The 62,592-nt window shown below is 33.6% G+C and overlaps 2 protein-coding genes across 2 annotated transcripts; both read left to right on the forward strand.

The window, feature by feature from the left end:
- Positions 1-39,920: 39,920 nt before the first annotated feature.
- On the forward strand, positions 39,921-41,003 carry LOC112795281 (uncharacterized). The gene has a single exon (XM_025837219.1). The coding sequence runs from the start codon at positions 39,921-39,923 to the stop codon at positions 41,001-41,003; it is 1,083 nt and encodes a 360-aa protein (XP_025693004.1).
- A 93-nt stretch (positions 41,004-41,096) lies between these two features.
- LOC112795282 (uncharacterized) lies at positions 41,097-42,529 on the forward strand. The gene is made up of 4 exons (XM_025837220.1): positions 41,097-41,739; positions 41,830-42,034; positions 42,118-42,284; positions 42,378-42,529. The coding sequence occupies exons 1-4, from the start codon at positions 41,097-41,099 to the stop codon at positions 42,527-42,529; spliced, it is 1,167 nt and encodes a 388-aa protein (XP_025693005.1).
- Positions 42,530-62,592: the final 20,063 nt, after the last annotated feature.

Here is a 62,592-nt window from a genome sequence, read left to right on the forward strand (position 1 = left end):
TTTAGTACTGTTGGATGCATTTTGCCATCCATTCAGATTTTGAGAGATCATGTTGACCTGTTGAGTCAACACTTTGTTCTGAGCCAATATGGCATTCAGAGCATCAATTTCAAGAACTCCTTTCCTCTGAGGCATCCCATTATTCACGGAATTCCTCTCAGAAGTGTACATGAATTGGTTGTTTGCAACCATGTCAATGAGTTCTTGAGCCTCTTCAGGCATTTTCTTTAGGTGAACAGATCCACCTGCAGAATGGTCCAATGACATTTTCGAAAATTCAGATAGATCATAATAGAATATATCTAATATGGTCCATTCTGAAAACATGTCAGATGGACATCTTTTGGTCAGCTGCTTGTATCTTTCCCAAGCTTCATAGAGGGATTCACCATCTTTTTGTTTGAAGGTTTGAACATCCACTCTCAGCTTGCTCAGCTTTTGAGGAGGAAAGAATTTATCCAAGAAGGCAGTGACCAGCTTATCCCAGGAGTCCAGGCTATCCTTGGGTTGTGAATCCAACCATATTCTAGCTTTGTCTCTTACAGCAAAAGGGAAAAGCATGAGTCTGTAGACTTCAGGGTCAACTCCATTCATTTTTACAGTCTCACAGATCTGCAAGAACTCAGTTAAAAACTGATAAGGATCTTCAGATGGAAGTCCATAAAACTTGCAGTTTTGTTGCATTAAGGTAACTAGCTGAAGTTTTAGCTCAAAGTTATTGGCTCCAATGGCAGGAATGGAGATGCTTCTTCCATCAAATTTGGATGTTGGCTTTGTGAAGTCACCAAGCATTCTCCTTGCATTATTATTATTTTCGGCTGCCATCTCCTTCTCTTGTTCTAATATTTCTGAAAGGTTACCTTTAGATTGTTGTAACTTAGCTTCTCTTAATTTTCTCTTCAGAGTCCTTTCAGGTTCTGGATCAATTTCAACAAGAGTGCCTTTATCCTTGTTCCTGCTCATATGAAAGAGAAGAAAACAAGAAAAGAAAGAGGAATCCTCTATGTCATAGTATAGATATTCCTTTATGTTAGTAGAAAAAGAAAGGGGGAGAAGAATGAAGAATAGTGGATTCGGATATTTAGATGGAGAGAGGTGAAGAGAAGTGTTAGTAATTAAATAATTAAATAGAATAAGAAAAGAGAGGGGAAATTTCGAAAATAATTTTTGAAAAAGGGGTTAGTAATTTTCTAAAATTAAAGATAAGATAAGATTAAAATTAAAATTTAAAACAAAAAGAATTTTTGAAAAAGAGATGAGATATTTTCGAAAATTAGAGAGGGAAAAGTAGTTAGGTGGTTTTGAAAAAGATAAGAAACAAACAAAAAGTCAAAGAGTTAGTTGAAAAAGATATTAAAATCAAAATTTTAAAAAGATAAGAAGATAAGAAGTTAGATAAGATATTTTGAAATCAACTTTTGAAAAAGATAAAATTTTTGAAAAAGATAAGATAAAAGATAAAAAGATTAATTTTTTTAATTTAAAATTACTTACTTCACTAACAAGAAACTTCAAGATAAGATTCTAGAACTTAAAGATTGCACCTTTCTTAACAAGAAAGTAACAAACTTCAAATTTTTGAATCAATCACATTAATTGTTAGTGAGTTTTCGAAAATTAGATATAAAGATAAGAAAAAGATTTTGAAAAATAATTTGAAAAGATTTTTGAAGTTTTCGAAAATAATAAGAAATGAAAAAGATATGATTTTTGAAAAAGATTTTTTTTAAAAAAAAGATAAGATTTTTTTAAAAATTGAAAATTTGACTTGACTTGTAAGAAACAACTAATTTTGAAATTTTTTTTACTAAGTCAATTCAAATTTTCGAAATTTTGGAGAGAAAAAAGGAAAAGATATATTTTTTTATTTTTGAATTTTTAATGAGGAGAGAGAAAAACACAAATATGACCCAAAACATAAAAATTTTGGATCAAAACACAAGATGCATGCAAGAACACTATGAATGTTAAGATGAACACCAAGAACACTTTGAAGATCATGATGAACATCAAAAACATAATTTTAAAAAAATTTTGATGCAAAGAAAACATGCAAGACACCAAACTTAGAAATCTTTAATGCATGGAAAATATGAATGCAAAAATGCACATGAAAAACAACAAAAGACACAAAATAAGAAATCATCAAGATCAAACAAGAAGACTTACCAAGAACAACTTGAAGATCATGAAGAACACCATGAATGCATGAATTTTCGAAAAATGCAAGAAAAATTTTTTTAAAGCATGCAATTGACACCAAACTTAAAAATTGACTCAAGATTCAAACAAGAAACACAAAATATTTTTGATTTTTATGATTTTCTATTTTTTTTTGTATTTTTATTATTTTTTCGAAAATATTCTTTAGAAAAACGAAAAAGAAAAGAAAAATTTTGAGAAATTTTTTGAAAAGAAAATTACCTAATCTGAGCAACAAGATGAACCGTCATTTGTCCATACTCGAAAAATCCTCGGCAACGGCGCCAAAAACTTGGTGGACGAAATTGTGATCACATCAATGTAGTATTCTTTGTTGTTGTATGGAATCATTATTGTGGCTCTTGGCTATGTGTGGACACAACTCCGTTCAACTTAACCAGCAAGTGTACTGGGTCATCCAAGTAATACCTTACGTGAGTAAGGGTCGATCCCACAGAGATTGTTGGTATGAAGCAAGCTATGGTCACCTTGTAAATCTCAGTTAGGCAGATTAAATGGTTATGGGTTTTGAAAATTAATAAAAAAATAGAAAATAAAAAGGGATAGAAATACTTATGTAAATCAATAGTGGGAATTTCAGATAGGCGCATGGAGATGTTGTGCTCCTCTCGTATCTCTATTTTTTATTACATTCATCCAATCCTTCTTATTCCTTCCCATGGCAAGCTGTATGTAGGGCATCACCATCATCAATGGCTACTTTTAATCCTCTCGGGAAAATGGTCATATGCGGTGTCACTGCATGGCTAATCGTCTGGAGGCATCACCCTTGTTGATAGCTACATCCCATCCTCTCAGTGAAAATGGTCCAAATGCTCTGTCACAGCACGGCTAATCATCTGTCGGTTCTCAATCAGGTTGGAATAGAATCCATTGATTCTTTTGCGTCTGTCACTAACGCCCAGCCTTCAGGAGTTTGAAGCTCGTCACAGTCATTCAATACCGGAATCTTACTCGGAATACCACAGACAAGGTTAGACCTTCCAGATTCCCAGGATCCTACTCGGAATACCACAGACAAGGTTAGACTTTCTGGATCCTCATGAATGCCGCCATCTATCTAGCTTATACCACGAAGATTCTGTTGGGGAATCTAAGAGATATGCGCCCGGCCTAGAGTAGAACGGAAGTGGTTGTCAGTCACGCATGTTCATAGGTGAGAATGATGATGAGTGTCACGGATCATCACATTCATCAGAGTGTTGTGCAACGTATATCTTGGAATAAGAATAAAAGAGAATTGAATAAAAAGTAATAATGATTGTATTGAAACTTGAGGTACAGCAGAGCTCCACACCCTTAATCTATGGTGTGCAGAAACTCCACTGTTGAAAATACATAAGTAAAAGGTTCAGGCATGGCCGAATGGCCAGCCCTCTCCATGATCAAAAGACCGAATGATCAAGGACTAGAACAGTCAAAGATTAAACTGTCAAAAGATGTCTAATACAATAGTAACTTATCCTATTTATACTAGACTAGCTACTAGGGTTTACATGAGTAAGTAATTGATGCATAAATCCACTTCCGGGGCCCACTTGGTGTATGCTTGGGCTGATCTTGATCTATTCACGAGCTGAGGCTTCTCTTGGAGTTGAACTCCAAGTTATAACGTGTTTTGGGCGTTCAACTCCGGATCATGACGTGTTTCTGGCGTTTAACTCCAGACAGCAGCATGTACTTGGCGTTCAACGCCAAGTTATGTCGTCAATTTCCAAATAAAGTATGGACTATTATATATTGCTGGAAAGCGCTGGATGTCTACTTTCCAACTCCGTTGAGAGCGCACCATTTGGAGTTTGGTAGCTCCAGAAAATCCATTTCGAGTGCAGGGAGGTCAGATTCCAACAGCATCAGTAGTCCTTTTGTCAGCCTTTTTCAGAGTTTTGCTCAAGTCCCTCAATTTCAGCCAGAAATTACCTGAAATCACAGAAAAACACACAAACTCATAGTAAAGTCCAGAAATATGAATTTAACATAAAAACTAATGAAAACATCCCTAAAAGTAGCTTGAACTTACTAAAAACTACCTAAAAACAATGCTAAAAAGCGTATAAATTATCCGCTCATCACAAATCATAACCTTAGAAGAGGTAAATGGCAAGGTTTTAGTAATAAGAAAAATTACGGAAGAAAAAAAATTATGTTCAAAAGAGAGGATCTCACCAGAAGTGGGAGAAAGAAAGAAATATTGGGCAAAATAAATCAACTGAGGATAAATATTTCTGTAGTGGTGGAAAGGGCCATTAGTCGCATATCTGTTGTACCCCAAGACACCTAGTCGATCTTTATCAAGTATCTTTGAAAAATGATGACAAAAAAAGGAAACAAATTTCGTTTCAAATGATGCTGAAAATTTCACCACTCATTATGATGTATCTGATTTTTTTAAAAATCCTGAAGGAAATATTGGCCATTTGATCAATAAGGGAATAGTTTAATATGTGTGTTTGTTGAGTATTCATGTGAATAAATAATGTAAGAAACTTTTTATTAAGTTTTATGCATTTGAATTTCAAAATTACTAAATGTACCAAGATAATAATAAAGAAATTTTTAGTATACACTATACTTCTTAGAAAAATATTTTCAATCAAGAAAATAATTTACTACATAAATATTTCTACTCATTTTATTATTACTTGTCTTTGAAGAGAATGGTAAGGACATATAGTGAAGATGTTTGCCTTGCGAATAGTGCAAGTTCGCACACCATTCTCAAAAGTGATATATATTTTACCCATCTTGTGCCAAAAGAAGAATATGTTAATACTATTATTGGCTCAGGCAATGTGATAGAAGGCTCCGGAAGAGTTATAATTTTATTTCTGGGAGGAACAAAATTCATAATAAATAATGCACTATTATCTACCAAGTCTCTGAGGAACTTGTTGAGTTTCAAAGATATTCGCTGAAATAGATATCATATTGAAACTATGAATAAGGGAAATCATGAGTACTTATGTATTATAACTCATGATTTAAATAAAAAAGTTATACTAGAAAAGTTACCCTCACTTTCATCTGAGTTATATTATACCAAGATTGGTGCAATTGAATCACATGCCATTATAAACCAGAAGTTTACTAGCCCAAATGAATTCATAATTTGGTACGACTGATTGGGTCATCTGGGCACAACCATGATGCGGAAAATTATTAAAAACTCCCATAGACATTCACTAAAGAACCAGAAGATTCTTAAATCTAGTAAATTTTATTGTGTTGCATATTCTCAGGGAAAGTTAATTTTAAGGCCATCATCACCAGTAAAGATTGGATTTGAGTCCCCTGAATTCCTAGAAAGGATTCAAAGCGATATATGTGGACCTATTCATCCACCATGTGGATCTTTTAAATATTTTATGGTCCTAATAGACGCATCTTCGAGATGGTCACATGCGTACTTATTGTCTTCTCGCAACTTGGCGTTTGCGAGATTACTAGCTCAAATTATTCGATTAAAAGCACAATTTTTAAAAAATCCAATCAAAGTAATTCATCTTGATAATGCTAGTGAATTTACTTCCCATCTTTTGATGCTTATTGTTGAACATCCAGTAGCTTATGTTCACACAAAAAATGAGTTAGCAGAATCACTTACTAAACGCCTCCAATTAATTGCTAGACCCTTACTTATGAGAACAAATCTCCCAATCTCGGTTTGGGGGCATGCTATTTTACATGCCACAACACTTATTCGTTTGAGGCTAATAAGTTACCATAAGTTCTCTCCTATGCAATTAGTTTTTGGCTAGCAGCCAAATGTTTCCCATTTGAGAATATTCGGGTGTGCGATATGTGTTCCTGTTGAGTTAAGAAATTAACTAAATCAATTAGTGACGACAAACATTATTTTTGGCAAAATAAATAATTAGTGTTGATTAATTAATAGTTGTATGTTGCTAATTAGTTATTATATGTTGCAGGCCATAATTCAAATTTAAGCAGCCCAATTAGTACAAAATAAAACAACAAGGTTGGGGGCTAGTAAATTAAGCGAAGCCCAAGAGAAACAAAGCCAAAGAAATTAAAATGGGCCAAGCAAACCATATCCATATCAAAACCTGATTTGATTTCAGCAAGCAAACCTCTCTCACCTACTCTCACAAAATCAACGTTCACCTTTTGCTCTTGGTCAAAAAACACAGAAGAAAGAGAGAGAGCTTCTCCCACACGCCATTCACCGAAGAAGAAAGAAAGAGAGAGATTAAGCTTGAAAGGCAGATGTCAAATCAGTGAGTTCAAACCAAATCAAGCTTAAGAAAAGATTGAAGGTAACCCATTTCCTTTTACATGCAACACACCTTCTTCTCTTCATCTTCAACACTCTGCCACTCTGTTTTTAGATATATGGAAAAGAGGAATTCTGTTCTTCTCTGCTGTAAATCCACGGTCTCAAATATGTCTTGGGGACCAAGTTGGTTTTTAAGGGTTCAGATTCGGTTTACCAATGAAAGACTTTTGTGGGTGCTGTTTTATGGCTTTCGGTCAAGATGGAGAAGTCAGAAACAAAGTTACTACTCTGAGGTTTAATAAGAAAAAGTGAGTTTGTGGGTTGGTGAAGCTCAAGGCTCAAGGAGTTGACCTAGGAAGAAGGACTCAGCAACATGCAAGGAGATAAAAGAAGACTTTCTGCTCATTCAGAACCAAGGAGAGAAAACTAGAGTTTGGTGAGTTGTGTTCTGAAAAGAAGTTCCTCTACTTAGATAATGCTTTCTTTCAAAGAAGCATTCGGCCAATACTGAAGAACTGGATCTGAGGTTTACAAATCTAATTTTGCACATAGCGAAGAGGCTGTTGATGAAGTCAATCTCTTTCATGTTTTACAGATTGTGATGTACTTTTCTATGTTTATCTTTCTGTAATTTCTTGTGAGAAAAGACATAAGTGAGAAAGCTCAAATAAAAGCCATGAGTGGAAAAAGGCTGAGTGATACACTTGAGAGAAAAGCCTAGAGTTATTTTCTGATTTCTTTAGGTATGTCAATGTCTTGTATTTTGTACCTGTGAGGTATCCCTTTCTTAGTTGAGTTAGCACTAAGAGTGAAGAGTTAGGTATTAGCATAGCCAGTGTCAAGTTAGGTTAGAACTTGAGTGTGAAATTGGTGTATGTAATACTTTTAACTATAGTGGAAATTTCTCTATTGTTGTGGAGGACACTGGACGTAGTTGCATAGCACAAGGCAACCGAACCAGGATACATGCTGGTGTTAGCTTTTCTCTTCTTTACTCTATTTTATTTTCTGATATTCATGAGGCAAAAATAAATTGTCTCATAAATTTCTGCTGCTGGGTACAAACAGAATCAGAATTGAAAGTTTGTTTTAAAGGGTCATAACAGTAACCTAAAAGGAAGGCATAGATTTAACCCCCCTTCTCTAAGCCTACCACAACCTTCAATTGGTATTAGGAGCTAAGGTCTCAAGAATCAAGCTTAACCGCTTGGAGCAAAGATCCAATGGCGAACAACTTGGGCACAACCACTGTTGCCTACACCCTCACTGAAGGCCAGTCAAACAACTGGCCATCTTTCTTCAACGGGAAGAACTATGCCTACTGGAAAGAAAGGATAAGGATCTTCATCCAATCCATTGACTACAACATATGGAAGATAGTTGTGAGCGGTCCCAAGATCCCAACAAAAACAAATGCTGATAGAGTGGTGACTCCAAACGAAGAAGCTGAATGGAATGAAGATGATAAGAAGAAGATGGAGCTGAATACTAAAGCAATCAACCTTTTTCACTGTGCTATCAGCTTTGAAGAATACCGGAAGGTGTCTAGATGCAAGACAACCAAAGAAATTTGGGAAAAACTCCAGGTTACACACGAAAGCACTAAAAAAGTCAAAGAAACGAGGATTGATATGCTGCGAAAAGAGTACGAGATGTTCAACATGAAAGATGGAAAAAGTATTGATGAAGCGTTTGAGAGATTCTCAATCATAATCAACAACCTTGATGCTATGGGTACAAACTATGCAGAATAAATCTTGGTGAGAAAACTCCTTAGAAGCCTCACAAAAGAATGAAAAACCACTGCCATTGTTCTAACCGAGAGCAACAACCTAAGCCCCATAACCTATGATGAGCTGAGAGAAAAACTCCATGCCTATGAAACCACACACACAAACACCCCAAAGAAAAAGGGAATAACCCTCAAGTCAAAAGTAGAACCAAAAGAGAGTGAGTCTAGTGATGGTATTTCAGATGATGAACTCTTATTTTTTGCTAGGAGATTTAGAAGGATGATGAAGAACAAGGGCAAGTACAAGGGTTCAAGTTCAAAGGAACACAAGATGGACTTAAGCAAGGTAACATGTCATCATTGCAAGGAGGTTGGACACTTCAAGCTAAACTGTCCAAAACTCAAGAAGGAGGACAAGGGAAAGAAGGAAAGGAAAAGAGTGCTCATGGCAGCTTGGGAGGATCTTGAGAACGACTCAGATGAAGAAGAAGAATCTGAAAGTAAAGATAAAGACTGCTTCATGGATGGAAACAACAATCTTGATGAGGTAAATTATTATGATTTGACCATTGATGATTTACATGCTATTATTGATGATCTCACTTTAAATACCTCAAAACTGCTTGACAAGTACAATGAATGCAGATCTGAAAGAGATGTGTTGAGAGCTAAAAATGATTTTTTAAAAGAAAAAGTGAAGGAAACTGAATGTGCCTTGAACATTATTGAAAAAAACAGATTTTTAAAATCTGAACTTGAAAAATTGAAAGGAAAGCACATTGTGGATCCTTCTTATGAGTTAATTGCTGAAAATAAAAGATAAAATGATATGATTAAAAAGCTGAATGGTGACTTAGCAAAATTTGCTCAAAGTTCTAGTAACTTAGACAAATTACTTGCAAGTCAAAGACCATTATTTGAAAAATCTGGTTTAGGTTATATAGCTAAGGAAGATGCAGTTTTTAATGATTCCTCTATAAAATTTGTGGCTTCTTCATCTAATGTTAAATCCACACCAATCAAATCTGGTATTAGATATGTTCCAACTTTTGAAGAAAAGTTTGATGAAGTATACACAAGTGAAACTGAACCTTCACCAAGAGCCGAACCTAGTTCAAATAGGCCAGGTTTGGGGTACATTTCAAAAATGAGGTTTTTTTCAAGAAACCACCAGCAAAACCTCATATTCGAAAAGTCCAAAAGTTTAAAAAATTATGGTGAAAATATTTTGGCAAAAAGGAACAATTTTAATAAAAATCAATTTGCCAAAACAAATGCAACTCTTCCAAAAACCAAAAAAATTTAACCTTTTCATCATTTCCAGCAAAGCAACTCACCTTAATTTCAGCGATACACATCAGAAAATCATTGTGTAAATTACAAGAAATTTGGTCACTCATATGCACAATATTTCATTGAAAAGAGAGTTGTAGGAAACAAAATTTACAATGTTGTTTGTAATTTCAATGCACTTGGGCAACCAAGATGGATTACCTTCAAAGGATCCAAATTAATTTGGATACCTAAGGCTACTTGAAACTCTTCATGCAGATTTGCCTAGCATCCAAGAACAAAAAGGGCATGTGGTACATGGATAGTGGATGCTCAAGGCACATGACTGGAAGGTCAACTTATTTCATCAAACTAAACAAGTATGATGAAGGTTTTGTGACCTTTGGAGATGATGGAAAAGGTAAAATCATTGCTGTTGGAAAAGTAGGTAATGAACAATCTACTTTCATTGATGATGTTTTTTTGGTATGTGGTTTGAAGCACAATATTTTGAGTATAAGTCAGTTGTGTGACTTAGGATATTTAGTGACTTTCAAAAGACTTTAATGTTGTGTTGTTAATGAGAAAACAAATGAAGTGCTTTTTGTTGCCAAGCGTTTTAATAATATGTATGGACTTACTCTTGATGAACTAAAGGATCAAAATGTAGCTTGTTTTCATTCTAAAGAATTTGAAAAGTGGTTATGGCACAAGAGATTGGGCCATGCAAGTATGTTTCAAATAAACAAACTTGTAAAGAAAGAATTAGTAAGAGGTCTTCCTTTGATAAAATTTGACAAAGACATCACATGTGATGCTTGCCAAATGGAAAAACAAACAAAAAGTTCTTTTAAACCAAAGGAAGACATCTCTACTAAAAGACCGCTTGAATTGCTACACATTGATTTATTTAGTCTAACAAGAACTCAAAGCCTAGGTGGTAAACATTATGGTTTAGTGATTGTGGATGACTATAATAGGTTTGGTTGGGTTTTATTTCTTGCACACAAAAATGAAGTCTTTTCGGCCTTTGAACCTTTTTGCAAGAAAATTCAAAATGAAAAGGATTTAAAAATCTCTTCTATAAGAAGTAATCATGGAACTGAATTTGAAAACAATTTATTTAAATCCTTTTGTGAGGAATTTGGAATATCTCACAACTTCTCTTGTCCAAGGACACCACAACAAAATGGTGTTGTGGAAAGAAGAAATAGAAACATACAAGAAATGACAAGAGCTATGCTTTGTGAGAGTAATGTTCCAAAATTCCTTTGGGCTGAAGTGGTTAACACAGCTTGCCATATTTTGAATAGAACAATCATAAGGAAATTTTTGAAGAAAAACCCCTTATGAACTTTGGAAAGGTTACCCACCTAACCTAGACTACTTGCACATCTTTGGATGCAAATGTTTTGTTTTAAATAACAAGGATAATTTGGATAAATTTGATCCAAAGGCGTATGAGTGCTTGTTTGTAGGATATTCCACAACTAGTAAAGCATATAGAGTTTATCATCAAGATGCTAGAATTATTGAGGAGTCCATACATGTTACATTTTGTGATACTAACTTGGTGCAAAGCATTTTGGAAGATTGTGATGCAGGAACTCAAGCTCACAAGGAAGATAAAACTGCTCAAAATCATGAAAACGAGAATTCTGGTCAAGCTGAACCAGAAACTGCAGATGCTGAAAATTCAAGAGACAATTCCATTTTATCTCATGAATCTGAAGGAAATCCTGAAACCAGTATCACCCAGGATCCCTTTGTGACTGAATCTGCCTCCAAGTCCAATAGACCTCGTGAATGGAGATTCTTGAAGAATTATCCTGAGGAATTTGTTATTAGAGACGTCTCTCATGGAGTGAAAACACGGTCTTCCACTAGAAAGGCAAATAAAGGATCAAACATTGCCCTTCTCTCACAAATGGAACCTCAAAATGTCAAGGAAGCACTTAGTGACCCTTCTTGGGTTAAAGCAATGGAGGATGAGCTTCTAGAGTTTGAGAAGAACCAAGTGTGAACTTTAGTTCCTAGGCCAAGTGAAAAAAAAGTTACAGAAACCAAGTGGATATTTCAGAACAAGTTAGGAGAAGATGACAACATTGCAAGAAACAAAGCAAAGCTAGTGGCACAAGGATATGACCAAGAAGAAGGAATAGACTTTGATGAATCCTTTGCCCCTGTTGCCCGAATGGAAGCCATAAGACTTCTCTTAGCTTATGTTGCATTTTGTAGTTTTAAATTATATCAAATGGATATGAAATGTGTATTTTTGAATGGTGTGATAGATAGAGAAGTGTATGTGAAACAGCCACCTGGTTTTGAAAATAAAGAGCATTCTAACCATGTTTTTAAATTATCAAAAGTTCTCTATGGTTTAAGACAAGCTCCTAGAGCTTGGTATGAGAGACTTAGCTCTTTTCTTTTGAAAAATAGTTTTCAAAAAGGCACCATATACACAACTCTATTTATCAAGAATTCTAATGATTCTTTTATTCTAGGCCAAATATATGTTGATGACATTATTTTTGGATCAGCCAATGAATCCCTTTGTTCTGAATTTGGAAAACTCATGACAAGTGAATTTGACATGAGTATGATGGGTGAACTTAATTTTTTCCTTGGCCTGCAAATTAAACAAATTGAAAATGGTATTTTCATTCATCAAGAGAAGTATACCAAGAAATTAGTTAAGAAATTTGGTGTGGAAAATGCCAAATCCATGGGAACTCCCATGCATCCTAATTCAAAATTAGATAAGGGAGAAACTGAGAAAGATGTAGATGAGACTAGGTATACAGGAATGATTGATTCTCTTATGTACTTAACTTCCTCTAGACCTGATATTGTGCAAAGTGTTGGATTGTGTTCAATGTTCCAATCCAAACCTAAAGAGTCACATCTTTCAGCAGTTAAAAGGATCATTAGATATATTCATGGCACATCCAATTTTGGTCTTTGGTATTCTAAGATTGATGATTTTTCTGTAGTTGGTTATTGTGATGTAAATTTACTGGTGATAGAGCTGATAGAAAGAGCACTTCAGGCCTATATTGCTTTCTTGGAAAGTCCTTGAATGTTTGGTCAAGTAAGAAACAGCCAACAGTGGCGTTATCCACTGCTAAGGCTCAGTATATAGCTGCTTCTTCATGTTGTTCTCAGCTTTTATGGTTAAAAACATAGCTTGCTGATTACAAGTTAAATGCTGAAAATATTCCCTTATTGTGTGATAATATGAGTGCCATTAATATTTCTAAAAATCCAGTTTTGCACTCTAGGACTAAACATATTGAAGTGAAATTTCATTCAATAAGAGAACATGTTCAAAAAGGAGATATTAGCATTCAATTTGTTAAATCAGAAGAGCAATTGGCAGACATTTTTACTAAACCACTGCTTGAGGACAGATTCTGCATGCTTAGGACTAGTCTTGGAATTTTGAGTTATAATTCATTGTTTGAAAATTGCTAATGTATTTGTTGGATCATTTTGTCTCATAAACAAGTATGAGACAATTCTGGGCAGGTGATGAACATTCTCTTCAAATCAGCGTGTTCTGGACTTGTTTCAAGTGAAAGTTAATCTGGGCCTTCCTCAAAAATCAGATCTAGAGTGGTCCAATGTGTTTCCTTAAATCCAACCATCTCTGGAACCAAATATAAATGTTACATTTTTTGGTTTGGTTGATAATTTTTTGTTGGCTTGAGTGTTTAAATTTTTTTTGAAAGGGTTTTCATTTAATGCTTTCTAGTCCAAAAAAAATTTCAGTTTGATTTTTTTTTTCAAAAAAAAAAGGGGTTTTCAAAATTTAAAATTAATTTCCTGTTTTAGTTTAAAATCAAATAAAATCTTTCTTTTGTGGGGTCATGTCTTTTCAAGTCTTTTCAAAAGATGATGCAGTTGCATGGTTTGTGAAAAACTTCCTTGGGTACGGTTACCAACACTCCCTCTCTTCCCTCCATTAACTTCTCTTCAACTCCTCGGTTTCCTCCACTACCTTTACTGCTTTTCTTTTCCCTCAAAAGCCTGAACTTAACCAAATGAGGAAGAAAGTTCTTGCTAAAAGGCCTCCTCGAGAGAAAGTGTACAAGCTTCCCACAAAACCTTCAACTCGCTCCCAAGACCGAACCTTCACTCCATTTCCTTCTCCTCCTACCTCTCCTCCTCGCACTGATCCCAGGGCGCAAACCAAGACTACACCAAGGTATCCTGCCTCTGTCAAACCGACGCCACCACCAAAGACAACGCCTTGCAAACCAATCTCCTCGAAACCTGCCTCATCCAAGGGCAAACGCCCTGCTGCTGAAGAACCTACTCCCGAGGCACCACAACCTAGGTCAATATATGTTCCTGTGCGTTCTCAGCGAGATAAAACTCGAGTCCCTCTTAAATCAGTTAGTGAACTTGACATTGGGCCTTTTGATCACAAAGCTCATTTTTTGACCTCTCATTCGAACTATAACCCTTATAGATTCAAATCTGCCATGAACAATGACTTTTTTGAGGGGTTATTCAGTATCATACACTGTATCCATCTTTTCTAGCTGATTTGCCATCTTTGAAAAGAAAAGGTTTTCCATTTGTTGATAACTTAATTTTTCTGGATTGGAATCTTCTTTTTGACATCAAAAGCATGTTTATCCCTTATTGGTCAAAGAATTTTATGCCAACATGACATATCATGAAGGCACTGCTCACTCATATGTAAAGGGCCGAGACATAGTTTTAAATAATGAAACTATCAATGATACTTTGAAGTATACTGATGTTGGGCCTTGTGTTTACACTTCAGTTAAGTGGGATGATGGTGTTGGTATTTCCTATAATGATGCATTAGCACACATCTGTGAACATGTTTCTTTAATTGATGGCATCACACCTACTCACAAAGCCCTGGGATATGAGCGTGCTCAGTTACACCGAATGGTCAACCACATTATACTTCCTCAAAGTGGTTCATATCAAAGGGTTTCCTATACTGATACTCTTGTTTTATATGCCATTCTCACCAAAACTGAAATTTCATTTGCATATTTGATGGTTAGATACATGTTTGACTCTGTTAGGAGTGAAAAAGACAAAACACTTCCTTATGGCATGTTTCTAACTTGCATATTTGAGTATTTTGGTGTTGACTTGACCAATGAGGAGTATCAAAATAGACATTCATATCTAAAAGGAGGTGGTGCAGTTAAACAACAAAAGAGACCTACTCGATCTGAGAGGGTGGTCTTAGATGATGAAGATGATGAATTTTTTCCTGAGGAATCTCCTGCTCCTTCCATCGAGGGTACTTCCATCTCTACTGGGAAGAAATCTGCTCTGTTAAATGTGGTCAAGGATGTTGTTCAGGAGTTTGTCTCCCAATCCAATCATATGATTGCAATAAGTAAGGAACAAAGGAAGCTAGCTAGCAAGCATGAGAATTTTCTAAAGAAATCAATGGATAGAGTGGCTGTGTTCATGACTTTTATTGATAACCTTCAAAAGGATGAAGACCCTGCCACTGATGATGAAGAGGAAGCTGGTTTGGAGGGGAATAGTTCTGATGCCTAGAATTTGTCTCATGAAAACTGTTGCTGCTGCTCTCTTTTTGTCTCATGAATTCTGTTTCTTTTGCTACTGTTGAATTGTTTTTTTCTTGGATGACTGTAATAACTCTAAATACTGCTGCACTTTTGGTTGTTTAGTTAATACTTTGAATTGTGCTCTAACTCTTTCCTGTAGGTTTATAGGGAGGTATTTTTGTTGTTCTTGTTTATTTTCCGCCCTTGATGACAAAAGGGGGAGTAATAGCTATATTGGTATTACTGCAGCCACTAGTATTGTTTTGTTTTGTGATTTTGTTTGACTGCTGTATTAGAACTTGCTTTTATGATGTGTTGAGTTGATTTTGTGGTGTTGTTAGTTCTACATCCATTAGACAAGATAAATGTGTGTAGCTCTTTATTATGTTCTCTTTAAGTACAATGTAAAATAGGAACAAAGAGGAAAACATACATCCAGGGAGAGCTACTATTGAAAAGGAAAGGGGGAGCAACACAAAAGCAAGAAACATTAATCATAGGGAAGTTTTCCAACTTTATTAAATTTAAATTCTTTTTGGTTATTGTTTAAATATGTTTGTCATCAAGGGGGAGATTGTTGAGTTAAGAAATTAACTAAATCAATTAGTGATGACAAACATTATTTTTGGCAAAATAAATAATTAGTGTTGATTAATTAATAGTGGTATGTTGCTAATTAGTTATTATATGTTGCATGCCATAATTCAAATTTAAGCAGCCCAATTAGTACAAAATAAAACAACAAGGGTGGGGACTAGTAAATCAAGCGAAGCCCAAGAGAAACAAAGCCAAAGAAATCAAAACGGGCCAAGCAAACCATATCCATATCCAAGCCTGATTTGATTTCAGCAAGCAAACCTCTCTCACCTACTCTCACAAAATCAACGTTCACCTTTTGCTCTTGGTCAGAAAACACAGAAGAAAGAGAGAAAGCTTCTCCCACACGCCATTCACCGAAGAAGAAAGAAAGAGAGAGATTAAGCTTGAAAGGCAGATATCAAATCAGTGAGTTCAAACCAAATCAAGCTTAAGAAAAGATTAAAGGTAACCTATTTCCTTTTACATGTAACACACCTTCTTCTCTTCATCATCAACACTCTGCCACTCCGTTTTGAGCTATATAGAAAAGAGAATTTTTGTTCTTCTCTACTGTAAATGCACGGTCTCAAATATGTCTTGGGGACCAAGTTGGTTTTCAAGGGTTCAGATTCAGCTTACCATTGGAAGACTTTTGTGGTTACTGTTTTATGGCTTTTGGTCAAGATGGAGAAGTCAGAAGCAAAGTTACTACTCTGAGGTTTAATGAGAAAAAGTGAGTTTGTGGGTTGGTGAAGCTCAAGGCTCAAGGAGTTGTCCTAGGAAAAAGGACTCAGCAACATGCAAGGAGATAAAAGAAGACTTTCTGCTCATTCAGAACCAAGGAGTGAAAACCAGAGTTTGGTATGTTATGTTCTGAAAAGAATTCCCCTACTTGGATAATGCTTTCTTTCAAAGAAGTATTCGGCCAATACTGAAGAACTGGATCTGAGGTTTGCAAATCTGATTTTGCACATAGCGAAGAGGCTGTTGATGAAGTCAATCTCCTTCATGTTTTACAGATTGTGATGTACTTTTCTATGTTTATCTTTCTATAATTTCTTGTGAGAAAAGGTATAAGTGAGAAAGCTCAAGTAAAAGCCATGAGTGGAAAAAGGCTGAGTGTTACACTTGAGAGAAAAGTCTAGTTATTTTCTGATTTCTTTAGGTATGTCAATGTCTTGTATCTTGTACCTGTGAGGTATCCCTTTCTTAGTTGGGTTAGCACTAAGAGTGAAGAGTTAGGTATTAGCATAGCCAGTGTCAAGTTAGGTTAGAACTTGAGTGTGAAATTGGTGTATGTAATACTTTTAACTATAGTGGAAATTCCTCCATTGTTGTGGAGGAGACTGGACGTAGGTTGCATAGCACAAGGCAACCGAACCAAGATACATGCTAATGTTAACCTTTCTCTTCTCTGTTCTCTTCTATTTTCTGATATTCATGAGACAAAAATAAATCATCTCATAAATGTCTGCTGCTGAGTACAAATAGAATCAGAATTGAAAGTTTGTTTTAAAGGGTCATAACAGCAACCTAAAAGGAAGGCATAGATTCAACCCTCCTTTTCTAAGGGATATATGTTGGATATGATTCTCCCTCTATAGTAAGGTATCTTAAGATACAAACTGGAGATGTATTTAAATCCCAGTTTACGGATTGTCATTTTGATGAATCAAAATTTTCAACGTTAGGGGGAGAGAATAAGCTTCCTGAAAAGGAATTTAATTGGAATGCATCATCCTTGATGCATTTAGATCCTCGATCATGGAAATGTGAACTAGAAGTTCAAAAGATTATACATTTGCAAAGAAAAGAAAATGAATTGCCTTATTCATTTTCTGATACAAAGAGGATAACCAAGTCTTATATACCAGCAAAAAATGCCCCAATTCGAGTTGATGTCCCAGTTGGACAAACTGCCACTGAAGCAAATACACGCCAGAAGCGTGGCAGGCTTGTCGGTTCCAAAGACAAGAATCCTCGAAAGAGAAAAGAGGTAAATACTATTCCTGTTGAGAAAGACATAGTAAAGACACCTACAGTTGTCCAAAATTATGATATAGTTTTAACGCTAGAAGACGTTCAGGTACCTGAAAATTATGAAAATGACGAGATCTCGATAAATTATGTCTTTATAGGAGAGAAATGGGACCAAAATAATATAATTCATTGAAATATTTGCATATAATGTGACATTATATATCATGCATGAAAGTAAGGATCTTGAGCCAAGATCAGTCGAAGAATGTCGACAAAGAAATGATTGACCAAAATGAGAAGAAGCCATGAAGGCTGAATTAGACTCACTTGCAAAACGTGAAGTCTTTGGACATATAGTTCATACACCAGAAGATGTAAAACCTATTGGATACAGGTGGGTATTTGTGAGAAAACGAAATGAGAAAATGAAATTGTGCGTTACAAAACCCGACTTGTGGCACAAGATTTTTCACAAAGGCCCGGTATAGATTATGAAGAAATGTATTCCCCTGTAGTGGATGCGATAACATTGCGTTATTTGGTCAGTTTATCTACATATCATAAACTGCATATGTATTTAATGGATGTGGTAACAACCTACTTATACGACTCATTAGATTGTGATATCTATGTGAAAGTTCCTGAAGGACTAAAGATGTCTAAATTATCCAATGAATATTTGCAGGGGTTATACTCAGTTAAATTGCAAAGATCTTTATATGGTCTAAAGCAATTTGGACGAATGTGGTATAATCGTCTTACTAAGTATCTGGCCAAAAACGGATTCAAGAATGATGATATCTGCCCGTGTGTTTTCATAAAGAAAACTGCATCTGGATTCATTATAATTGCTGTGTACGTTTATGATTTAAATATCATTGGAACTCCTGAAGAGATTCCAACAATTATAAAAACTCTAAAAGAAGAGTTTGTGATGAAAGATCTTGGAAGGACTAAATTTTGTCTCGGCCTACAGTTCGAACATATAAAAAATGGGATCTTTATTCATCAAACAACATACACAAAGAAGATTTTGAGAAGATTTTATTTGAATAAATCGCATCCCTTGAGTACCCCAATGATCGTAAAATCTTTGGATGTGGAAAATGATCAATTCCGTCCTAAAAAAATGAAGATATCCTTGGTCCTGAAGTACCATATCTTAGTGCTATTGGAACGCTAATGTATCTTGCTAATAATACACGACCTGATATATCATTTGCTGTGAATTTACTTGCAAGATATAGTTCCTCTCCAACCAGAAGACATTGGAGTAGAATCAAACAAATCTTTCGATATCTTCATGGAACGGTTGATATGGGACTGTTTTATCCTTATGGATCCAAGTCACAACTAGTTGGCTATGCTGATGCAGGATACTTGTCTGATCCACATAAAGAGAGATCTCAAACATGATACCTGTTTACATATGGTGGAACAGCTATATCATGGAGGTCCACGAAACAGATGAAGCAGCAACCTCCTCTAATCATGCTGAAATACTAGTGATTCATGAAACTAGTCATGAGTGTTTTTAGCTCAGGAGTTTGATCCAATATATTATGTCATTATGTGGATTAAATAATCAGAAGATAGCTCCAACTGTCCTGTTTGAAGGTAATACAGCATGCATTGCTCAACTTAAGGGCGGATATATCAAAGGTGATAAAATAAAGCATATTTCTCCCAAATTCTTCTTCACTCGTGATCTTCAAAATCAATGGACAATTGATATCCAACAGATCCGCTCAACTGATAATCTGGCAGATTTATTTGCAAAGTTACTCCTAAAATCTTCCTTTGAAAGATTGGTACATGAGATTGGGATGCGCCGATTTCGAGACATTAAATGATGTCGATAAGAGGGGAGACTATACTCTTTTTTCCTTGGTCAGGTTTTTTTCCCATTAGATTTTTCTTGACAAGGTTTTTAATGAGGCAGTCCCTATCACAAAGGATATTATACTCTTTTTCTTTCACTAAGATTTTTTTTCACTGGATTTTTCTTTAGCAAGATTTTAACGAGGCATAATCCTAAATGGTCATTCAAGTGAGAGTATTGTGATAAGGTGATGATGTGGATGCCCATTCATTATGGACCGTTCACATTCTCTAAAGTGAATAACATTAAAGAAGTATTAAAAAAACAAACATGTTACCTCTATAAATATACAGTGGAATATAATTTCACTTTCGTACACACAACAATAACAAATATTCTTACCACTCTCATTTTTCATACACTATAATATTATAAAGTCTATTTTTTTTGCTCTCCCCGTAGGTACTAATATATAAATATTAATATATATAATATTAATATATTTCTATTAATGTGAAATATTGATGTAGTGAATATTATTATTAAAATTATTTATTTACACATCTTTATTTTATATTAGATATTTTTTTTATTTATTTTACAACAATTATTATATATTCGTCAGACAAGTTTTAAATTTTAATGGGGCATTTACTCTCCTAACTTATTACATGTACAAACTATATATAATCGATTCAAATATATTAAATATATACTAAAACTAATTATTAATATAAATTTAAAATACACATAAAAATAGATTAATTACATATAAATTTTTGTAATAGATTATATGTGAATTAAAATAACAAATTTCCATGCATAAAGAAAACACTAATATCACTTTCAATTTTTATCTATTCTTTATCTCTCCAAAATCATTTATTAAATCAATATCCTTGGTATAATTGGTAAAGAACAGATTCAATTAGAGGCCTGCTACACATACAAGTTTTTTTGGCTTACAAGTCTTACAAGTCCAATAAAACACACGCATTACACTTAATTAATGCATTACACACTTCCACATTCAAGAGTAAATAAAACACACGTTATTCAACAACTTCCTGTTTCCAAAGCGCGCTACTCACCATGCATTATGAACGACTCTTCTTCTTCTTCCTCCATGAAAACAATTTTCTTGCCAAATTTGAAGATAATGAAACTTCAAAAATACACCCAAACGATTACAGAAATACACCCCAACGATTACAGAAATACACCCAAAGGATTACAAAAATACACCCAAATGATTTAAGAAATACACCCAAAATTCGTTGAAGTACACCTTATGCATATTTCAAAACTCTTTCTCTTTCTCCTCCTCATCTTCTGCTGCTTCTTCTTCAAAAACGATTTCAGAGCTTGATGTAAAAAAAATGGAAATCGAGAATAACGAATAAAGAAAACAAAGAGAAAAGTACGTAAATGAAGAAGAAGAACAGAAAGAGGAAGAAGAACATGCAGCAAGAAGAAGAAGAAGGAGAAAGAGAAGGCAAGAAACGAAAGAAAAGAAAAAGAAGAGGAAGAGGAAGAAGAATGTGCAAGAAGAAGAAGAACGAGAAAGAGAAAGTAAGAAACGAAAGAGAAGAAGAAGAAGAAGAAGAGAAAGAAAATAAGAAGAAGAAGAGAAGGCAAAAAACGAAAGAAAATAAGAAGAAGAAAAAGAGAAAGAAAGAAGAAGAACGTAGACCTTGCATCGCGTTTTTGGGATTTATTCGTTAATTAACTTGTAAAGCATACAAGCCCTAATGACTTATATCCAGAACTTTTCTTATTCAATTAACTCTTACAAATGTTCAAAGAGTATGGAGACACCACTTGATCATGAGCATTAATAACTTATTTCTAGATTATAAAAATAAAAATCTTATCTAATTCCTTTTTATCTAATAAAGAATATTCGTATCATGATTATACTATTTCTCCCATTAAAAATTATTTTTATTTATAAAACCTGAACTCAAAATCTATTGAAGAAAAATCATATATATATATATATATATATATATATATATATATATATATATAGTAATATTTGAGCTAATATTTGTTGGTTATGAGGGTAAGACTTAATTTGTTAGGATTATATATATACTATTTTATATTTTGAGTAGTCACATGGATATAGAATATCCTATAATATTATTTGAAAGTTATAGTATACTCCCTCCTTCTCAAATAGATTATTTCTTTCAATTTTTCTACTTTGATCGAAATATCAATATCTCTAAATAAAAATGTATTAAATATACATTAGAATTCACATGATTATTACAAACCAATCACATCATGGAAAAAAATGCATGAATGTAAAGATGGCCAGCCAAGTCATCTTCCAATACCCCCAATGAAAGAGGAGAAGGCACTTGTTGTTAGATCACATTTTGTTGCTGAGTTAGCCTTAGCTTTTAGCCTTTTACACAACAAATTAAATGTTTGATGATGATATCATTAATTAATCTTTAATTTGGCGCCTTATACGATTAAACATTTCACATTGATGATATCTTTACTTGTCTTAATGTTTTCTTGTTCAATAAAAATGGATACATTCTATATTCAACTGTTAGAAAATCACTATTTTTATCCCTTCCTTAGCAGTTTCTAATATTAACTTATATTTAATTATTTATAGATGTCAAACATGATAACATTAAGTTTACCTTGTGTATCAACCACTCTCAAGATATTTTTTGTTGAAGTTAGAGAGGGTTTTATTTCAAAAAAAAAAAATTAAAATCATCTCTTCTAAATTTGAATATACATAATCAAATATTAAGGCCTCTTGCATTTCTATTTTTTGTTTAGTAATGTTAGAAAAACAAAAAAAATTAAAATTTATTTTATTTAATATTCACTAATTCTAATAACAATTAATAAATACTAGGGCAATTTACTTAAATAAATAGAATGGGAGATTTCTTTACCTGAATGTGCAAAACTGTTTGTTGTTACGTGCATGTGCAAAACTCCATTTCTATGTAATCCGTGGCAACCCACCACGGTTTCAAAACATGCATAAACCGTGGCAGGTTCCAGCGGTTTAGGGGCAAAATTTTTTGAGTGTAAACCGTGGTAGGTCACCACGGTTTACGAAAGAAAGATGGCAAGCATAAACCGTGAAGAGTCACCACGGTTTATGAGGAAAGTTGGTTGCACATAAAACCCGGTAACCCACCGCGGTTTATGTGTGTGTACATATATAAGTAATCCGCTGAAGGCAGGGACGGATCATTTGAGACATCAGGAAAAAAAGGAAGTTGTTGTAGTGTTGAGAGGATTTGGGAAAACTTTGGAGGTGTGAAGGAGGAGTGGGTGGTGGAGCCAATGGAGGATGAGGATCGCTTGTACCGACTAAATGGCATCGCTCACGTGGCAGGATATATCGAGGAAGAGGTTAGTTACTATTATTGTTATTATTATTGTTATTAAAATTAATTCTAATATAGCAATTGATATTATTAGGAATATTGTTAGTAAAAATATTTTATTATGTTTATTTGTATTGTGATTCTGATTAATAATATTTACATAAATATTGATATTATTATGGTTATTGTCAATCAAAATGTGAGGCGTTTATTAATATTGTCTACGCAAATGTTAATATTATTATCGGTATTGTTAGTAATGCATATTTTATTATGCTTATTTATCTTCTTAGTGTGGTTAATAGTATTTTTGTAAAATATTTTATTATAAATATTAATATTTTATTGAAAGATATTTTTTTCTGTATTTATATTGTTAATTTGTTGTAATGAGTGCATAGTATTCTTAGCTTCACTATTTATTAGACAATAAGAGAATCAATGAATTTAATGTGACGAGTCTAATAATTTTTACGAAAATTATGTTTGGTGTTGTTTGTAATGGTTGTATGTTAAGGAATTTTGTTACCCACGTTTTGCAGCCTAGTAGGGTTATTACCGCCGTTAGGCGGCAGCAGAATATGCCCTTACATGACCGGATTATACCGTATCTGGAGACTGCGGGCTTGTATCATCTTGCTAGGCTAAACAGTCAGTGGTTCTGGGTTGATGAGTCTCTCCTTAGTGCATTTATTGAGCGGTGGCGTCCGGAGACCCACACGTTCCATATGCCGTTTGGTGAGTGCACCATTACTTTACAGGATGTTGCGTATCAGCTGGGTTTGCCGGTTGATGGTGCGCCCGTTAGTGGGTGCTTGACTGAGTTTGAGAATCTGATGGAACACGGTAGACCAGCATGGGTGTGGTTCCGGGAGTTGTTCAGGGAGTTACCTCCACAGAGTAAAGTCAAGCAGATGACAGTGTGCTACACATGGTTCCACGAGAGGTTCCGGGTTCTCCCTGCAGATGCTACTGATGAGACCGTGCGTGTATACGCACGCGCTTATATCCTGATGCTGTTGTCGTCTCAGCTGTTTGCGGACAAGAATGCAAACAGGGTACACCTTCACTGGTTGCCTTATTTGGCATCATTGGACGACTTGGGCAGATATAGCTGGGGCTCCGCTGCACTAGCCTGGTTGTATAGGTGTCTTTGTCGTGGTACAAACAGGAACGTCGTTAACTTGGCTGGGCCACTACAACTACTACAGTCTTGGATTTTCTGGAGGTTTCCCACTCTGAGGCCCACTGGTTTTGACCAGTTCGGGTTTCCGCTTGCTTCCAGGTATGGTTTAAAATTTTCCGTTCATAAATTGTAAAAACAGCATGTGTTATGGTTTGTTTTGACAACATTTCAATTTAAATTGTAGGTGGGCCGAGTTTGTGTCGAGGAACGATGCAGGGGCACAGAGATTAGTTTTCGCACGCCTTGCACTGGATCGACTGCGTGTCCACGATGTGAGTGATTTATTTATTACTGATAGTTGTACTAGTTTTTCTTACATGTCACTGTCTCATCAAACTCATACTGTTTCTATACAGTTTGTGTGGGAGCCTTATTCTTCTGCTGATGTTGCTGCTGTTATTCATCCGGAGATACTAGCTGACGAGCACCGACGGCTATGGACGGCCGTCACTAGCCTGATATATTTTGCTGCGATCGAGTGGCACCAGGTCGATAGGGTTCTACCCCAGTTCGGCGGTGTTCAACATCTCCCAGATGGAGCTCTGAACATAGATTGGCTACATGCGAAGGATGGTAGGGGTGGGAACCGGTGGTTTCCTACATATTATCAGGAGTGGCACCAGCTTTGGGAGGACAGGCTTCAGTCAGTCATATGGGTCGATCGAGTCCTCGACCCCGGTCCATCAGCAGATTACCTGGAGTGGTGGTGCCGTGTGGCGCACAAGTTCCTATCCCCAGATGTAGCATTTCAGGATCCGAGGCCGATTGTGTTGACTGAGGAGGCGCGTCACAGAGGGTCGTCCCAGGCACCTCCTAGAGTGCACGTTTATGACAGACCAGATAACAGACGAGTCGATCGGCGTCGCCGTATAGGGACCCGGACCACCGATCGCGAGTGGAGGGAGTTTACCGACCGTTTGGAGCAGGACGTTCCTGGAGCTGAGGCTGGGGATGCAGTGGACTACCGTGTTCCTCGACGTAAAGGCAGACGGCCACCTGCGCAGCCTAACCGTCGAGGTGCGCCTGACCGAGGACCATCCGAGCAGGGGGACGGCACTGATCACGTGCCCGCTGAGGATGTAGTTGGATCAGCATCAGCTATGGATCAGCCGACGTTCGACGTGGGTTCTAGCTCTCAGCTGTTTGGGAACGTGAGCCCATATGGTTTTGCTGAGTTTACTACCGTGGCTGTCGGGATGGACATTGCTGATCCTGTTTTTGAGTCCGAGTTCTACAGAGACATAGCTGACATGCTTTGGGATGATGATGATACCCATTATAGGCCACAGATGCCTGAGGAGCATGCCCAGTTTGCTGCTCAGCAGTCACGGAGTGACGATGTTCAGGCTCAGTTGGCAGTTGACCTCAACGAGCCGGCAGTATCGCCGTCTGACCCATGGTTTGCATTAGGAGGGACACCTGCCTCTGCTTTCAGCGTGGTTCCCGCACACCCCTCAGCACCAGCGGCAGATCACAGACCTAGGCAGGTGAGGCGTCCTCCTTTGTGTGGCACCGGAGGTCACTTGCTTGGCTAGTTCGACGATGATGACAGTGACACCATTGAGGATTCTGATTAGTTATGTTATATGTTCCTGTCCAGTAGGGACTTTGTTAGTTTATGTATTGAGCATGCTAGTTAGTATTTATGGCTTTCAGACTTATGTTAAATATTATTTATCTTTTGACCAAGTAGTTTAACCGGCTTCAGATTATTTGATGTGTTCCTCTACGGTTTATATTATAATGCACAATATGAAAGATGTCCAAAGTGGTTTAATGAAACAGGTAAAATAACAGGAGTTTATTCATCTGAAATTTTTGTGTTAATGAAACATGTTGACAGTCACATACTTAACCAACGATACATTACTAAGATTATCTAGACCATGAAACAACTGAAACAGCATAGAAGGGGGGTTACACGACATGAGATCTACGCATCCCCTCCACCACTTTGTCTTCGCTGGTGACAGTTCCTTCGCGTATGCCCAGGCTGACGACATAGCCCACAACGCTTCGGCTGATTCTCTTGAGACTGATCCATGCTTCCACGGATCCTGGTTGCCTTTGGACGACCTTCCTTTGCACGCCGCATATTAGGGTCAGGAATGATGGTTGGCCCAGCATATGGAGGCCATAGTCCTTCAGGGATAGGTGGGAGAAACCCATACGATACACTTCGTGAACATATGACGCCCAGTTTAGCCGGGAGTAGGCGCAACACGCAATGGCGTGGCAACAAGGATAATGCAGCGCCTGGAAGTGGCCACAATTGCATCGGTGATCTTTAAGGGAAACTCTATAGCTACCCAGCGAGAAGGTCCCCGTTGGTGTTGTCTCAGCGACGGTGTACTCGAACTGATGCCTGTCGTATAATGTCACAGTGAAGCACCTAGTGTCTCTTAGGTTCCGATCAATAGCCTTGACCAATGCCTGACAGAATTCATGGCCAGATCCGAGTTGTGCCTCTGCTGTCTGTCCCCGTACCACAAATAGCTGAGCAAGCCTCCCGTAGGTTGACTTAACCAACGATGTGACCGGCAGGTTGCGAGTTCCCTTTAGCACGGAGTTCACACATTCACTGATGTTTGTGGTCATGTGCCCGAACCGTCGACCAGCATCCTCATGTTGGGTCCATTTGTCATACTCCATACGGTTGGCCCAATCACACATTGCTGGATTCTCAGTCCACATGATGTCGAACCAGTAGTAAAACTCTGCCTCAGTCTTGGCGTAGGCAGCATTGACCAGCAACCTCCTTGAGTCCTTACCTTTGAACGTTAGGGCGAAATTCGCAGCCACATGCTTTATACAGTAGGCTCGGAAAGCACGAGGAGGCAGCCATCCAGTCTCAGGTGCCTCAAGCGCTGCCTTGATCCCATTATGCCTGTCTGAGATAACAAGGATACCCTCCTGAGGAGTCACATGCTCTCGGAGATTGGACAAGAAGAATGACCACGACTCTACATTTTCGCCCTCTACAAGGGCAAATGCTATCGGCAGGATGTTCGAGTTTCCGTCCTGAGCTATCGCCAACAGCAGCGTCCCTCCATACTTCCCATACAAGTGGGTACCATCAATACTGACGAGGGGCTTGCAATGCCGGAATGCCTCCATACAGGGTGAAAATGTCCAGAAAAGCCGGTGAAAGTACACCGTGGACTCATCAACCCCACCACCAATCCGAACAGGAGACGTCTTCAGCACCGTGATTGTTCCCGGCATTGTCGCCTGGATCCCTAGCATCCAATGTGGCAACTCCGCGTAAGACTCTTCCCAATCTCCATATATTTGTGCCACTGCCTTCTGCTTAGCCATCCAAACCTTCCTGTAACTAGGCCTGAAACCGTAATCAGCTTCTGTCGCTTGTTGAAGTACCTTTACCGTAACCGCAGCATCTGCCCTAACCATAGGAAGAATCCTCGCACATATAACGTGATAATCCAGCTGACGGTGATCACTTGAAATAGAAGTTGCGAGGCATGTGTGTGGCCCGTTGTACCTCCTAACCTCCCAAGTCCCCTTTCGTGCACGAAGCGCTACACGAATCAACCAAGTACAACCCTTGCCGAATTCCTTGCATTTTCCATGATACTTCAAATGATCCGATTCGATGACTCTGTACTCAACACCTCGCCGGATGCTATAGTCCTTTACACTCAGCACAGCTTCATCTTTACTCTGGAATGATTGCCCAATCTGAAATTCTGTAGAAGATCTCCCCACTCTGTTACCACTGTCTTCCTGTTGACCAAGAGCTTCCAAGTTTAGTGTGGAGAAGTGTGGAGGTACTGATGAGAACCAGAACTTGAAGGCCGATGCTGCGCATGTGGATCGCCACCTGTGTCATCGTCGCTGTCACCATTGATATCAACAGGCTCCTGGTCAGACTTATCGTCACGCATTGCATTCTCTACTTGTTCAGGTCCACCAAAGTCTTCGATATAAGGTACGAGGCCACCACCGGTGCCCACAACGTTGGGAGGCTCAATGACTGCTGCATTCTCCAAAGGTACAGAACCAACAACCTCCGTTCGGTCTAAATCAGCCGCAAACGAAGGTGATTGAACCGGCGGAAGATACGGTCTGACCGTAGGCATCGAACTAGATGCACCACCCGCGGAAGCTGGGCAAGGAACTGGAGCGGATGCCCCAGAACTATCGACACCAACCTCCAACTTCGCGAACAACTCATGGATTCTGATCTCCAAAAAACTCCTTACACAGTAGAATAGAACCCTAATATCTTCATCAGCCTTAACCGCAAAGGTTTCATACTGAACACCGGTCGAGACAACCGCCATGGGAATCTTGTAGAATAGTTTCTTCACCCACTTGCTACCCAACACGCCAAGCTTCTCCAAGATGCTGTTCTTCAAATCTGACAAACTCATCGACGAACTGATAAAAATACTTAGTGGTTCTCTGTCGGTAAACTTCACACCTTGGCTTTTGCTTTTTTTTATTTTCCCAGAGCAATGCACCAGGGAAAGAAAACTCTCTTCCTCACTAGCCATTGTGAGAATGATCTCTTATGGAGCTTGAATCACCCACATATATATAGACTTCCCGTCATAGTAAACCGTGGAAACCTACCAGGTTTTCTGGCCATTATTTAACCTACATAAACCGTGGTAACCCACAGGGGTTTTATGTGCAACCAACTTCCTCATAAACCGTGGTGACTCCACGGTTTATGCTTGCCATCTTTCCTTCGTAAACCGTGGTGACCTACCACGGTTTACACTCAAAAAATTTTACCCCTAAACCGCTGGGACCTGCCACGGTTTATGCATGTTTTGAAACCGTGGTGAGTTGCCACGGATTACATAAAAATGGAGTTTTGCACATGCACGTAACAACAAACAGTTTTGCACATTTAGGTAAAGAAATCTCCCATTCTATTTATTTAAGTAAATTGTCCTAAATACTAAATATGATAAATTTTAATTGATTTTGACTAATTTTTTTACGAAAAATATTTTCGTTTTTCGATATAATTTTGTATGTTTGACAAGGAGAAATACCATTATTATTATATATAAAGTTTGATTTATTCTCTAAATTTTCTCTAGATGCTCAATTATTCCATCCATAAGTTTGGGCATAACATTGTTTAGAGATTATCTATTCAGAAAAAAAAAAAAAAAACCAAGCATGTTTGCTCATTATATTCTTTTATATTACATGGAATCCATGGAAATACAAGAACAGAGGATGCTTGAAGGTAAAGAATTGTCATTATACAATGCAAGAGAGTCGATTACATAGTAGAACAATATATAAAATATAGTTTAAAAATGATGAAATAAGAAAAGAAGACAATGACAGTTAGTTAGTACCGTTTTGTAAATGATTGGTTAAAACTTAAAAGTGGATTGTACGAAATCTTCAATGATAATGCCGAAGGGTGATGACGCAATCTAAAGTGGTTATGCATGAAAAATTAATCTTAGAGAATTAATATTTTTTAACATTAGTTAATTTTTTAAAAATGATTTATTCATCTTACATTTTGGATTACAAATCATAAATTTTAAATTTTAAATTATAAATCCTAAAATAAAATTGACTAAGAATTTATTTAGATGTTATTAAGTTACTAAAAAAGTTTATTTTTTTATTTTTTAGTATGTTTAAAAAAATTTTAGTAATAAAAATAAAAACAATAAAAAATATATATTTTAGAACTATAATATATATTTTTTAAAATATTTTTTATTTAAAAATGATATTTTAATATAAAAATAGATAAAAAATACTTCTATAATTATTATATTTAAATACAATTATTAAATTAAAAATATATTTATATAAAATATTCAAAGATAAAATTATTTTTATTTTTAAAAATATTTTAAAAAATATTTAAATTAAAAAAGATTTTCTTTTCATAAAATTTCAGTCGAATAAATTTTAATATTGACTAACTAAAAATTGATTCTATAAAAAGCACCTCACGAATACGGAAGTGTAGTTTTGGAAAGGAAATAATTGGTGTAGTACAGTTCAAGTATGATTCCCATGTCCCAGTGGTTGTGATATGAGGCCCTATGAATTTATCTTTCCTTGATTGGAACTTTTGGCCGCTATATGTAAACTCTATATCTGTTCCTATGACACTCAAAATGTTGAACTCAATTTGGCCTTTTTAAGAGATTTAATTTGGTTTCTCAATAATTGACTAAATCTTATAGATATAGATGACTCAGTTTAGTACATTGAATCAATCCCAAAGTAATAATTTCAAAACTTACGACAAAATCAACTAAATTAAATATTATTAGTAACTTACGAATCAAAAACATTGATACATACAGACACAGGATATAACATACAATTTGATGAAACATATAAATATGTAAATTTTAATTTTTCATAAGACATGAAAATATATCATATATATATATAATATAAAATATTTTTTAAATAAATTATTATAATATTTTTTAATTATATAAATTATTTAAAATAATTTTTTTATCTTAATAAATAACAATATATATTATTTTTAAATTTATTTTAAAAATATAAGTTAAGAATAAGGTTAAACATATACCGTTGATATATCATAATAATTAAGTGTATCTAAATATATTTAAAAAAATATTCTATATTCTTTTATTAAGATACAATTAAATATAAAAGATACGTATATTAAATAAGTGTTAAATAAGTATCGTCTTCAAAATATACGGAAAGGTGTAGTTAGTAACAAAACGGCTAATTTGATTAGTGAAATAAACTCGAGAGCCAAATTATACATGTTTAAAACTTAAAAATCAATTTGAATGATTATCAAGTGAAACAAACATGTGGTTCTTATCTCCAAGTATTCAAATATGGATTAATAATGTCTACATTTCGAAATTTGCCCGTGATTCTAATTTTGATGGCCTAATTAATTCAAGGTATATATCACAGGTTGGTGTACCTAATAATGCTTTGAATTATTAGTCAATAATAATTGAATCCGGAACTACTAGAGTCACTTATTTTTTATATGGAAAATATAATTTATTATATAGGCTCTATCTAGAAAGAATATGTATATATAATTATTGAATTCAGTAAATTAAATAATAATGCTTCCATAATTTTTTAAGTGGAATTTTTGTTTAAAGTCAGTTCATGGAATGCACAACACATACCTGGATATAGTAATTAAAAAATACATATAAGAAATAAACATAACAATCTTTAAAAGCTTTAAGTAAAATAGAACATACACATTTTCTGATCCAAACTGCTACTGCGATTCCAACTAGGTTTTCTACTTGTTCAATTAGATTCCATTAATATTTTAACACATGGTTGATGGTTCTCCATTGAAGAGATGAATAAAAATAGCAACTTTATTTTTCGAGCATATATAATGCTCAAAATCACTATTAACTTAACTAGAATTTCTATTCTATGAAGTACGAATTCACTCATGGTATCGGTGCCGACACGCGCTAGATACGTCAAATGAGTGTATCGACGATATGTCTTCTTGCGGTACAGAATTTTGATGAAGCGGTCACGAATCTGAATGAGTCTCACTCGATTCAGATGCTCATGAGATGAATCTTTCTGTTGAATTGTAAATCTGCAATTGATTTTGTAATTTTATGACCGGATTAATCGATTTTTCATTTTTAATTTTAAAATATTTTAAAATAAAAGCAAATCAAAATTTAAATTTAAAAATAAAGTAATTAATAAATCAAAACCTAAATCTACTTATCATTTATTTTTGGTGATTTAGTTACTCAATATTTTGGTTTCCTCTGTTCCTTCCCCTCCCCAATCAAAAAGGAATTTGACATTTTAAATAAACTTTTTATTTAAATAAATTAAAAAATATTTTATTTACTGAAATAAATTATTTTAAAATTATTACAAAAATATGTTATCTAGTCTTATCTCGTTTACATTATAAACGAGATAACTATGAACGTATCTCGTTTACAATGTAAACGAGATATATGAAATTTGAAAAAATATACATATCTCGTTTACAGTGTAGACGAGTTACATTCATAGTTATTTCGTTTACACTATAAACGAGATATGTGTATTTATAAATATAAATATATAATTTTTGAAAGAATAAAGTATATTTTTTGTCCCTAAAGTTTGATAAAAGTTTCAAAAATACTCTTAAGTTTTATTTTGTTTTAATTTTGTCCCAGAAGTTTTCGATTTAAGTCAAATATATCCTCGACGGTTAAATTTTCAAAAAAATTAAGACCAATCTAACAATAATGCATGAAAATTATGCTTGAGTTACTTTTGTTGAGAGTTGTTCTTATGAAATTGTTGTTGAATTAGTCTTAAATTTTTTGAAAAATTAGCTATTAGGAGTATATTTGATGCAAATCGAAAATTTTTGGGACAAAGTTGAAACAAAATAAAACTTAAGGGTATTTTTGAAACTTTTATCAAACTTCAGGGACAAAAAATATACTTTACTCTTTTTAAAAATAATAGAAAATATTAATAATTTAAATTAGACCAAACTCGTAAAAATAAAACATTTCAAATAATAACAAAGATGGACGGTTTTAAATAACCAAAAGATGAATGTTTTAAAATAACAGAAGATATATGGTTTTAACTAACTGAAAGATAATGTTTTAAAACCACACATTTATTTTGAAAACGTCTATTTTACTGTTATTTAAAACCGTCTATCTTCATTCTTCTCTATTATTTAAAACGTTATATTTTTAAGAGTTTGGTCCAATTTAAATTATTAATATTTTTATTATTTTTTTGGTAGAATATTTTGTATTATTTTTAAAAATGATATATTTATATTTATAAATACACATATCTAAGGGTGTACATGGGTCGGGTGAAACCGGATTTGTCCTAATCCAGATCCGACCTTAAATATACACTGAGTCTATTTTTTAGACCCTAACCCGACCTAAACCCGATGAAACCTAAACCTTTTCGAGCCATAATTATATCGGATCCAAACCGGGTGAAAATTCGGCCTTTAAATCCTTAACAATAATTTATAAAAAAACTTATTTATAAATAAACTTATTTATGATGTACTTACTTATAAAAAAGAAACTTGTTATCCAAAAATTGATGTCCATATTTGAACTTGAATTTGTCTATAAATTCTAATTTGATACTTTTTTATCTATTTTCTAATTCAACAAGTGTGATTAAAAATAAAATAATAAATTTATAATTAATATAACATAATATTGGAATTAATTTAAAACATATATACCTTTTTTAATTAGTTTTCTTAGAGTACACATGAATCGGGTTTATTTTTGAGACCCGTACCCGATCCTAAACTTGGTGAAATCACACCAAACTAATTCCTAAAATGTTCGAGTATGGGCCGGACCGGACCATGTACACCCCTACACGTATATAAAATTTAAAAAATAACAATAAATGTATCTCGTTTATAATGTAAAAGATAATTATGAATGTATCTCGTTTACAATATAAAGAAGCTATTTGAAATTAAAAAAAAATACATATATCTCGTTTATTCATAGTTATATCGTTTACAGTGTAAACAAAATAAGACTAGATAACGTATTTTCATAATAATTTTTAAAATTATTTATTTCAAAAAATAAAATATTTTTAAATTTATTTAAATAAAAATCCCATTTTAAATAGTATATTTACAATATTTTAACACCTATTGAAAGTTTTAAAATTATCTCTTAAATTTAATTTATTTTATTTTAGTTATACGGGTGAAGGTTAATACTGTTAAAGTGTTACCCTAATATTACCACATTAGGTGACACGTACGTTCAGAGACTTGAAACATATTTAAAACGTTTGAATAAATTGAAACCAATTAAACTCCAAGAGTAAATTTACAACCAAATATATAAATGCAAATGTCGAAGACACAAAAAAAAAAAAAAGAAAATTATCATAAAGGACCATTAGTACATATTAATTATTCAAAAGGACCAATTAAACTAAAATTCTTATACAAGACCTAATAAAATTTATTTAAAAACAAAGAAATACAAAATTTATAAAATGACTCATCATATTTTTTAATATTATCATTCTTTTTTATTGTAATCAAAATTTTTTACCACAGTTATGCTTAGCGTCCTTAACCCAATTTCTACAAAACCTGTCTTTTTTATTATCAAAAGAGTTGCAACAAGGAGATTATGGCCAAGAATCTGTATTAACATATATATATATATATATATATATATATATATATATATATATATATATATATATATATATATATATATATATATATATATATATATATATATATATATATATAATTGATGTTGGATGAACTATTTTATCAATCTAAAATGTTATTAGTTGAGGAGCTAATCTATATACGTAGTTGTCCATGACAAATAAATTTTTTAAATGAAAAACTTATAGAATGTTGCTAATCTTTTATCGAATTTAATTTTTAATCTTACCTTTTTAAATTTTAAATTTTAATTTTTAAAATTTATATCTTAATTTTAAAAAATTTCAAATCTTTCAAAAATTAGAGTTAAAATAATAAATTTAATTATAAAAAATTATTAATGTTAGATAATAGAATGTAAATTTTCTAGATTTATTCATTATTTATGTAGTTGTGAAAAACTTCTCCAAATAAATAAAACTCACAAAAGTAATGGTGAGATTGCAAATAAGTTGAAAGGTTCATCCAATTCATGATGATAAAATAAAATAAATCGAATTTATAGATTACAAATATAATAAAAAGGTTATAAAGTAGTGAAACTGTGAATTTAAGAACTTAATTTTAAAAAAGTGAAATATAATAAATGAGAGAAAGATACTATATTAAAAAGTAATATTGTCACTTAATAAAAAATAACATAATATTTCTCTTTAAATAACACTTATTATGGTTCTTGTTAATAATTTTAGTATATTTGATCTCTCTTTATAATTAACCTTTACTCATGATCCTTACTATTAATTCTCCCAAAAAAAACTTATTATTAATCAAAATTTTCATCAAATAAAATTGGTCATAACGCATGTATGAAACAGATTACTTATATATAGTAAATGTGATAAAGCAGATATCAATTATTATATAAATTAGTTTATCTGAGATCGATTACATTGGATGCTCATAACTTACTATATATAGAATATACATGTTATTGATTCCATCATTGAATTACAAGAATCTATGACAATCAAAATTTTGCATCCTTAAATGTTATAAACAAATAACTCTCATTTACGTACTTTAATATAGCAAAAATTTCCAGCATGTACATCAAACAATTCAACAAATTAAATATGAAAAAAATATTCGAAATAAAAGTAAATTTAATTTGTATATACTAGCGCCACATAATTATCTAACAAAAATAAGAAAATTAATATCATAAAATATATTTATATAATTACTAACAAAAATATGTTATAATAACTATTATAATATCATTTTTATTTTTAATAAAAAAATGTTAATGTAATACCATGAGTCTAAATAAAGGTAGCATATTTCAAAGTTATCCCTAATGTGATTTTTATTTAATAAAAAATTTTACTTGATAATAAGTATATTTTTCCATTCAATGTTTATATTTGATTTTAATTTTGTCTTAGTTTTAATTTTACTTCTAAAGTTTCAAATATGTCAATAACTATGACTCTAAACCCTGATGTCATGTGAATTAACAATACACAAAGCTAATATTAAAACATCGATATATATCTTAACATTGACGGTAATAATATAATTAAAACATATTTAAAATATTAAATACACAATACAAAAGTTAAAATAAATTAAATATTAAAGATGATTTTGAAACTTTTCACAAATGTTAAAGATAAAAAAATATATTTCATCCTAAAAAAATATTTAAAAAGTTAAAATTTTATTATATTTAACTTAAATATAGCTTCTCTATAAAAGTAGATTTTTATTTTTCTTTAAAAAAAGGAATTTTGCTTAGTTATTTATTTCTCCAAGATTAATTATTTTTATTATTTTTCAAAACTAAATAAATTGAAATTCAAATCATAACAATTTAAATATTAATTGATATTTTGATCCCATATTTTGTTTAAATAATTATATTGAGTTTAAATTAAATTGTGTTTGATCTTAAATTATAACTTTAAATTTAAAATGTAAGATAATATTAAATAAGTAATTATTAATACGATTTATGAACTTAAAATTAATCAAATTAGGTTAAAGTAATTTTGTTAAATATAATTTGCTAAACATACAAATTTTTACCATTTAAAACTAATATAAAAAATGTAAAAAAAAAAAACATAGTGGGATCCATCTAATTTTCCCTCGTTCTAAAAAATAAAAAAAATAATTTTGATAATAAATGTTATTTTAATTATTTTTTAAATTTATTGAAGAAAAATTTCCGTCTAATATACATATACGTACTTACCACATTGCATCCCAAGAATTTTTTAAAATAAATTAAAAATAATTTTTATTTCTAAAATAAAAAAAAAATAATAACTAAAATTATTACCTAGCAGTGTAGTGAGATTTTATGTGCGACGCTTTATCAAGATAGTACCAATTGTCGTCTTTTTCTGTCTCTTCATCCACCGTTTTCAGCCGCTAGTGCTACCGTTGCCTTCCTTTTCTCACGGTATTCGTTGAACTGTCGCCACCAACCTCCTTTATCAACAGTTGGACCTTCTCTTTTCACCATTTTTTATCGTCCTTTCTAGAGTAATTATAATTTGCATCCCAACATGCATTATCGCGGTAAAAACTATTGGAGAAGAGAGTAAAAAATGTGAATAAGAAAGTTAAAATTACAATAAATTATTTTATTTGTAAAGTTTATTTAACAAGAATTCATCAATGTCCTATTTAAAAAAATATGTTTGTATTAAAAAATATATTTTAATTTAAATTTTAAAATATTATTATTCATCTTACTTATTTTTAACAAAAAATTATATGAATATGTTAGTCTCATTATCTATATGTATAAAATTAAGCTAATAATAATAAAGGTTGGCATATAGTAAAAGTAAAAATAAATATTTTATTTTACTAAGATATAAGTTTAGAGTAATTCTGGTGCAGGTTATTAAGTCTCATCCACTACAAATGGAATTTTTATTAAAAAAAATCAATTTTTAGTCTCGTTCACTTAATTGTCATGTGTGCAAGTTTGTGTGCTAACTCAACATTTTTTATTAGTGAATTAGTATTACGCCAAAAAATATACAGATGATTATTATGTCTAACAGAAAAAAACGTTGAGAATTGATCTGTGTATTAATTTTGTTTGGAGACTAAAAATTCACTTTTAAAATTTTTGGGGACTGATTTGGGTAATTATTTTGCCAAAAAATAGATCAAAAATTCGTTTGCCAGAAAAATTTTAGGAATGTTTTTGTATATTAATTTTTTTTAGAGACTAAAATGTCTATTTTTAATATTTTGAAGACTAATTTGGATAAGGATTAATCTCTATATACAAGTGTTTTGCGATTACAAGCATTACAAGCCTGAAGAGAACAAAACCCACTAAATGCGCTGCTTATACTACGTGCCTCTTTAATAGACTTTTAAATAAATTCAAATCAATTAACGGGCAAATATATAACTTTCATTTTTCAAAAAATTTTGTTTCTTTTTTCGAATTTCTTGCCAAATTTGTTGGATCTCCTTCTTGCGTTCTCTCTTTACCTTTTCATTCGTTTTACCTGCGTTTATCACTGGTTTCTTATTCGTCATTTACTTGCGTTTTCTCTCTCTATATTCTTGCTTCGTTTTTTTTCGATTTTCATAGTTTTTGAAATCAAACTTTGAAATCGTTTTGAAGATAATGAAACTTCAGAAATACACCAAAACGATTACAGAAATACACCCAAACAGTTACAGAAAAGATTACAGAAATACACCCAAATGGTTACAGAAATACACCCAAAGGATTACAGAAATATACCCAAAGGATTTAAGAAATACACGCAAAACATGGGGGAGACAGTATATTTCTTCTTGAAATCTTTTAATGTTTTGCTGGTTAAGGATGAAGCACATGGCATAATCTAGAAAAAAAAACTAGAAGAACAGTAAAACAGTACCTTGAATAATGTTTCTTCGTTTTTTCTGGTGATTTTTTTATGGAGATTTGTATCTTTTCTTCTTGATTTCTTCTACTTTTCGCGAGGAGTTAGAACGTTTCTGCAGAATTGTAGTTTGTTTCGAATGTCGCTTGAATCTTGACAGTTTGTATTTTGATTGAGGAAGAAGAAGAAGAGTGAACGTGTTGTGGAAGAGTGATTAAGGCGCGTGCGTTGGACACTTGATTCTAATAAAGTGGTGCGCATATTTTTTTCTTGGACTTAGGCCAACTTGTATAGCTTGTAAGTCAAAAAAAACTTGTATGTATAGCAAGCTTGTTTAGATAATTACACTTTTTTATAATATTCATAAACTGTCATGTCTATATGATTTTTGTTTTCCAATAAATATAGTAATATACACATCATGGTGCGATTCAAAAATAATAATAAATCATAAAACAAGCTTAAATCACATTAGGTAAAGGTGATTTATATCTACCAACGAGTTATAGCTCAAACAACGTAATCTTTTTATATTTACCTAAAAAATTGCAGGTTTAAATTTCTCTATCTTTAGTTAAAAAAAATTGATTTACATCTTTATTTTAAATTGCAACACTTCAATGTGATTTACTTGTTATTTTATAAAATTTAAGCCTGCATTATGAATAGAGATGGCAAAACAGGTTGGCCCGTCCCAACCCGCTTATCCCGCTTAGGTTTGGGACTGCACCATAAATAGGGCGAGTTGGTTCTGCCCCACCAACTAAGGTGAGTTTAAAATGCGTCCTATTTTATGGCAGGCCAGTGGATTCAGTGTTGTCAGAACCGGACCGACCCGGCCGGTCGGACCGGAAAACCGGTGAACCGGTGCCATAACCGGTCCGGGTGAGTAATCTGACCGGACAAGGAATCGAACCGGAAAGACCCGTATTGAATCGGCCGGGTTTGATCAGAACCGGTGAACCGGCGGGTTTCGTTTAACCCGGACCGGTTCGAAAATTAAATTTTTTTTGTTTCATATGCTGGAAACGACGTCGTTTTTTTATTAAATAAAAAAAAAACTTGCTGCAGTGCTGACTGAGTGCTTGTAGTTGTAAGCCGTAACCCTAGCCTCCATCCCCTGTTTCACACTTCCCCTTCCCATTCCCAAACTTTGAGAGACCACCATGGCACCATCACCATGAGAGCTGAGAGCTGAGAGATAGAGAAGTGCGCCACTCACTCAGCCCCGTTCAGCTTCAACCAGCGCGGCACTCACCTCACCACCGCATTCAGAGTAGTGCGCCACTCACCACCGCCAAGAAGGCAGAAGCCCGTCACGGTCCATCGTCGCGACGTCGCCTACTGCTCGTCGCTCTTCTCTGCTCGTCGCTCCGGTCACCCGCGTCTCTGCTCGTCGCTCCGGTCACCCGCGTCTCTGCTCGTCGCTCCGGTCTCCCTCTTCTCTGGTCTGGTCTCTGCTCGTCGCTCCATTCCTCCAGCTCCAGGGTTCAGCCGTCCAGCCAGGTAAGTAACTAAGTATTTTTAATTTTTTAATTTTTTGAAGTTAATTGATTATTGTAGATTGATTATGTATGTTGGTTACTTGGTTCTGTTTGATTTGTGTTAGAATTTAGATTGTTGGTTGTTCAAATAATTTTAGGTTGTTGATTTCTGTTTAATTTAGATTGTTGATTTCTGTCCAGATGAGAACATGAACAAGACCACATGTTTTTCTGTTTGATCTCTCATTTCTTGATTTATTTTTTTATTTCTGTTCAGTTTGTTGATTATCCATTGTTGGTTGCTGTTGTATATTATTCTTAGTAGTTAGTGCCTTAGTGGATTGTTGTGTATTATTCTTGGAGATTAGTTATTTAGTCCTGGATCCTGGTTGATTAGGAATTTAGGATGGCTTCATCAAATACACCATCAGAAACACCAACTTCTCAGGAACAAGGATCAACTCCTGATCCTTCAATTGGAACCCAAAAAAATAGTAACAGAGGAAAAACTGATCCTGCATGGGGCCATTGTAAACAAGTTTTGGATAAAGGAAAAATTGCTTTGGTATGTATTTATTGCGAGAAGCTTATTAGAGGTGGAGGAATTAACCGGGTTAAGCATCATTTGGCTGGAAAAGGCGGAGATATTGAGGCATGTCGAAAGGTGCCTGCTGTGGTGAGACACCAATTCAATCTAAACATTGAAGATCTTCGAACCAAGAAAAGGAAAACTCAAGAAGAATATGCAGAAAGTTATGGTGCTTGTGATGACGTTGAAAGAGAATTTGATGAGATTGAACGTAATGAGATGCGACAACAACAAGCATCAAGAATTCCAGCACCTAGCTCTAGAAAGGGAGTTGGAAAACAAGTCAAGGGATTACAATCCTTTTTTCCACCGGCAGCGACACCTGGAGCTCAACCAAGTATTAAAAGTGTTCTCCAAAGCAAAGAAATTGTGGAGAAGTGTGATATTGCTATTGCAAGATGGATGATGGATGCCTCTGTGCCATTCAATGCGGTTAATTCAGCTTATTATCAGCCGATGATTGATGCTATTGCAAACATGGGTGCAGGGTATAAAGGGCCTAATTACCAAAGAGTTCGTGGATATTTGTTGAGTAAATTGGTTGGAGATGTAAAGAAGATGATTGAAGGTTATCGTGTGATTTGGAAACAAACTGGATGTACTATCATGGCTGATGGATGGACTGATCGTTGTAGACGTACTTTAATTAATTTCTTAGTTTATTGCCCTAAAGGAACTGTTTTCCTAAAGTCAGTTGATGCTTCTCATATCTCAAAAACTGCTGAGGCTTTGTTTAAGTTGCTTAGGGATGTTGTGTTATTTGTTGGTCCTGAGAATGTTGTACATGTAGTGACGGATAATGCTGCAAATTACGTTGCTGCTGGAAGGTTGTTGGAATCGGAGTTTCCTAGATTGTATTGGTCTCCTTGTGCGGCACATTGTATTAATCTGATGTTGTAGGATATTGGGAAGTTTGTGGAAGTGACTGAAACTGTGTCACAAGCTTCAATGATTACGAAATATATCTATAATCACTGCCATCCTTTGTACTTGATGAGGCAGTTCACAGGCGGCCGAGAAATACTTCGTCCAGCTCCAACTCGATTCGCCACTAATTTCATTGCTTTGCAAAGTATTTTGGCTCAAAAGGATGCATTGAGAGCTATGGTGACATCTAGAGAATGGACAAGTTCAGCTTACTCTAAAGAAGCCAAAGCAAAAAAGTTTGTGGATCAAGTCTTAGATTCTAAATTTTGGAATCAATGCACTGATATTGTTAAGCTTACGGAGCCACTTGTTCATGTATTGCGTATTGTGGATATTGAAGATAGAGCTGCAATGGGTTTCCTTTATCAAGCTATGTATAAGGCTAGGGAAGACATGGTGAAGAGGTTTCAAAAAAGAAAGAGGGTTGTTGAACCTTATTTGAAGATTTTAGATTCACGTTGGGATTTACAACTTAAAAGAAACCTTCATGCTGCTGGTTATTGGTTAAATCCAGCTTTTCGATTTAATTCTGCAGAATTTGACAAGCACAAAGACACAATTTCTGGCCTACTAGATGTGATTGAGAGGTATGCTTATGGTGATGCTGATTTGATTACTAAATTGACAAGTGAGAAGAGAATATTTAAGAATGCTGAAGGAGACTTTGGGAGACAGTCTGCAATACGTGAGCGAAGCACTGTGATGCCTGGTAAATTTTGTATTAAAATTAGTTTTTTATGATTGTGATATGTTTAAGATTTGATTTTTATGATTATGATTGTTTTCTTTTTATGTTAAGATCAATGGTGGGAATCTTATGGATGTGGAGCACCAAACCTGCAAAAGTTAGCAATTCGTGTTTTGAGTCAAACTTGCAGTTCTTCAGGTTGTGAGCGTAACTGGAGCATTTTCGAACACATTCACTCAAAGAAAAGGAATCGGTTAGAGCATCAAAAGCTTAATGATCTTGTTTATGTTCATTACAACTTAAGGCTACAAAAAAGGTACTTTTTTATTATTCTTTCTTGAAGGCGTTATTTAAAATTTTTAGTCATAATAAGAATAATCAAGTTAATTGATAATATAGGAACCGAATGAGAAAGCAAAGTTATGATCCAATTTGTCTTGATGCATTTGAGGATCATTCGGAATGGATAATGGAAGATTCACCACCATTTTTAACTCCTGAAGAAGTTGATGCTTTACGGAATGATCTTGCAAATATGTCTCTTCAATCAACTTTAGATGATTTGGGTATGTTGTTGTTAGGAATGAGTTTGTAATGCTTTAACCAAATGTTTTGCCGTATTATTGATTATGATTTGTGAAACATTATTGAAATGTTAGATGAATTGAATCTGGAAGATGATCGAGATGATGGTGAAGCTAATAATACTTCTATGGAAAATGCAAATCAGAATGAAACCAATCAGGATGTAGCTCCAGATTTGTCAGATGAAGAAAGATTTCCAGACTTTGAAGTTACTCCTTGGATATAATCCATGAATTGTTGTTTTCATTATGTTAAATTGAGTTGTTCATGTAATAGACTAATAGTACTAAATTTTATGTTTATTCTCGTATTACTACTTATTTTTAGGATTTGAGATTTAATGTTTATTAAAATATTATTGGAGATATGTTTTTTAACTTTTAATTTTTAAGTTTTTAGCTATTTTATACATTTTACTTATGTGGGACCGGGTTAACCAGTTCAACCAGTGACCCAGTGACTCAGTGGCCTGACCGATTCGATCACCGGTTCGGTTCTGACAACTATGAGTGGATTAGTCTGCTTGACTTTTTTTTTTGAAAAATTTTTTATTAAAATTAACCAAACAATAATAATTAAAAAATTAAATACAAATAAAAAAATAATTAAATTATAATATAATTCTTTTACTATTTTTTTTATTTTTTGATTTCAATAAAATTGTTTAAAATAATATTTGTCAATAGAACCATCTTTATTTTAAAAAATAAGTTACATAATTTGAACATATATACGAAATTATAAAATAAAATAAATAAATTTAATAACTAAAAAAAACAAAAATAAAAAATAAAAAAATGTTTGAAAATTATATAATTATTAATTTTACAGTAGTAATCACTCTTTCATTTAATAAAAAAATAAAAATCTTTGGTTTGACAGGATGGGCCCGTTCCACTCCTGCCAAAACCTGCAAATTTAGCAATTTTTTTTAATTTAACGAATTTTAAATCCAAACCCGACCCGCTTTTAATTAGCGAATTCGACAAATCGGTCCAACACTTCGACCCATTTTGTCACCCCTAATTATAAATTACTTACATTCAAAGTAGAACACATGCAAAAACATAATTGAATTGGGGTTTAGAAATAATCAACATTTTTTACCTAATTTTTAGTTAAGCTTGATGAATAGACTGATACCCTATTTTATTTGGAGCATGTTGTGTTAGAGTGTAGGGCTAAAATTCTTACCGTTCTGTATGCACCAATCAAAATCATAAATAATATGAATTAGAATGACTTTTCACGGAATTAGGCCACATTCTATCACTTATCTTTCAATATATAATATCTCTTTTTTTTTTCCCCTCATTTGTCGTTTTACTTGTCTTAAATAATATCCTAGCCACAAAACTATATTTGGTTATAATTCATTTTACACAATCAATGATGTTGAAAAATGAGTGAAATCAAGCAATAATGACTTTTGGTATAGAAGAAAAAAGAGGAGACATTAGTTTAAAAAGCAATTTTGAGAACACACAAAACTAACAAAAGTTAATATGAAGTCTCAACTATTTTTAATGATGTTTATTCTTGCTTTTAAAAAAAAAAACTTGACATTACTCATGGAAAATATTACCTTAGACGAATTATATAAACAAACTTTCAGAAATAAATTTTCTAGTGTAACGAAAATGTATCAAAGCAAGATATTATTTTTCCCTGAAATCGGAGCAATAACTTTAATAAAAAATTTTAAATATTTATTTAGTTTTAGGTTAAAATTATTAAAATATAAAAGAAATATTATTTTGATTCTCAAAATTTTGTAAAAAATTAAAATTGTTTCTAATTCTTTTTATTTTAAAAAATAGTTCTAATATTATAAACTTTTAAAATAGTCATTCCATTAAAAAATATTAATTTTTAGAGAACTTATCTCTAGTAAAAATAATAATTCATAATTTCATTTCCATTCTTCTTCCTGTTCTCTTTCTTCTTTCTTGGCCTCTTTACTTCCTTCCTTCCTATCACATCCACCTCTCATTCATTTTTTCCTTCCATCATTGCCAATTTCTATTGCGTAGAGTTGTCAATAGAGACAATCCCATAAGATTTGGGCCTTAATTCTACGGATTAGAATAAAAAATAATTCAAAAGAAAAATGACACTTATTCAAAAAGTCCAACCAAACAAAAATTTTATAAAATTTAAAAAACTTTTGATCAATCCAAATAAGTTATTTAAAATTATCCTATTTTATCGCTCTTTTATTTTAAATTATTAAGGGTCGGCTGAGGTCAATAAAAATAGTTAGCAGTTGTCCAAGCCAATGAATAATTGGTTGAGGAATGACTTGAGTCTTCTGACATAGTAGATCGCAGTTAATCAGTCAATAAATTGATAGTTTAAACTTGATCGACGGATGTTGAAACCAATCGATATTCTTCAATGAATAGCTTGAGTCGTTAAATAATTTGAGTGTCAACCCATAGGTCATTTCTCTAATTTAATGGCTACTATGCACTAGGACCAACAAAAACTTTTTAGAAGATGGAGCTAGTGAAGACTTGGAGTTTTAAAACGTAGGTTTGGAGCCAGTCTTAAGACTTAAGATCGAATTGACACCTCATCTCCTCATCTTCCCTCGTTTCTTCTAACAACATTTCTCCTCCTCCCTCCCTCTTTTTTTTGTCACTTTCTTCTTTCAGTCATTACAAAAAATGCACTTAATACTATCGGATTTAGCAACCAACGATTTTAGTGCTGGATTTTTTGACGGTTACGAGTAAAAAAACACAACTAAATTCGATGGTAAATAAGGGCACAAAAAGTAATTTTATTAGTGTTGAATTTTCTATAAAAAAATTTTCTCAATAATACGAATTATTGAAACACAATGTTTAGACAATGATCAACATCTTACCGTTAGATTTATCTATTGGTAAATCTGGCAGTACAACTTTTCTAAATTTGAATTCAAAAACCCTCTCATCACTTCTGCAACTTCTCCTTCTCTCCTCTCTCTTTCTCTCTCGTTATTTTCTCCCTTTCTTCCCTTTTTCTCACTGTTTCTACTGTCGACCACTATTGCTATGCGCATAGAAGTGCCTCATTTCTGCAGCAAACGAGTCCCTTTCTTGCACTGGATAACAATGCTTGCACATAGGAGTGTACTAATGTCATTCAGCTGATGTACGACCACCTATGACCAAGTTACAAGAAGATCCCTACTAAGACCAGAAAGCGATGGTTTCATAAGTGGGTAGTAAAATTTCTATTTATTCAAACTTTAGCTAGTTTCTATATTCTGTTTTGTTTATCTATTTAATTTTGATTAACTAATGCTAAATATTTCCTTATGCGAGAGAAATTTATATGGGAGAAGACTCACGATATCATAATCAAGAAAATTTTTTACCACCGCATGACTATGCAACTTCAGCAGATGCTTGAGAACATATGTGAGAGGAACGACCATCTTTCTTAGTGGTTCTGCCCAGACATTAAGAATCCCCTCTACTTATATTAGGAGACTGATGAGGGGTTCAAGCATAGCCGAGCCACAAATAGGATCAACAGGGTATCAATCTAGTCATCCAAGTATACTGGCAGGTCAGTGACTTTCATGAAAACAAAGACCAGGTTGATATGTAACTTTGTTTAGTATGTTAAATTCTTTTTATCTTTGATTTCTAAATTAATTATCACTTGATTTAACCTATTGTTTTAATAAATGCAATCTAAATCGTGGGATCATGAGGTAAAGATGACAGAGATCTTCAAGTATACTCACACTTTTAAAAGAGAACAATGAGAGATTTGCCGATCAGCGGTCTACGAATTATTATGTGAGTAAACATTGTAGTTTATTTTATAACATATATTTGTTTTCAATTAATCATCATCCTAATCAATTTTGCATATAATGCGATACTAGGAATCCTACAAGAAGAACTTGGAGGCCACGACGACCTAGCAATCTTAGCAAAGTGGAGAGAACGACAACAATTTCTTTGTTTTTATCGTCAATCCTAATGCAGTGTGGTGTGAGACCGCATCCAAGCCATACAAGAATTGTATCTACGGAATGAGATCGTTCTTCACCAGCAATCTTTGTACCTCAAGGGCTTTGTCTACCCCAACTACCATCCCTACCGATCTCAAGGACGTTGATTTGTAGGAGCAGGTTCACAACCTTAGCCAGGGCTTTCAAGACCAGGGTCAGCAGTTGCATCTGGCTAAGGAGAAGTATAACGATTTCCTCGCATGCATCATAGAGAGGAATGCTCGCAATGCAGAGACAGAGTCCTTAAGGCAAAAGCTCAGGCTGGAGCTGGATTAGATTTAGTGGATGTAGCAACAGATGGCAGTATACTATAAATAGATGTGCACTGGTGGTAGCGTCATTGCTGGAGGAGCTCTTCGTCCTCTGCACAAGAGCCAGGATAGGCACCAACACCACCACTTAGTCCGCTGCCTCAGCAGGACTAGGGGGATGATGACGACAATGACTATCAGGAGTCAGGACTCATAGTGATTAGGGTTATGTTTTGATTCATTTGACAGTAGTAGTTTATCTGTTTAACTTTTTTCTATGTACATTTCTTATTTTAGACTATAGTTGTTTATGTTTGATTAAAAGTACTTTAAAGTTTTATCAATTGGTATTTAATTATTAATTCTTGATGATATATCAAGTTATAATAGGCATTTTGTATAGCCATTTAAAAATTAAAACGAAAATTAAAAGTTATTTTGTTCAGTATTCTGTTCTAACAAGTGTTATAAACTCAATTATGTTGTTTTTCCTATATGGTAACAAGAGCCATTCAAGATCCATGGCTGATGATTCTACTAACAACAATGATACTGAAGATCACAACTCTCTTGTAATCATATAACAACATCAACTCTGCTGTAACAAAACCATTCAATACTCCTTTGACAGAGAAGCTTTCTGAAAAGAATTTTCTTACTTGGTGTCATTTAGCAACTCTCTCAATCTATGGACAAGAACTCCAAGATAATTTACAAGAAGAAAAGATACCTCACCATTTTGCAAAGCCTGAAGATGCAACTACTAACAAAGAATGGAGGATAGAAGACTATAATGTGACTTCTTGGCTGTTTGCTTCGTTGGATGATTCCTTTAAACATTGAATGATTGGATGTCATTATGCTCATGAACTTTGGAGCAGGATCCATACATATTTTGCATCCTAGACTAAAGCTAAGACATGCCAACTTCAACATCAACAAGTTACTGCTACCATCGATTTGATCAAACATTTATACATGATCAGCAAAATGCACCATACACAACCATGCATAATGCTTTACCCCCACCACCTTCCTTCCATAATCCAAGGGCATTAATTGCTGCACTAAACTCTGTTTCAGACGCAGGTGCGACTCATCATTGTACACCCGATTCTTCTAATCTTCAACAATCTTTTGAATACAATGGACAAGAATAGGTATATACAGGTAATGGAACAGGTATGGACATTAAGCGTATTGGTAATTCTTTCATGCAATTCTCTCCTACTTACAAGAAATATAAACTGTATGATATGCTTCTAGTGCCTTCAATTACACAACCTAATTAGTGTATCTAGATTTGCAAGGGACAATCATGTTTACTTCTCCTTTTGGCCTGATTTTTGCTTGGTTAAATCATGGGCTACCAAGGAGGTTCTTCTCCGAGACAAAGCTGAACGTGGCATGTATAAATTTGAACGTGTAGATTTACCTAAGTTTGTTAATTCTAATGTAAAATCTGCAGTGTTTGTTGCTCATTGTGTATTTAGAATTGTATCACAAAAGGTTTGGACACCCTGCCCTACCTATTGTACAATATGTTGTTTCTAAGTGCAAGTTGTCAATTAATAAAACTATTGATTCCCACTCTCTGTGCAAGTACTGCTCTATGGCTAAATCACATAAGCTTCCATATTCTTATCTGCACATGAATATACTACACCATTATCTCTTGTAGTGTCGGATGTTTGGGGTCCAACACCCTTAATATCTAAAAGTGGTTATCATTACTATGTCTCCTTTATTGATGTATATTCTAGGCATACAAGCATTTTTCTTTTAACTAACAAATCACAGGTTCTTAATGTCTTTAAGCACTACAAGTCTTTTATGGAAAAACAATTAGGATATTCAATAAAAGCTCTTCAAACTAATAATGGCCAAGAGTACCTTTCTAATGCTTTCAAGAGTTTCTTAGCAATGAAGAAATTCATCATTGTTTAACATATCCTTATACACCCCAACAAATGGTCTTGCTGAACGCAAGCATCGCCATATTGTTGAAACGGGTCTTACCTTGTTAGCTACTGCTGCTCTTCCTTTAAATTTGAGGGATGAAGCCTTTTTTACTATTGTATTTTTTATTAACAGAATGCCTTCTAGTGTAACAGCTAACAAGTCACAATTTGAGATTCTATGCCACCAAGTTCCAGATTACAATATGCTTAGAGTGTTTGGATGCTTATGCTTTCCACACTTAAGAGCATATAATCAACATAAATTGGAAATAAGGTCACAACCTTGTGTATTTTTAGGATATTCTTCAACTGAGAAAGGTTATAAGTGTCTTGATAAGAATGAAAAAATTATTATCTCAAGGGATGTCATCTTTGATGAAAATCAATTTCCCTATCAAGCTATGTTTCTTACTTCTTCTGTTAATACTAACTCTAACACTATTGAGCATGTTACAGAATTTCTACCATCTATTTCAGTATTACCACTATCTACAGTGTCTCTTACAAATCATATTTCTTCATCAGCATCTACTTCTATGCCTCATATAACTAGGGATTTGTCAATATCTCCAAATAGTACTTCTGTATCTTCTCCTAGAACTCATCTAGATAAAACTCTTTCCTTGGCACCAAGATCTATGAAACCTACTTCATTGATTCCTACCATTGATTTAGAAGTCATCCTACCTTCTACAAAATTCAATCCCCTGATCTATCTATCACTAACAAGCATCCAATGCAAACAAGATCTAAGATAGGACACTTAAAGTCCATTACTCTGCAGACTCAAGTCTCACATACTTCCAAGCTCGAAACTAATATTCTACCTAAATTAGTAAAAGCAGCATTACAAATCTCTCACTGGAAAGAAGCAATGATCACAGAATACAAAGCATTGGTGTTTCACAAGACATGAGAGTTAGTTGAATTACCACCAAATGAGAAGGTTATTACCTGTAAGTGGGTTTATGCTTTGAAGAAGAACCCCAAAGGAGAGATAGTTAGATATAAAGCCAGATTAGTGGCTAGAGGCTTTGTGCAATCAGCTGGGGTTTACTTTGATCAAGTCTTTTCCCCAATGATAAGCCAGTAACAATAAGATTGGAATTATCTCCTGTGTTGTCAAAAGGTTGGAGAGTTAAGCAATATTATTTTCATAATGCATTTCCCAATGATACTTTGCATGAAACAATCTACATGTCTCAACCACCTGGCTTCATCGATGAAAATCCTCACCTTGTTTGCAAACTAAAGAAGGCAATCTATGGTCTTCGACAAGCTCCACGTGCATGGTATTTGACAATCACAACTACTTTAAAAGGTTTTGGTTTTAATTGTACTAAGTCCGATCTATATTTCTTTACTCGCTTTACTCATAATTCTGTTACTTATATTTTAATTTAAGTAGATGATATGCTTGTGACAGGGAGCAATGAAGTTGAAATCTCTGATGTTCTTAAACAACTGCATTCAACTTTTTTATTAAAGGACCTTGGTGATTTGAATTTTTTTCCTTGGCATTGAATCTGTTAAACACTCAGACACATTGATATCTCTTAATCAATCTAAATATATTCAGGAGTTGTTAGTTAAGGCAGGTATGCACGAATCCAAGCCTATGTGCACTCCCATGGTCAGTACATCAAGACTTACATCTAACTCTGGGGAACCGTTTGAAGATCCTACCTTATTTTGATAAATTATTGGAGGCTTACAATATGTAACCATCACACATCCTAATATTTCCTTCTCAGTTAACGAGATTAGTCAATTTCTATCAGCTCCTAAACAAGAATATTTGGCAGCAATAAAAAGGGTGCTCAGTATAGCATGTACGGTTGAATTCTCTTTGCAATTTTTTCAATCTAATGATCTTTGTTTGACTGCATTTTCAGACTCCGATTGGGCTACGACCTAGATGATCGCAAGTTTGTCCCAGGATATTATGTTTACTATGGTTCCAACTTAGCGTCCTGGAAATTCAGTAAATAAACAACTGTGAGTAGAAGTTTAACCGAAGCAAAATTCAGAGCTATGGCTGTTGTCTTCTCAGAACTCATTTGGATTCAAACACAGTTGGAAGAATTAAAACAACCTTGCCCTTCATCCCCAACAGGTTTTGCGATAATATGTCAGCAGTATTGCTAGCATATAATACTATTCTACATAACCGCACGAAACACTTTGAGCTTGATCTTTACTTTGTTTGGGATCGAGTAATTAAAGGCCTCCGCGGTGTAACTCATATTCCAGCACATGAACAAGTAGCAGATGTGCTCACAAAACCACTAACCTCCCCTCTGTTTGATAAGTTTCATACCAAATTCAGGTTATCATCCAAGCCACCATGAGTTTTAGGGGGGATGTTAACATATAAGTAGCTATAGTAGAAGGTAGTCATTTCAGTTATCGAGAACTGAATCAAGAAATATGCCGAGTATAGTCAGATTTAGTGTCTTGAGTTATCATTGGCTTTACCGACGGATTTATGGAAGTTTTTGTAATAGAATTTGTTACGACAAATAGTTACTGACGAATTAACTCTTCTTACGGTAAATTCGTGAGTAATACTTTGCGAAAAATGGGAGGAAATAGGTGCGAATTTTAGTTAAATGTTGCGCTTTGATGACATGCAAGGAGTTACCATCGAATTTATCCAACGGTGAATCTGACGGTAAGCCCTAAAATTAATAGCACGAAGGCTCTCTTCTTTCATTTCGAAAAGTCTCTCTCTCTAAACCCATTTTCTCCATTTCTCTTTCTACTCGTTTCCGCCACCGGCGTTCCAACCCCAGTCTCTTACCGCCGCCTCTCCCTCTCACGGAAACCAGCCAGCTCTTTGTCGCCGCGTTATCGTTGACGTCCAGCAATGCACCACCGTTGTCGTTGTCCAGCACTACCGCCGCTGCATCTCACTTCGTCGCCGTTAGGTTCTATGCATCTCCCTCTTGTATAAATTATAACTTAAAATTTATTTATATATTAATTTACAAATTAGTTATATGTTAATTTACTGATTTAGGATTTGATTATTATATGAAAATTTAAGGTTTAGGATTAACTTAACGTAGGATTTGCATTTTGGTTATTATATGGTAATTTAGGTTTTATTCGTATTTATTATTAGTTATTATAAAATATAATTTATGTTGATTATGTTAGATTTGTGTTGATTATTATGGTTATTAAAATTGGTTTGATGATGAAGAAATTAAAATAAATTATATGATTTAATGTTTGTTTATTTTACAAAGTTAGATTGCTTTGAATACCTATTAAATGTACTATGCATTTGAATTTATTAGTAAAAATGATTGAAACCTCTTAGTAGGTGGATTATGATTTCATCCCTTGTATGTTGGTTTGGATGGATATTTGGTTTGGATGAAACCATTAAGGAATGAAATAATCCGAATTTTAGGAAAGATTCTGTCAAAATTTTTATAAGATTTTGAGTGAAATTAAAAAATTAAAATTATATTTTCAAAAGTCTTAGAATTATATTTAGAGTTGATAGATATTTGTGTTAATTGTGACATGAATTAGTTTCTTCTGAAAGTTTTTATTTTAAGTGTTTTGGGTTATTTGTTATAATTATTTGTTATTTATACATTTTCTCATATTTATTATAATTATTTGTTATTTTTTGAATTTCTTCTTATGTTATTATTTATTGATATTTGTTATGTTATTAATATTTTTACTGTATTGAGTGTATTAATAAGTTTAGAGTTGATGAATTTAATTGTGTTTTGATTAGTGTTAGTAATATATTCGCTGTGTAGACAGGGCGACAAGTAGCAGAGGTAGGTCGAGTGGGTCATGTGATCGTGATAGAGGGTGGACTTCCACCGAATCCCCAAAGACTGTCCAATCATCACCTTCTACCTCGACTACTCCGTTGACTCCTGTGACATCACAGGCGGGTCCAGTAGACCAACAATTCATCATGGTCCCAAACCCAAACTACGTGCCTCTTTCTGTTACACCCTCTGCAGATCTAGTGATGACATAGCTTGCGGTGGGTGATTCCTCTAGTGCCCCTAGTAGGATGCCCCTCCACCACCACCCATCATCCGGCTAAAGATTTGGCCCAATGGCATGCATGCGTGAGTACATACAATTTTTTAATCTTACACTTGTTAATCTTAAGTTTATGCATTTCTATGCATTTCTTAAGTTTACGACCACCGGGCAGCTATACATTTCAAGTAGATGATGAATGACGTTTGTAAGGGATGCGATTACCTAACGTCGTAGATCCGTCCAGCCAACCATCAAGAAAGAACTGGAGACCTATTTTACTCATGATAAGGGGTTCAAGCATCGCCATCTGAAGAATGTCACTAACAGGGCTTCGCCCAAGTCGTCAAAGTATACGGGTGGGTCGGCGACCTTCATAAAGATGAAGAGCAGACTGATAAGAATTTTGTCATTGTTTAATGATTTAATAGTTACTTAAATTAGTTGTTTAATGTGTTCATTTATTTTATTGGTTGATATATTAATTTGTGTTCTAAGTCGTTGGACTATGATGCGACACTGACGGAGACCTTCGAGTATACCCATACTTCAAAGGCCAACAAGGAGAGATTTGCTGACGAGCGGTGAGTAGCCCATTATGTGAATTTAAATTAATCCTAAGTTTTAAATTTATTTGGTTTCAAGGCAATTATTTAACTGTTATCCTAATCACAACGTGTGTGACACAGGAGGATTACACGCAGAGGTTGGAGATCGGGACCCAACAATCTCAGCCGCGTAGTGACGAAGCCGGCTCCGAGACTTCAATGGTAGATCCTGATAGAATTCGGTACGAGACCGCCTTTGAGCCCCACAAGAATCTGCTTCGGGTTGGGGTCCTTCTTCGCCAGTGGCCTCCGCTTCTCCACGTTGGCAGCTTTTTCTGCCTCTCTCTCTGCCACCAGCCCTGCCGATCCCCAGGAATTTCTCGACTTGAGGGAGGATGTGCTAAAGTTGACATAGGAGCTTCACCAGTAAGTGAAGCAGTCTGAGTAGAGGTACAACGACCTTCTTACACGCGTGGGAGGAGTAGCTCGATCGGTTGCGAGAGCATATGTTGGAGTACAACCAGCAGATGTGCGCTGGAGCCAGCGGCGCTGGAAGAAGTGGCACTGCTGGTTCCAGCGGCAGCGCTACTGGTGGGGCACCGATATCAACACCTACTCCGCCACCTCAGCAGAAGGACTACGATGACGACGACGATTAACGGGATCTGTAGGGGTTTTATTTTCTTGTTTGTCTATTTCATTGTATTCTACTTCTGTGATATTTTGTTGTATTCAGACCATTTATTTTTAATAAAATAATTTGATAATTTCAGCTAATTTTAGATTTCTCCTAACCATTTTGTTAACAAGAGTTTTAATTTGACTATTAATTATGGTGTAATTGTGCCAAAAAAAATTAAAAAAATATTACCATAGGACTTATCGCTAAATAAATCTGACGGTAACTTGGCGCCTAAACACGTGAAATAGCACCAAAATTACCGTGGAATTAATCTAACGGTAAATCATCAACGCAATCTTAACAAATTCATTGAAAATATTGACGAAATATCCGTCGTAATTAGCGTCGGATAAAAAAAATCTGCCAATAAATAATTTCTAGCAATGTTTATACCATCAATTTCAGAACAATGATAGTACTCAATAATTTTCTTGGAGTGAGTTTCGACACTTGATTTTACTCTACTATATATATATATCAGATGTGTACGTTACTGATATTACTCACTCAGTCACACGAATACATTTCATCAATTCATAGAAGGTTTACTTTGTTCAATACTCTGTTCTAACAAGTGTTATAAACTCAATTTCGTTATTCTTCCCATACTTATGGGCCACATTCATCAAAAAGTAAATCAGTGAAATAAAATTAGGGATAGAGTTGAGTGATGCACAAATATCAAAGCATAAAAAGTATAATAAAAAGATAAGTGGGATTATTATTTTTAATTTGACAATTAATATTCTAACAAAAAATATTTTAATTTTTTTTGTAACATTAGGAATGTATTTGAAAAAAAAGAAAACAAATGTTTAAGATGATTTTAATTTTTAGCAATAATCTTAAAAACCAAAAACCAAAAATACCTTGTGTGTCATATATCAAAACTCAAAAATGCTTTATGAATAATATAAGTCATCACGGGTATATATATATATATGAATTTTTTTTAAATATTTTAAAATATTACAACTAAAACTATTGGAACATTAATATTTTAGAAATATTTAAAATTCTTCATTATTATATTTGTATTGTCATGCTAATTATAAATGTATATCGACTTTAATTATATTATTTAAAAAATTTAGTTATAAATACAACTATAAATATATTATCATTTTATGTTCAAATATATATAATTTTATGCAAATAATTTTATAATGATTAGTTATTGATTTTCGACTAATGCTTTCTCGTATATTGTACCATTATATATAGGTTTAATTATTCTGTTAGACTCTATAGTTTTGCGAAATTTTTAATTAGGTTCCTATACTTTTTTTTTTTTTAATTGAGTCCTTGCACTAAATTTTATTTTTAATTAGGCCCCTATACTTTTTTTTCTTTTTATTTGGTTCTTGTACCATTTTTTTTCTTAATTGGATCCCTATATAATTAAACCAATTACTGTTAAGAGGGACTTAATTGAAAAAAAATTGGTGCAGAGACCCAATTAAAAGAAAAAAAGTATAAGAACCTAATTAAAAATTTCACAAAACTATAGGAATCAATAGAGTAATTAAACCTTATATATATTTATAGGGTAAACTACTAAAGCCGCATCCAATATTTAAAAATTCTAACAAAATAATCCTATTTTTTTATAATACCATAAATATCTTTAAAATATTATAAAATGCGATAAAAAAAAAACTAAAAATATTATTTTTTTTAAAAGTGGCAAATATTTTTTATATTTGATAAATTATTTATATATTTAATTCAAATTTTGTAAAAATATTTAAATAGCTATATAAAAAATATATAAAATGGATTAAAATGTGGTTTCTAGGATTTTTTTTTAAAATATTCATGGTCATTAATAAAAATATCATAAAATAAATTTATCTAGTATAAAATTATTATATTGGTTTAATTATTTTGTTGGTCTTTATAGTTTTGTTAAATTTTTAATTTGTTTTTTATTTTTTTTAGTTAAGTTTTTGCACCAATTTTTTTTAAATAGGTTCCTAAATTATTTTTCTTTTTATTTAGGTATTTGTATCATTTTTTTTATTTGGGTCTCTATACAATTAAACTAATTATTGTAAAAAAAATCTAATTAAAAAAATTTTAAAAATAAAGTTGTCTTAAATATTTTTTTAGTGATGTTCGTAAAAAATTGTATTAAAATTCAATTTTTAAGATATTTTTTAAAAATATATATTAAATATTTTTGTCTCGTTAGTTTTAAAATATTTTTAAAGATATTTCTATCGTTAATAAAAATATGAATCATTTTTATCAACATTCTAATCATTCGAGTGCAAAATTAACGATTTATTCATATTTATTCGTATAAAAATTTATACCAACTTATCATAGAATGGTAGAAAGAATTTATACCATATTATTTTTTGTATTTGTGTCACATCAGTAATTTTACGTACATTGCAATTATGCATTTTATAATATAAAAAATAATTAAATTTCTTTATACTATTAATATATTATTTACCATTAATTATTATAAAATTTAAATCAATTTGATATGTTACTAAATAAAATTTTAAAATTTTTAATTAATTAAATTTAATATGTATCGTTACTCAATTGAATTAAAAATAATAGTTAAATATAATTATTATTTATATTAAAATTATATATTCTTTTGTATTTTATTAAATAATTAATTACTACATAAATGTATTGTATAATATTTTTTATAAATCAATTTTTTAATTTGATATTAATTTATATATTATCTAGTTTATCTTTAAATAATATTATATTTTAAATTCACCCAAGAAGATTTTAATCTAGTTATTAATACCAATGCAATACTTTATATATAGTAGATGCATGCCGCTGAACAGTGAACCGATAAATTTACAGTTCATCAAGCCCCATACAACTTTCTGAAGAATTATCAGAAGACTATAGAGAACTCAGTCAATAAAACCACCACCACCACCAATGGAGATTGGAGATCCATTCAATGAACTGCGAACTGTTTTAGGATGAAGAAAACTAATAACTTGCTTGCCCTATTAAAAATGGAGTTAAGTCTTAAAATAGTCTCTAAAGTTATATTTAAATCTTAAAATAATATCTAAATTTAATAATTACTCAAATTCGTTCCTAAAATTATACTCTAGAATTCATAATAGTTCTTGAAATAATTTCCGTCCATTCTTACTACTAAAAAACTGGGATGACAAACGACGGCGTTTTGTGTTTATTAAAAAAAAAACTAATCCCCAACGTCGTTTTATATTTAAAAAAAAAAACAATCCCCAATTATCTTCACCAATTCTCTTCTTCACATTGTTGTTCTTCTTTTTCAATTTCATAGTAACAACAATAACAACATCATCAGAGCCAGCAAAAATCACAGAATTAAGAAAACTAACAATTATAAAAATTCACAAAAAAGAACCAGCAACAATCAGAAAAGATCAATTAACCTAAATAACAAGCATCAATCAACCTAAATAACACCAATCACAAAAAATAGCAATAATTACAGAATCAAAAACAACAAAAATCAACCAAGGCAACTACATTAAAACACAATCATCAGCAGCAATAATCATCTAAAATATTAAAAAATAATGATTAAATAACTAAAAAAAATTAAAAAAACTCTCCTTGGTGGTAGAGAAGAGAAGAAGGACGCAGAGGGAGACAGAGAAGAGAACAGAGAGCAGACGGTGACAAGTCGGGAGGGGCTGTCAGCCAGGACAGTGGAGAGCGCCTGGAGCTGGCCGTGAGAGACATTTTATTTGTGACTTGGAGCGCCTGCCTCGTTGTGGAGCTATTGGTGGGCCTTGGAGTCGCCGGCGAGTGCGGCAGGATCGAGAGCGATGACAGTGGCGACGGAGGATTGGGGGCGATTGACGGAGTGCTTGAAAATAGTGAAAAAATACGAAATCTGGGCGGTGAGGTCGGAGAGCACCTCGATCTCATGGTGGTAAGAAAAAGCAGATTGGGAGTGTGAAAGATTAGGTTTGGGAGGGGTGACCGATGCGGCACCAAAATAGAGGCCGGCGACAAAAAGGGTTGAGAAAAGCTTGCCTCTACAGTTGTAAGTGAGAGAAGGAGAAGGGAAAGGGCAGGTTGGGGAAGGGGAAGGGGGTAGGGTTGGGGAAGTAAAAGGGAAGACTCGGGGAAGGGTGGGGCTTTAGTGTGTTTTTCTTTTTTTTTTTAATAAAAACAAAACTATATGGTTTTTAATGTTCCTCTTTTTTTTCTCTAAACGACGTCGTTTTAAGATTTCGATGAATGAAAAATCTCTCAAGGACTACTATGAGTCCCAGAGTGCAACTTCGAGAATGAATTTAAGTAATTATTAAATTCAGGGATTACTTTAAGACTCAAGTGTAATTTCAGAGACTACTTTAAGACTTAACTCTATAAAATGCTATGCTATGCATCTTTTTAAAAGGAAAAAAAAAGATTGGCTTAAAGCACTTGTGAATGGGGTTATTATTATTATTATTATTATTATTATTATTATTATTATTATTATTAATGGTTAATAAAGTTTTCTTGCCAACGAGATATAACTCAAATAGAATAGTCTCTCATCTTCACTTGGAGGTCTTGAGTTCGACTTCTAACTTTGGAAAAAAATAAATAATAAAGTTTTCTCACTTAAATAAAGAGTAAAGTATCATTTTTGTCTTCAACGTTTGGGATAAGTTCCAAAGTTGTCCCTAACGTTTCAATCGTCCTATTTAAGTCCCTAATTTTTAGTTTTATTTTGGGGACAAAAATGATACATAGAAATAAATTTTAGTTTTATCCTTCAATAATATCAATTTTTTTACTATACATAGTATTCAATTATTTTTTAATCACATATAAGTAAATTACACTTAATCACATTACTTTCATTCTAAATAAATTTATTTTTGATAATTTTACACTAAAGTTATAAGTTAATATAAAAATATTAAAAAATTTATTTAGAATGAAAGTAGTGTGATTAAGTGTAATTTACTTAAATATGATTAAAAAATAATTGAATATTATATGCAGTAAAAAATTGATATTATTGAAAGATAAAATTAAATTTATTTTTATGTATCGTTTTTGTCCCCAACGTTTTCGTTATATTTAAGTCTCTAACGTTTCAAAAGCATCTCAGTTTTGTTCCGCCGTAAATTCTATTAATGGATCTCTAATAGCAGGACAACATTGAGCCAATTTTAAAACGTTAAGGACTTAAATAGGACGATTGAAACGTTAGGGACAAAAACGATACTTTATAACGAACAAATCATTGCTTACATTATAATATGGCATCTATAAAAAAAAGTCCTTTATAAATTATAATCTATAAACAAAAAGATTACAATTAAAACATTTGGAAAATATTTTTTTTCCAAAGTCAGATAATTTGATTCATGAAATGAAAGAAACATATAGGTGTCTATATATAAAACAATCAAAAGAAATGGGAGACTCCTAACGCTTTATAGCGTAAAGGCTCATCAATTAGAAATTAGAAATTTGTTGAAGCTCCTTCTGCAACGTCAAAGTCGATGTCATTATCTCTTCCACACTAGTTAATACATTATCAAAGATGAACATGTTTCTAACCTTTCATAAGGACCAGCTCAAAATTACTATCATCATCCTTTGACATGAGCTATTGGGTTGGGTACATAAAATTCTCATTCTCAAGTTTCACTCAACATAGAAATCAGAGTCTTCGGTGCCCCTTCTAGCAGCTGATAAGCCCGTTTTTCACTAAGTTTCCATTGATTTCTCATAATAGAATATGCAATGATTGATTGTTTCTGCGAATTGTAATATCTTTGGCAGGTGGGTTGAATCGATAGATGCGATGATGAAGCTTTTACAGCACTGGAAGCTTTTCATGGAAGCTCCTCTAGAGAAAAATTTTCATTTTTACTGGAATTTTCAGCTTCCACGGTTCTCGTCACAAATTTCATTGTCTCATAATCTCTGGACAAAATTCAGTGGGAGGATGTGAGAACCCATAAGCCACATGGTGCTCCGTACTCACTTCATACAAACTACTTTTATTAAGGGTTCAATAAATTTTATCTTCTCCACCCCCAATTGTTGTTGCTAGTACACGCTGACTAGTGCCCTCAGAAAAAAATGATTCTAATTAGAGTTTGATTCCACAGACCATTAGAAAGTATTAAGTTCTTGACTATCAATAGTGGTTGATTTGCATATTAAAATCTTTAAATGGAAGGACAACACAAGGATGCGGAGAAGCAAGTCAAAGATCGCTAAATATTCGGATACCGGACCCATCAGCAACTTGCCAAACCAATCCCTTTTTAACAACCTTACACCCTTCCAATATACTATGCCACCCCACGAAGATACTACTCCGATCTCTGCATTCATTATAGAACTATATCGAAAATATTTACCTTTGAGGAGTCTAGATAGAAGTGATTGTAGCTGAGAGATAACTTTCCAACATTATTTTGCTAATAACGCCAAATTCTGATCCCCTTAGGTACTTAAAACCTAGTCCACCTTCCAATTTTGGTTTTGTCATAGTATCCCAACTAACTCATGTCATTTTTCACTCTGTACCTTTTTTACCCACCAAAATTGAAAGAGTATGTTGTGCCCCTAATTAAAATGTCAAAAAGACAGAAACGTGATAATGAATAAATTAGGAGCATCCCCAACAGTTTTGATTAGAACATGCCTGCTTGCACAAGAGGGGAGTTTCCTTTTTCACCTTTGAACTCGCTTTCTCACCTTGTCCTTGATTTCTCCGAAGGTGGCCTTTTTTTATTTTTGAACTGTAGATGAAAGACCTAAATATTTATCCTGTGTACCAATATGAACAATTTTTAATTTCTGAGCCAGTAGTAATCGAGTAGCCGGAGGAGTATTATTACTAAAGAATTGAGTTGATTTATGTAAATTAACTTTTTGGCCACTGAACCCCTTGTATGACTGAAGAAGATTGAAAATATTTTCACAACTATTTTTTTATGCTTTTCAAAAAAGGATTGAGTCATCCGCAAACAATAAATGATTAATAGTGGAACATCTTTGGTTGATCTGAATACTTTCAATGAGTCCGTTTTGCTCTGCCTTATTTAGCAAAAAGTATAATCCGTTTGCACAGAAAAAAAGGGTAGGGGATAGAGGATCTCTTTGACGGATACTTATATTTGGTTTAAAAAAATCAAAAGGTTGACCTTCAACAACGACAGAATAAGAAACTATAGTCACTACCTCCTGTATCAAACCAATCCACCTACATTCAAATCCAGTTTCTCCAAAATGAACCAAAGAAAATGCCACTCAACACGATTATAGGCTTTGCTTATATCCAATTTAACAACCATTTCGGTCGATAGGCCCTTCTTCTTTGTCTTTAAAGAGTGCATACATTCATGAGCGACTAGGACATTATCTGAAATTAATCTACTTTTAATGAGGGTACTCTGATTAGGACTGATCAACAAAGTCATAAATTTCTGTAGCCGATGGACTAATACTTTAGAAATAATATTATACACAATTGAGGAATGGCTGATGGGTCTAACCTGTGTCATATCCTTCACATCAGGAATCTTAGGAATGAGACAGATTTGTGTATGGTTGAAGCTCTTGAGTAGTCTACCACTGACAAAGAAACTATGGACAACCTTAAAAATATCCTCCCCTACTAAACTCCAATAGAATTGAAAGAATTTAGCCATAAATCCATCATCACCACGGATGTTCTGGGGGTGAACACTAAAAACCGCACGTTTTACCTCATCAAAGATGACTAGTCTAATTAATTTTCTATTCATGGTTTTTGAAACTTTGGTTTCAAAATCTTCGAATGCATGTGATGGATTAGCTTGGCCAATTGTGAAGATCTCCTTAAACTATGTTTTAGCTACTTGTGCAATTTTCTAACGGGTGGTAGCATATGTACCATCATTCTTTTCTAGTTTTCAATTTTTATTTCTCTACATTCTAAATTGGAGTAATTGGTGAAAGAAATTTGTATTTCTGTCCCCTTGTTTTAGCCACTTTACATGAAATTTCTCCCTCCAATAGCATTCCTCCCTAAAGTAAGCATCCTCAAGTTTATTTTTCAAGACTTCAATCTGTTCTCCCTTATAATACCCTCATCTCTGAGTATTTCAAATTGAGATGTGAGTTCGCCAATATCTTTTTTGAATTAAATTTGTTCTATTGCCGCCATTGAATAATACGGTGCCTACAATGCTTCAATTTTTTAGGCAAAATAAACATTGCTGAGCCATCCACCCATTCCTTCCAAGCTTCGGTGATAATTACCCTAATTTCTTCTAAACCACACCACCTCTCATGAAACTTAAATCTCTGTTTAGATTTTTCCATGACCGGATTTGTATTAAGGAGGATATGCGCATGATTTGAACCATTTTCTGTGAGTCAAGACAGCGAGGCTGACAGAAAATTATCCATCCGCTCACCGTTTGCAAGTGCACGATCAAACTGCTCCCTAATTTGGTCCTGTCTTCGTTGTTTATTAGTCCAGGTGAACCTTCTCCCCATCATACCGAAATCCTTCAGTCCACCACCATCAATAAAATTCACAAATTCAGAAATAGACGAAGTTGATTTTAACCTCCCCGCCTTTCTTCTCATCGAAGCTGACTATAGCATTAAAACCACTCATAATTCTAACCTTTTCAAGGAAACATTGTACAAAAGAAGAAAGTTATGTGTACTGGGTAGAATGAATTCCATCCAAGTTATTTAAATGTATCCCAATCAGCCCCCAAGAATAGTTCAAAGCAGGATCAGTTACCTTGGCAGCTATGAAAAACTCTTTTTCAGTAAGAACCCCAACCGATGTTCCCTCCTTCCA

This window comes from Arachis hypogaea, chromosome 4, assembly GCF_003086295.3.
Source record: "Arachis hypogaea cultivar Tifrunner chromosome 4, arahy.Tifrunner.gnm2.J5K5, whole genome shotgun sequence".
NCBI lineage: Eukaryota > Viridiplantae > Streptophyta > Magnoliopsida > Fabales > Fabaceae > Arachis > Arachis hypogaea.

Coding starts and splice junctions, on each gene's coding strand:
- LOC112795281 (XM_025837219.1), top strand. CDS start 39,921: ATGGCTTCATCAAATACACCATCAGAAACACCAACTTCTCAGGAACAA.
- LOC112795282 (XM_025837220.1), top strand. CDS start 41,097: ATGAGGCAGTTCACAGGCGGCCGAGAAATACTTCGTCCAGCTCCAACT. Junction 42,035..42,117: donor AACTTAAGGCTACAAAAAAG/GTACTTTTTTAT, acceptor TTGATAATATAG/GAACCGAATGAGAAAGCAAA. Junction 42,285..42,377: donor ATCAACTTTAGATGATTTGG/GTATGTTGTTGT, acceptor TTGAAATGTTAG/ATGAATTGAATCTGGAAGAT.